Source organism: Natator depressus, chromosome 4, assembly GCF_965152275.1.
Source record: "Natator depressus isolate rNatDep1 chromosome 4, rNatDep2.hap1, whole genome shotgun sequence".
Taxonomy (NCBI): domain Eukaryota; kingdom Metazoa; phylum Chordata; order Testudines; family Cheloniidae; genus Natator; species Natator depressus.
The window spans coordinates 11,258,687-11,330,308 of NC_134237.1; the positions used below are offsets into that span (position 1 = coordinate 11,258,687).

A 71,622-nucleotide genomic window follows, 5' to 3' on the forward strand; every position below is an offset into this window, starting at 1 on the left:
AGTTCCTGTCTGTCACTATAACTATTAATTCAAGGATCAAAAGGAAATATTAACATTTAGACGAATACTGGGTGAAATAATGTAATTGTCTGTATGTCTCTTTGAAGTTTGTGATAGATTGCCTAATGGGTAAATTGCCCTATGTTAATTTGTGTAACTAATTACTGGTGGTGCTTAGGAAACCGAAGGCTACATCAAAAGCCTATTGTTTACCAGGACTGTATGGTCAAGTGGCTGCTAGAAAACTGTATAAAAGATCCTTGGGTCCTGATCCAGTCATCTCAGAACTGCTTAAGCTTCATCAGGGGAAGTTTGAGTCGCAAGATTGAGATCCCAGTTAAGCTGGAACACCCTGAATATGATATTGGACATTGGACTATAACCTATGGACTAAATTCTAAAAGAACTCTTTGCAACTACAAAGCTTACCATCTCTGCTATGAATTTGAACCTCAAGAACTGAACTCATGTCTGTATGCATACTGATCATTTAACCATACTCTCTCTCTTTTCTTTTTTTAAATAAAATTTAGTTTAGTTAATAAGAATTGGCTGTAGCAGGTATTTGGGTAAAATCTGGAATATTAATTAATGAGGGAGGTAATGTGTCCGATCCTTTGGGATTGGAAGAACCTTTTCTTTTATAGGATGAAAAAGATTTTCAGTAATCTTCATCATTCTTGACTTGGGTATCTGGGTGGAGACCTGATGCTGGGTTACTTTAAGGGAACTGTGTTGTTGGCTTGTGGGCAACCAATGAGGTAATAAAGAAGCTGTTTTATGCTGGTTTGGTAAATCTAAGTATTGGAATATCCACCAGCTTTATGGGGATTGTCTGCCCCATTCTTTGCAGTTCACCCTAATTGAGTGACCTCGGCTGGCTCCCCGGGATCCCAGTCACAGGCATCCTTCTCCCGAGGAGTCAAAGAAACCAAGTGCTTTGAGCTTCATTTATTGGGTCCTTTCTGGCTAAAGAATGGTCCAGCCATGCTGCAAGAATGACTGTGGTGGCAAAAACTTCTTTGGACTCTAAGTTGTGCTTTAGTCTTAGAAGCATATTTTTACTTTTTTTCGCTTGTAACCATTTCGGTCCTTATTCCTCATGTGTGGTATCCCTTAACCTATGTCCTTTTGGTAATAAACTGGTTTTCCTTTTACCATAAACCAACGTGGTGCTCTGATGGAAGTGTCAACCCCTGTTAGTCAGCTGCTGTGCAGTCCCTGTAAAGGAGCAGCAAACGTGAGACGGTTTTGTGGGTGCCACAGTCTGAGGGGCTGAGCACTGCAGAGCAAGATGGTTTGGGGGAGAACTTGGGCCTGGGAGGGTTTTAGTGTCACCCTGCATGGCGTAACCAGGCCACTGTGCTGTGCGCACGCTGCTGGCATCAGGGCTCTGAGCCAAAGCTGCACCGCACAGAGACACCCAGAGTTACAGGGCAGGAAGTGACAAAACCCCTGACTGGGCTGGGTTGAATTCCAGAGCGTCACACACATCCCCCAGCCCCAGATCCCTTTTTCTCTATTTGTGGATGAGTTCTCTTTCCATTTACCAGGTTGGCATTTGCTATACACGTGGGCATACTGCAAACTCACCCCCTGCTCTGATCAATGCCAAACCTCCCCCTATCCCAAAGGTTTGTTTTATTATTATCACATTGACATAACAGAGATTTTATTACGGAGTAATTAGTTGATCAACACAGCAGACACAGAACAGTGTCAACCCCAAATAGTCAAAAGTCCTGAGTCATCCTCCCACAACTCAGAAAAATGGTTTAAAATCATGACTTAACCCCTCCCAATTTGCCTTCTGGTTTTTTAGCCTTCAGAGTTCACTTGCTTCATGTTTTAAACTTTTCTCGGTAACCAGGAGGGCTAGATGCGCACTTTTTAAAACATGAAAGCTGAGGTTCTCATGCTATCTCCTCTCTTGGCTCCAGCAGCTGGGACTTAAACAACAAAACAAAAGGCCGCAAGACATGGGGTTAAAATCCCGATCGCTGGCAACTCTGAAAAAGAGAAGCAGAATTCAAAACAGGATGATGCCATGTTTCCATTACTAATATCCATGGGGTGTGTATGCAGCCCAACCCCTCTCTGTAGGGGGCTGTAGGGTATAAAGCCATATCCGCGCACAGACGTGCCCCAGTTTAGCTAAAGGTGTGATTTCAAACCAGTTCTGTTTTACACATACACACCCACACCCTGTGTCCACACTCTTATCGGTGTCTTCCATCAGCTTAGCTTGCAAGGTGCATGTTAAACTGATATGATTGTGCGTGTGTCCCCTCATCCCGCCAACTGCAGCCGTTTCACGAAAAGGTGTGATTTCACACCAGTTCTGTTTACACGCTCACACACGGGCGTGGATGGGCACAAGGGTCCTTCATCAGCTTCGCTTGCAAGGTGCGTGTTCACCCCCCTGGGCGTGGTGTCCACCACCACACAGCCTTGCACCCGGTGCACGGCGCAGCACCATCCGGAGCGCTCCCGGCGGCCCGCCGCGCCGCGCCGCGCTCGGGGCGCGAGGCAGGCGGAGAGTTTCCATCAGGCCCCGGGGAGCGGGACTTCCAGCCCGCGCCGGAGCCAATGGGAAGCGGGCGCGCGCTCCGCTCCCCGGGCCGCCGGCAGGGGGCGGGCTCGGCTGGTTCAGTCCCTGCCCTGGCCGGGTTTAGTTGCGCTCCGCCGCGCACGCTGCCCGGCTGCTGCCGCTGCTGTCCCCGCGCTGCTGGAGCGCTGCCTGGGGGAGGCGGCTGCTCCCCCTGTCCCGGGGGCTCGGATGGACGCAGTGGTCCTGGGCAGCGGCCCCGGGCTGCTGCTGCTGGCGCTGGGTAAGGAGGGGACGGGCTGGGGGGGAAGGGAGCAAAAGGGCAGCCCCCACCTGTGGCTGCAATGGGGGGGCCCAGGGGCGCTGCTGGGAGTGGGGAGTCGCTGCCGCCGTTGCGGGGGGATCCCGTGGGAGGGAGAGCCCCGCCGCCCTCCCGGCCAGCTGTTTGCGTCCTGCAGGGCCAAAGCTCCCAAGTCAAACGTGGCAGGTTGATTTGGCCCTTCCTGGGGTGCCCAGTGGCTTGTCAGCCTGGCTGTTCGCCTGGTGACCTCGCCAGCCCTCACCCTGTTTCCAGGGGGTTGTGAGTCTCTTGGCTTTAGAAATCTGCCCTGAGCAAGAGGGGGGGGGGGGCTATTTTTAGCTGTAGAACAAACATTTTATTTTAAGGCACTTGAGGATTCAGGTTCTTCGTGCGTTTAAAATTATAGCAAAAGAAAAACAACGCTGCATGGTGTAACTAGGGGCTTTGTCTCCTGCCCCCCACCCCCTCCTGTAACTCAAAAGGGGGTTATTTCTTACATACTGACACTGTGTGGTCCTGGAGTCATAGATCAGGGTTAGAGCATGGAGTGTATCTGGCTACAAAACTCCTGATGTGTCTTGTTTAAAAGCTGCAGTCTTCTGCATAGGCCCTTTGAGATATTTTCAGTTAAAACCCTCATCAGGTGGTGGGGGTGATGGGGGTGAGGGTGGCTGCTGGAAGGATGTGGTCAGAGCTGTGATCTTTGAGCAGGGGGTTGGACTAGATGACCTTCTGAGGTCCCTTCCAACCCTGATATCTATGATTCTATATAATTTTATGAAAATATGCTAATGAGTGTGAATATAATGTAACTGGAATATGCTGCATGCAAATTAGAGGTCTGTGTTTGTAGCAGGCTAGCATGTCTGGCTCAAGCAGGCAGGGTTCTGGAGTCCCAAGCTGGCAGGGAAAACGGGTTAGAAGTAATCTCAGCACATCAGTTGGCAGTCCCAAGGGGTTTTCTGTGATCCAACCCGTCACAACAGCCATTAGCAGTCCGAGCAGGAGACACCAATAGACTATTGGGCTCCTTGACCAAAGTAAGTGAAGAATCAGTCACCCTGTAGATTAAGGGTGCATTTATAAATGGCATGTGAAAGGTTAATAAATGATTGATAGCTGTCTTACAAATGGTTGATCAGTTGTTATCGTCAACACCTGGATTATAACAATCAAGAACAGCTTTGACTGATGCACTTATAACCATGTAGAACACAGTACTGGTGTTGGTAACATGTATATAGCATCTCTTAATCCTTTTTAGCTATTTATATTGAAGATATACTTTATAAAGTGTGGCCCCAAAATCTTCTATGCTCAAAACGTGTCCTGTTTAAAGCTTTCAGAAAACAAAAAACCCCAACCCCCTTTAGATGTTTGATGACTCTTAACATCTGAGAATAAATAATAAAGGGATTTTTGGCTAGCGTAAACAATGTGCAGTTTTTAATAAAATACCTGTTTATCAGTTAATGGTTGAATTCCTGCATATTAGCCTAAAATGCATGCCTGAAATGTCACAGCTGTTCCAGGCTCCTCTGAATGGTCCTTCTTCCATCTTTCAATGACGTCCTTTAAATGATTGCTTTAAAAAAAGACCAAGAAAAAACTTACTGAAGGGGGAGAGAAAACCCCACCTAAAATAAGATGGGAGAAGCCTGGTAACTTTGAAATTAAACCTGTCAGAATGGGCTCTGTGTTAATTCGGAACCGCTGACTTCTAATGGGAGCTCCATGCCAGTATTTGAGGGATGGATAGATTTACTGAGTTGTTAGCAAAAGTTATGGTTGCTTGACTCCCCCCCCCACCCCTGCCCTGATATAATATCAGCCCTAAAATTGAACTGTAAAGGATTTTTACAAGACTTAGGCTTATCTCCTATTTTAGTCCTTTACGATGTATAAAGAGGGTCCAAAAGTCTTTTTTTAAAAATAATTTTGTTTTTCAGCCTTAGGCTTAGTCTGAGCTTAAAAGCACTCTTCCAGTGGTGTACCTACATCGCACCAGGGTTTTCTTTGCTGCTTTAACTATACTGGTATGGTTAGAGCAGCATCACTGTCCAGTGTCGACAAGGTCACCGACGCGGTGGGCATGTCAAGCCTTGCTCCTCCTGCTCTCCGTGGCAGAGCCCGTGGAGGTCTGCTGATGAGTGCTGCAATCACTGTCCTTCACAATTGCTCCACTTTGCCTTTGTGCTGTCGTTTCGCTGCTTGTCCTGTCATGACACTGTCTCCCAGGGCCATTGGGACCTGAGGAGGGAGAGGAAATAAATTTCCAGCAACAATCCCGTCAAGCCGTCTTGTACGTGATAAGGAAGCTAGAAAGGGCTCAAGTTCGTAATATTTCCCCTGTGCATGTTCCCTTCCGTGGGTTGGGTTGCCCTCACTGTCTGCAGAGGGACGGTTTTCATTTTGATGCGAGAGGGGCTTTAGACCTGCAGTTCTGTCCAGCATTAGTGTGAGGCTTTCAGTGCTCATCTGTCCCATCAGGCTGAAGGTCTGTTCTCCGAGTGCATGTAGTAATACGAGGGGAAGCGCCCCTGCGTCGTCATGGGGCTGTGCTCCACGTGTGGTGTTAGATATGTATTTCTGTGGGCACTTGGGATGGAATTAATCTTCCCTTTCCAATCTTCTGCAGTCTCCCATGTGCAGGGTCCTGCCCCAAGACGTCAGACGATCCGGGTTGGTTGTTTTGTGAATGCCTGCCCTGTTTCCCCTCAGTGCGTGTCTATAACAATCAGTATCAATGGGCAAGGAGCATGCAGGTAGAAAAATAGACCCATCTCACTGGTGTTTTCATGGCAGAGTCTCCATTTTAAAGGCTTTGCTTTACCAAAGGCTGGATTGAAATTTTCTCCCCATCTCAGGGGGGTTGTGGTGAAGTAAGCTTTAAAGGTCCTGGGTTTTTTTTTTTCTTAAACCCTTTTATGTATACTTCTAAAAAGTTGCCCTATAAAATGTTTTACCAACCTTCGGAAAAGTGCTGGATTCCTGCTGGCTTTATGGACATGTGAACACCGTACAGCACAGTCCACTATCCAGAATTCTGGGCTTTTTACAGGAGTATGAAAACCACCAGCAGAACAGGGACGCTGTTCCTAATCCCTTCTGAGTAACGCCATTTAAATAAACAAGTATGGCATGTTATATGTATATCAGCAGGGCGTGATGAATCCACTTAGCCAGAGTGAGTTGGTGGATTATCAAGTGAGAGATTCTGCTGATGGCAAATGTTTCATTTGGGGGTGTGTGTGTGATGGGGTGGCAGTTCGTGGTCGGATTTTCAAAAGGACTTCACGCCTAGCAGCTGCCAAATCCATCCACCTCAATGTAGGTGTCTTAATGTCTGCTGAGCTCTTTCTGGCCATACGTCTCCAGTCCTTGGGGTTGCCGAAAGAACCTTCCAGATACAAGCGTGATGCAAACTGATGCAGCCTTGTCTGCCTGAGCTGGCAGAGAGACTGCTGCCTTATCTGGAGGGCTGCTAGCATAGAGTGGGGTGTGGAGGCGGCTGGGAAGGGAGCTGTCCCCCACTGTTACAATAGGATGCTGGGGAGTGGGATTCCTACCACTGCTTCAAGGAAGGTGCGCCAAACAACGTCAGCAGAGGGCTGTCTGTGTAGGGGACCCTACGAGCTGAAACTGCTGTCATCCCAGCACGCACTGATTTATTGGCAAGGGTGGGGCTGCCCAGTATTAAGTGACTTGGAGGGGGAGCAGCATTCAGCTGCGGGGAGAGCAAGGTCTTCGGGGCCAAAGCAGTGGTGGTGCCCACCCAGCAGGAGACTGAGCAGAATAAGGTGTGAGTTGAGATGAGGGGGACGTGGCCCTTGGAGGATTTGGGATTGTGTGTCTGGGGTACCAGTGTGTCTTGGCCTGATGATTAGGCTTAGTCTGGGGGCTAGTAGACACTGAGTAACTTTTCCAAGCCTTATATACATGTGGTAATTTACTTTCTTTTGACATACTATGCAGCAGCGTTGTCTGCTATTGGCTCTGATTTCCATCTGAACACACGTTGCCCCGTCCTGGGCAGGGGGTCAGAAATGATTATTTCCAGGTATTCCTGCAGTGACAGTCTGCCAAGATTGCCACGCAAACTGTGAATTTGGATCTGGGTCCTAAGCATTCTCAGTAGCCTTAAAACCCATAGAAGCTAATGCCTGACGATAAGCGGGGCATTCTTTTTATGTGTTGCAGCTTTTTAGTGAAATCAGTGCAACAAGTATTTTAATATTTTGCTGGCTTTGGGCTGCTTTCATCCCTACCCTGATGCACTAGATTTGAGCTCACCCATTTTAAATCAGACTTGTAAGTTGAAAGTCCACCGTCTGCACAGAGAGGAGGCACACATTATTTCATCTGCCTTTGAGTGTAAGGGACTTGGCCTGGCAGATCTGGGTCTTTGGGGAATGCATGGCAGAGGGGAGTACTGCCTTCCCAGCATCAACTTGCTAAACTCCTGAGCCCTTTCATTACTGCTCCATGGGGTTTGGGCTGCATGGGTGGGGAGGGGCTAGCGAGCTTTTGTGGAGTCTACTAGGACCTTTAACATGCCAGTTGGGGTATAAGATGTGTTCATATGGGATTCTGCCCATGCAGAGATTCGTTACTTCCCAGTGTCGTGTGATTGAATAGAAACTGCGCTACTCTGGGCTGTAGCTATCCTGCAGCGTGGGGATTTTTGGACTGGCAAGCTCTGTGTACTCTTGTGTCAATAAAATTAGTCCGTGTGCAGACAGTGTCATTAAGAAATTATGCATAATGTACAATTTTGTTTTGTTATGGACTGGCAAGCTAAGGGAGTTCTTATGGGGTTTGGCAGGAACAGGTTTTTTTATTGTTGCTGGAAGGCTCAAAAGAGTTGACGACAAACTCGGTTGCTTTGGAGAGCCCCACACCCTCCAGCTAAAGTTTGTAGGGAGCTACTTGTCCTGGACCCCATTCATAGATGTTAAAGCCAGAAGAGACCACTGTGTTTAATCATCTAGTCTGACCTCCTGGATAACCCAGTAATTTGTGTGACAGAGTGAATTATTCTTTTCTTCCAAGTAGGTGAATGCCACTGAGTCCAATAACTTGTGATTGGACGACCGTCCTATGAAAATGGGAGCCATGACCCCCTGTAATCAGCCTTTTAGAGCCCTAGTCCCTTCATGTTTACTCTGAACAGCCCTCCCACTGGCTTCTGAACAGAGGGGAAATGTCTTGCCCAAGGTGTCACAACAGGTCAGTGGGAGAGGAAATTTTATCGTCCTAGCCAGGTTACTCATGGGGGTAGGCATGTGCGGGATTGGGCCCTAAGCATGGAACTAAAAATGAAGTTAGTTAAGCTGGAAGCTTTAAAACAGAAGTGCCTTGGTATAGATTGGGTGAGAAATACTTGGTAGGAAAGGCTTCCTGACATGGGACTGGCTCTATATTTAACACTTGCGATAGATCCTTGTCTCATTTGCTAGAATGTGATGGCGCTTGATTGCTGACGTATTAACAGTTCTGGAGAGGAGGGAGTTCTGCCCAGCTACAATTACAGTGGTTTTGCAGTGGCTTTATTTTGCTAGTCTAAAGTTCCTGAATTTGAGTCATATTAGACATTTAAGCCAAGATTTTCATAAGCGACTGACAATTTTGGCTGCCTCCAGTTCTAGAGACCCCATCTGAAAGGGGATTTTCAGAAAATGCTAGGTGCCCACTCTTTGAAAATCAGGTCGCTTTAAGGTGTCTGAAAATAGGCACCCAAGAGCTATACTCAGTTGGCCTTGTAGGGCTGCAAGTGCATCTAAGATAACGATTTAGGCCCTGATCCTGCTGTCGTTTAGACTTACGCTGAACTTCACCCATGAGTAGTCTGACTGATGTCAATGGAGCTGGTCCCATGCTTGCATTCAACAGGTGGGCAAATGTCAGGGGATTGAGGCCTTAGCTTCCGTGTGGATAAACTGTCCAGCTGTGAGACGGAATGATCCCGGGATGAGTCCGTGAGCGAACATTGGATGCCAAGATTCTAAATTCTGTCTCTTTTGTTCTCCCAGTGCCCTTGTCTTAGTGTTTATTATTGGTGATTGAGTGGGAAAATATCTATATAGCTCTTTTTTTTTTTTTTAAGGGGAGCAGTCAGGGGATAGTTCTGCCCCTGTGGTTCGAGCGGCTCCGTTGTCTGTGGGGGGTGAGGGAGCCATGCCAGCAATTTGCATTGCCTCCATGAAGCTTGGCTTTGTGTGCCAGTGAGCAGGTGCTGGAGGCAGGCGGGGCTGTGAGGAGCCAGAAGGTATCTACTGCTGTGCTGACCCACCAACCTCTTCCTCCTGCCCTGGCGGAAGGGGTGTGGGGATGCAGAAGCTACTGCAGTCTTCCCACAGGCTGAGAAGCAGCTCTGCCGGTTGAGAGGGGTGATTCTTTCCCCACCCATGTCCCTGCAAAGCAGGCAAGTGCTGTCGCCTTCCGTGCGGGCTGTGTTGCTCTGGCTGTGGGCGTGGTGGTATGGAGTAGGTGCATGTGCTCCGAGCAGATGCTGCTGTGCAGCCTCCTGCTTCCCTGACCCTCCCCACTCGACTGCATTCATTCATGAGAGGCATGCCTGGAGAGGGTGCGGCCTGTTCCCAGAGAGACTGAAATACACACAGAACCGCCCTCCCCACCACCTGCAAAGCAGTAACCCTGCCCTCTGTGCAACCAGCTGGTTGGCAGAATAGCCCACCATCACCTTTATACGCAGTCGAGACTTTGCTCTGTGGACGCAGTGCTGAGGAAGGGGAGGGAGCTGTCTCTTCTCATAACAGGTGTAACTTGCCGCTTCTCACCTGTTTCCCCTCGACTGCCCCGGACGCTATTATGGCAGGCTTAAAATAAGGAAAAGAATTGTTTCTCTTGCCCTTCCCCTGCAATTATCCTAGATCAGTGACTGAGAACAGCAAGCCAGGCAGAAAACTCAGCAAGGCACGTATGTGAAATATGCAATATGTTAACTATCTGGGTACTGTATTCTGTATTTCCAGGGTCATGCAGTTGATCTGATGGATCTCTTCTGTTTCTAACTGTGGTGACCTAGGTGTGACACCCACGCTAAGTAAAATGGAAAACAGATCTATGATTATCTTGACTGACTTTTGAACAGCGGTATAAAACTATGCATAAGGATAACCTACTATGGGCAAGGAGCTCTGAGGTTGGATTCTTCAAAGGCACCCACTGTTGATCTATGGTAAAATTCCCATTGACATAAATAGGAGCAGAGTTAGAAATACACGTAAGGGTAGGATTTTAAAAGTGACTAGTGACTTTTGGATGTCTCAGTTTTTAGGAATCCAACTTTTGAGATGCTTTGAAATGGCGTCATTGTCAGAGGTTGGTGCTCAACGCTTTCTGAAGATCAGGTTCCTTCAGGTGTCTTGAACTGAGGTACCAAAATCACTGGTCGCTTGCAAAATGCCCACCATATACAATCCTGCCTCCTGGCCTCATGACTTCCCTAAGGATCTGTGGCACTCCACTCCCACATCTGTTCCTCTGTGGAGAGGAGAGAAGGTTGTTTCAGTCTTGTCCTTAATTTTTCAAGATGTTCATATGAAACAGTTCGGTCCATTGACACAGCAGATCGTCAAGCATCTCTAAGGATAAAGCTTGATGCACGACCAAAGGCAATTGCTCTGTTTGAAAAGCCTCAAGAGCAGTCATGTAGCAATCCTAGTTCTGACTTAGCTGTTAATGGGTGATCTGACCCCTTTTTGGGTGGGATCCTTAGTTTGAGAAACGCTGATTTGAGGCACCTGGCATTGGCCACTGTCGGAAGACAGGATATTGGGCTAGATGGACCTTTGGTCTTACCCAGTATGGCTGTTCTTATGTTCTTAAGGGCTTTACGTGTTTATTTTGCCTTTTTAAAATATGTATCCCTGTAGTTTTTGTTGCAACGCTGTGGAATTTCAGATTTACATATCTGAAACCCTGAAATTCAAGATTTTTAAATGTGAAATTTACAAAAATGGACTGTGAAGTTAGCAGGGCCATGGTGAGAAGTGGTGGAGCCCTGTACTGCTGTCCTCTCTCTCCTTGACTTTCGGTGCCTGATCCTGCCTCCGATGGAGGTAGGGTGAGAAAGGAGCCTCATGTGGGTTTCCCCACAGCGGCAAAAGGCGGGTCAAGGGAGAAGGGAAAGGGGCCTGGGATTGCCTGCTCAGGAGAGGAGGTGAGAAAGAAAAGCCTCTGTTGTCAAGGCTCTGCCTAGAGGTGTGAAGGGCTCTGGTTCCAGTAATGAAGGGCTGCTTCTTCTAAGCCCTCTGGCTGCTTCCCTGCCCCATGCAGCATTGTGAGGAGCAGGGCGAATGAGTAGCTGCTGCTGCCCTCCCTCTGTCAGCTCTGAGCAGGGTAGGAGAGGGTGAGCTGGCTGGGACCCCCATGGCAGGTACTCCAGGGGGCCAGTAGCTGGAAGAGGGATGAAAGGGCGGGACGAGGGACACGGGGAGATGAGAGTTGGCAGAGGCGGTGGCAGCGGTACCTACCGGTGCTGTGCATTTGCCCTTCGGCTGTTTCCATCCTGTGTGGTGCTGGAAGCAGCACAGACCTGTACTGGGCACCAGTCGCGTAACTTCCTACCTTTTCCCCGGGCAGCAGTGAGAATGCCGCTGTGGCCCAACGTTCTCACTGGGCCCAGCCCCTTCCCTTAACAGGGCAGTTCAGCCTGCCCCACAGGGAGAGCCTGACCCCCTGCTTTCTGAGCTCAGGCCCCTCTCTCCTATCCTGAGCTTGAAATATTGGCTGCCTGTGTCCTTGCCTCTTGCTGGCCTTTCTGGGAGCCCGCCACCTCTTGCCAGCTCCCTGCCAGCTGAGGGGGCAGGCCTGCCAAGGCCGCTCCGACCACAGCTTTCCTGTGTGATAGTGTGGGACCCTGCCCGATTGCGGCTGGGCTGGGTGTGGTAAGGCTTAAAATGTTAATGATGAAGTATTTGCTTGAGTCTCTTGCTTGTGTAGAGGTCTGGCACACAGGGGAGAGAGGCCGTGTTGTGTGGTTCCTAGATCACCCTGCTTCACTCAGCGCGTGTGTGTTAATTGCTAGTTTGGGCCTAATAGGAATTACATGGCCAAGGAATCCATCAGACTGCATGAGCCTTAAAGAGTAGCTCTCTTCCCTCTAACCTAGTAGTTACTTTCCCTTCATTCATTGGCATTTTGTTGCTCTTATCCCATATTTCAAAGTGATAGAAGTAGGGGACATTCGTCAGGTTAGGTCCCTAATGAAACGTGCCGTGACGTTGCTTGGAGCTCCATTCCGCTCCAGAGGTGAGCAGAGGTGAGGCACGGGGAGTGGCCAGGAACGTGCACCAGAACCGTAAGTTAGGAGAGGATTGCTCAGGCCTTTCTAATTCCCAGCCAGCTGTCGGTGGTGGTGTATACCCCGCGCCTAGCCAGAGCAAGTGGAGCCCTTTGAAGACCCTGTTATAACCTCTTTTTGTTTTAATTGAAGGCCTAGCAGTTTTCAACTGTGTGGGTGCCAGCTGGAACGTGACTGCTGACTACGGAGTAAAGAAGCCCGTATGCAGCTTTCCGGAGGAATGTACAGGTAACTCTGTGTTATAACAAGATACCGATTCAGGTTAAAAACAAACCAATGAGTTGAAATGGTACAGTCAGTATAGGTCTCAGTGGTGCTACAAACAGCCAAGCCATTTTCAGTGCTCCAGTGTCCATCCTGGGGTAGACAGGCCTGCAAGGTGCATTACTGATTCTGCAACAGTATTTTAATAACTGTGTCTTTGTGATCTGGAAATGAAAGATAACGTTAACGTGCCCCTAGCTGTCTGCCTTGGGGATGTGGTAGCACTGCGCACAACTCCTGAAATAAAGCTCTTTACGCCGCAAACTGTTCTGGATTCAGTTTTGCAAACCATTTATCCCGTGCCCCCCCAAAGAGCTAATTGGCCTGTTCCTGGCGCACACTGACAAGGTTAACGCTGGCCATGGTTCCACTCGGCTTCCTTATGATCGTGCTGTTTGGTGCTGCATCATAAGAGGGAGAGTTCAAAAACTCTTAGCCTGAGCTGTCGTTGGGCAGTGGTTATGGAATGTGTCGCTGGCGTTTCAGGCCTTCTCAGCTGCATTTAGACTCCACTCACGTGGATGCAGCTCAGGCTATCCAGGAAGGGAACCCCTCCAGATCTGGTTGCCAGGACTGCAGTGTGCCAGGGATACTTTTGTATGCTTTCTGCATGTCCTTAATCCCAGGTTTTAGCCTTCAGATATGCACACCTGAGCCCCGTTGCCTCCAGTGTCATTCATACACCGGACCCAGGATGGTCTTACAGAAGCAGCAGAACTGCCATTGCCCAAATGTGGGTCTGTTGTTACCTTGACATGCGCGCCCATCTCTTGTGGGCATGTATCGTAGCAACGTGGGTATAGCATCATGCTCTGAAAAGAGCAGGAGACTTGAGGGAAAATCCCTTCGGGAATTGTCACTGCTCCCCAACTAATAGTCTGATTCCCTTAGACTTATATATATGTATATATAATATGTATGTTTATAAAAAAAAATTTTAAACTGGGCAAAATCAGATATAGGAATTAATTGAATTTTGGTGGCTTCCTGCCACCCAGTAAAATAGCAGAAGGCTACTGTCTGCTGGGATCAGGTCAGATGGGTACATCTTGGTATAATGTACCAATTCTTTTCTTTGGGCTCAGTTTTGTGCCCTTGCTCCTCTCCTGTTTGGAACAAAGCACCCAAATGAAATTAACCGAGATCTCCCCAGTGCAGCACAGTGGTGCTGCTTGAAGATCTTGTTAACTTTGCTTTACCTGGTGTGGAAGCGAAGGGTATCACTGGCTATCATCCTGGCTAATGGTAGGAAGTGGGACACTTACAGGCCAAACTTGTATGGCAGCAAGATGACAAAGTATCAGCCACTTGCACAAAAAGGATCAATGCAGCAAAAATTCAGTATCTACTGAAAAGAGACTTTTAAATAATAAAACATTTAAAATCCTATTTGCATTTTAAAAAATAACACTATAAAGGTGGGATTTTCTAAAGCATTCAGCATGGGCCTTACTTTGCTGTCATCAGAGGCAGTGGGAGTCTTATCTTTATTTCAGTGAGAGCCGAGTTAGGCCAAGGAGATGTGAAAATCCCTCCTACAGTTGTATCGTTACAATTTGAAGAAAGAGAAACTAAAGCAGCATGCACACTTGTGACTTTGTTAATAGGCCACACTTATGTTTGTTGGTAAGAATGTAGGAAGAATTTAGAATGGCCTTCTTTAAAGAAATACTCCAAACCGAGAGCAGCAGTATGTTAGAGAGGTAAGTTAGATTCATTTCAGCCTTATAACCGGTGAATTGTGATGCCAGGAAACTCTGACAGTATGGAATGCATTGATAATGGGAGCCTTAATGAGCTGGGGAAATGCAGTGCATTGACTGTAATGGAATGATTTTAGGAACTGATTTTCAGCCAGTTTGCCATGCCCACACTAGAATGTTTTCCCCTGGCAGCATGGGATTTCCACTTCAGACACCTGTTTTCCCTCCTCCAGACCTGCACTCCTAGCAGGATCTGGCTGCTGCTGTGGCACTGCCCTCTCTTTCTGGGAGACACAGACATGCGGCTGCAGTTCAGGCTGCTGTTTTGTAGGCTGGTATTGCAACTTAAATGAGAGCAGCGTCAATCAGCTGCTTTTTACAAGGTAAACAAACTCATTTCTTTATGATACACCCAGCAGTTTAAAAATAATCCCTTAGGCCATTTCTGATGTAATTGGGATCTATGATCTAGTGGTGACATATTCGAGTCTGGTAGCCAAATGCAAGCTCTGTGTGTATGTGAGAGAGAGAGAATTCTGAATTTCAAGACCCTAAATTCAAAGAAACTGCCTGATGACACTGTCTCACTGTTGAGCATTTTGAAATCTGAGTACTTATTACCACCACCTCCTGCTTTAGAAGCCAGGGGACAGTGAAACCACTTTCATTGAATTTCAATTATTTTTAATGAAAACTTCACTAATATTTTGTCATAAAACATAATTAGCTAGAAGGTACACATGTGATGTCTGTATCAGTATACTTTGCTAATACAGCCCCATCCTCCCCACTCGACCTCGGGCACAAAGCATATTTTTGTACTCTGAGCATGCTCACTTAACAAATTCTTATATATTCACTCATGAGAATTATTTTTCCACCCTTGAACAGTTATAGACGCTAACATATTATAAGCCAAACGCACATCAAATACAATACAAGCGATCCACAAAGAAGAAATGAAGCCTAGGATTGTTGCAGATGCAATGAACAGAGAAGTCATTGGTAAGACGCTAGAGGTATGCATCAGTCCCTTAAGCCCATCTAAGCACACAGAGGCAATAGTAGGGTGGCACCAGTCAATGGCGATGATGCACTTACAACTGGAATTTGCTAAATACAAGAATTTGAACGAAGCTGGCCTGCCAGGTTCTATGACACAATACTGAGGATAGTAGAGATGCTGGTGGTGACAAAAAAGCATGTACAGGTTGGTCCTACAAAGGTATTTGACACCAACCTTATCTATTCAAGAGCAATAGGCCTACAAGCAAGTTCATGAGAGTCTGACCTCAAGAATATTTTGTCAGTCCTGTACCAATGTCAACGTTCACGGACTCTGGTGACATGAGGATTGCCCGGCTAAATCTAACCTAAAGAAGCAGCTGCTGACAGAGGTGTCAACTCGACATACTTCAGAAGAAGTCACCTTCGCAGCAAATGATGTATGACTTGTCTTTGACAGCGGCAAAGACTTCAGCACAAAGAGTGTCACAGGATCTAGCAGAGCTACAGAAGCAAGCAGAGTGCATCAGTTGAGTACAAGTACACAGCTACCTCCAGCGAAAATTGTCTTGACAGTAACTGAAAATAAGAAACGTTTGATGGACATCAATTTTGTGCAGAACTCATTCAAGACAAGAAGTTTCACCAGCGACGCACTGGCTGGTTATTGCAGGCAGACCCAACATCCCCCCAGTTGAAATAAACCAGGCAGGTGTGGTGATCAACAGAGAAGATATATGGCCAGCATGGATGAGGAAGCCAACGACATCCTTGCACAACAAATGGTGGTGGTTGCAAAAGAGCAACCATTGGGAACGTCACTATTATCAGATGATGCTGATGTACTTGCCCTACTCTTGCACCATTAATTTGAAGAGTGTGTAACGTTTTTAGTGACAACGGAACCCCCCAGTCTGAGAGAGCTGTGATGGACAGCTGTGCGACTGCCGGGCAACACTGGAACATTGTACCAGGACTCCTAGCTGCCTGCGCGCTCTTAGACTATGATACAGGAACTTCCTATTTTGGTCTTGTCAAAGGCACTGTGCTGAAGATCCTGCAAGCTGCATGTTTCCTTCTCTGCTGGGCAGCCAAATTCATGGCTGCATGCTACGGACACTCAAATTGTGCCACCCTGTCTGAAGCATGATAGAAACCATCGGCAGCGTAAATTGGCAGTGGTACCATGTAAACACCAAAGCGCTCAGTTCCTCATCACCAGCTGTGAAGCATGTATAGAAGAATGTCAAACAAGCATATCTTCAGATGTGTGTGGGGAAAATGTTTTGGCTCCCAGTGCATCAGCACTCCATCCACTTCAGTGTGGATGGATATGTGATGACCGTTCCAAATCTGTTTCCAGAAATTGTACCAGACAATGTCTCACTTGCTCCTCCAGATATTCTGAAGTTTATCAAGTGCTCTTGTGGGAGTGTGGTACCATGTAAATCTGTGAAATGTGGATATAACAGTGTCAAATGGCCTCGTACCATATTCTGTGCAGGACATGGAGGTGAAGGGTAGTGGTGTGGGTATGTGTGTTGCAATGACCTGACAAAATCAGCTTTAGAATTTGCAGATGAGAATGTCGATTGACAAATAGTGACCAGTATTAGAATAAATTGCCTAGGGAGGTTGTAGAATCTCCATCATTGGAGATTTTTAAGAGCAGGTTAGACAAACACCTGTCAGGGATGGTCTAGATAATACTTAGTCCTGCCATGAGAGCAGGGGACTGGACTAGATGACCTCTCGAGGTCCCTTCCAGTCCTATGATCCTATATCAGGACACTCAACTGTAGTTTGAATGAGAGAGAACACTAGTAATCATTTATGATTCCAAATGAAGTATTTGATTAAAATTATAACTGTGTGTGTGTGTGTAATATTTGTTTGACTATTTTTCACATTAAAAAGAGCGGGCAGTGTTTCAAATGAAGATTGAGGTCTGTGCTGTTACTCTCAAATCCCCTCCTCATGTACCCCTATTATTCAGATATGTATGGTTATTGATTGATATTGCAAATGTTAAATACAGATGCTCCCCGACTAACTCAATCATTCCATTCCGTAATGCTTTGCGTAACTCTAATTTTGCGTAAGTTGGAAACGTATACCCGACCATTACACCAGAAATCCCCCCACCCCTCCTATTTCAAGCTTACAGAACTCTTTCCGTAAGTGCGGATTTGCGTAAGTCAGGTCTTGCGTAACCTGGGGAGCGTTTGTACATGCATTTTATGCATTAGTCTTCTACCTTGATTTTTGTATGCCCCACATCATGCAAATTCTTACTGATTATGGGATGGTGAGAGTGAGATGAAATGTCAATATATCAAAATGCTCAGCAGTGATAGTGTCATCAGGCAGATTCTTAAAACGTATGATCTTGGGACATTGAATCCACCAAAAAGCCTTGTACGGCCCCAGAAGCAAGGCTGACCCGAGTGGCTGCCATGTTATTCCCCCCGTGATACCGTCTCTTGGAAACAGAGAAGAGAGCAATTAGGTTTAGATATCCTGGCCATTGAGAACACAATCCCCTTAGATGCTGGTGTTGTGCTCTTTACAGTATTGCTTAGCACCAGCAGGGTAAGTCTATACTCCAGACTAATTATTCTTTTGTACTAGAATTAACTTTTAACCCTTGTGATGATTACTTCTGGGAGGGAGGAGAGCTTCGTTTCTGCTCTGCTACATCACTTGCATCCTGATCTTGGATATGGAATTTAGGTGTTCACTGTTCGGTTTGCAGGTAAGGCTGCTTTAGTAAATAGTAGATGACGAGAGCTTGGCATTTCATGCATACTTAACACAAGTTAACTGCTGGTGAGCTCAGATGGTTAGAGCCAGGTAGGACCTTCCTAAAACTCTCTAAGCTTGTTAAATGTTAAGAATTACACCAAAAATAGAGAGGGGGGAGGGGGAGAAAAGCTCTAAAAACTTGAGCTGGCCAAATAATTCACACTGAATAGCATTCAACATGTTTGTGGAGTCTCCACCCGCTGCTATCCCTGTTGGCATGTTGTCCTGCAGCAGGTTGTCAAATTTTTGAATGTTTCTGTCTGAAATTCTTCCCGAATCTCTGCAAAGAATAATTCATGGTCTGTGCAGGTTGTTGTCTGCGTTCATTGTGTTCTGAGCTATGATGGTTCTTTAAATCCCGTGATGGTATTTCTAGTCCCTGATTGGGTGACTCATTTCACCAATGAGTGCACCCTGGGACTCTCATAACCTAAGGTAAAATTTGAAATAGGTATTGAGCAATAAATACTTAAATAATACCTTTTTTCAGGAGTACTTGCAATAGTGAGGTTCAGGCATTTGAACATTCATGGAAACAAAAATGTTCAGACATATCCCACAGAAATTGTTGATTATTTCTCTGCCTTTGTCTCCCTATCCCACATCCTCCCTTTCCATCACTCATGCCCTTTGCTCCTTTGTTCTTCCTATGTTAACTTCTGTTCCTCTAGCTTCTTCCCCTTGCCCTGCAGTGTGGTAGCACTTTTGTGCTGCTGGGACCTCCTCTGAAATGTCTCTGGTAATGGCTTCTACTCCTGAAGAGCATGGGCAGATTAGGGGTTCAGTACCAGTTGACTGAACTCTTGAAGGAACTCTGCAGGTGTCCAAAACAGGGGGACTAGTTGAGAGAGGCCATTTTCGTGGATCGCACCCGTCCTACAGCGAATTATTAAAGCGTGGAGGGTTAATTCCAGACACTCGGAAGAATCCCTGAAGCGGTGTAGTTTTGAAGAGGTTCTGGGGTCCATTGGAATGCAGCATTCATGCATGGCGGTTAGTGACACTTGCTGTGGGCATGGACGTATGGATGGTACGGCACAGGAGTGAAGAAGCGTGTGGTGTCTGTCTTGCCCTGACCAAGTCCAGCTTCCGTTCTGTAGCGGAAGGTGGCTGTTCTTTGGCATGGGTAGAAGCACAGATGGGTTCATGCTGTTAGGCAGAGGATTTATGCAGCAACTCGCTTGGCTGTTGAGACGAGACTCCTTGTATTTGGTAAGTATTATGGCCATTGACCAGCAGGAACATTAGAAGACTTTTATACAATAGTGACTGTGCCTTTCCTCATGGCGTAGGTGCTTTTTGAGATCAGTCCGTGTAACCTTAACCAGGCTAAACCTGTGACCTCCTCAGGCTGAATAGCTTCCCATCAGGAAATGTAGGAGCAGTTAGAGGCCAGAATTGAAGCTGGCTCTACTAGAACTGCTGTCACCCGGGAGCTTACAGCACTTAAGAGCTCTGCCCAGGGAAGAGCTGCTCGACTGGGGAGCCTGGCAGGTTGTGCTGGGCAAGCTGGGAACCTCCCAAGGCAGGTAGCCAAGATTATTTTCCTCTTCCTCCTTTCTGCTAAATGCTGGGGAAATTAAATGCAAAATCTCTCTACCATAGAACAAAGGCTGCTTTATCAGGCCTTCAATAGTCAGGAAATCCCACTCATAATGTGGGGTCCATAAAGCCAGGTTGTGCCTATGTGATAATGTCTGCTCCTGGTTTTTACAAGTCACCTTTAGAATATTAACGTGGCGAGTGTTGTCTGTGGGAGAAGTAGGATGTTCATTGCAGCCGTTGCTGTGATTGGAGCAACTTGGACAGCTGGGATTTCCTGACTTGAGGGTCATGATTGTTAATGCCCTGTCACAACTGAACACTTACTTTTTCTTTTTTTGCATGTAATTTTTATTATTCTCTTTGTGCTGGGTGGTGCTGTGGGACCTTACCCTCCTGGTCAAGAGGAGCCATGCCACAGCCAAGGGGAACATATGTTCATGTGTGTGATGGCTCCTTGGCTCACACAGCAGTATGGCTTTGAGTAGGAATACATCCCTGTGCCTCCCTCTCCGATACCCTAATCAGTGTATAGAGCTGTGCTCGCATCCGGGCCAGAAGAGCTCACTTACCCTACCCACCACCCCAGAGTATGTGCCCAGGTTCCAGTGACAGCCGTGCCCAGGGACCCTGCTGTAACCTGGTTAGTAGGGTTAAGCATGTTAAATCAGTTCTAGGGTTAACTGCACCCCCTCCAGTATACCCCTGTGGGTCTCAAGTCTCCAGCCATCTATGGGTGGGGATCGTCATGCTGTCTGGAGTGCTTCACGAGTGTGTGTGCCAACTACAGGGCAAACACACCAACCTGGTGGTATGTTCTATACCTAGATTTCACCAACTCAGTAACAAACTCAGTAACTCCTGGATCCCCGTGACAGTCTTACCATGGAGTCACGGACCGTCCCTGTGGGCTCTCCAGTCACCCGGGCAAAAGCTGGACTTCGTGATAAATGGTCACTTACACCAAAAATCACAAAATATTCAGGTTTCTCACAGTTCCAAGAGACCAGTCACTTACCCCAGGTCAATTTATACCTTAGATCAGTGCTACTCAAAGTGGTGGTCTGCAGACCGGTGCCGGTCTGCGAACCATCGGCTGCTGGTCTGCGCGCACATTGGGGGGAAAAAAATTGCCAGTCCCCCACATCAGATAGCTTGAGAAGCACTGCCTTAGATCTCACACCAAAGGCAATATTGGTAGCCAATCCTATGGTAAACTAGTGAATGATTTATTAATTAGGAAAAAGAGAAGAGTTATTTTTATGTTTAATGCAGGTATCATTTATGCACAAAGGAGTTCAGTCTTTGGTTCCAAAAGGTGAAATGGAATGTCTTTTCAGGGCTAACCCAGGTTGATCCTGGGGATCTCTGCTTTTTGTTTCTTAGCTCCAGCCCTTGTAAGAGTCCAAACAGCAAAGAGATGAACAATCTTTGTCTACTATCTTTATTTCCCTCGTCCTACATTCCAACCAATGGGACGAGTCCTTCTGCACATTCTTCTCCTTGGGTGGATGGGGTAATCAAAAAAGGTTTCGTCCTACCCACTTAATTTTAATAGTCCTCCTGGATGGGCAGGGGAATTTACTCTTTCTGTCTGTAGTCACAAGTTCAGGGCAGGCATTTTGACAATTATAAAACACTTATATTGTACTTTGTAGCATGGAATATAGATGTTACAAGTAAGATTAATGCAGCAATTTACAAGCATTTTCTCGAGTATAAACACATCCTTACAAGTCTAACATCTGCCTTGAATGATGTGAACATATTGGTGGACTGGTTTCCAGCTGTAAATTTGTCAGTGCTCAGCTGACACCTAGAGGCTTGGCAAGAAGCGGCACCTGCTTTACCAGCATGTCCAGGTTCCACATCCCTCTCCCTCCAGATGGTGCTTTTAGGGTTGCATCTCCCGGCCATTCACTGTGCTTATCCCCCAGCAGGTCTGACCTCAGTCCAGCACATGCAATTCTGCTCTCTCCCAGGTATGTGACAGCGTTACCAGCAACCTGCCAGCTTTTACAGAGCACAGCCTGTTTACGTAGGACAAAAACAACTAGAGAAAATGTCACACAACAGTAAACGGTCGACGCACCTGCTAAGCTTACCAGGTGTCACCCATCTTCCACTTGGAGAGACTGGCAAGTTCCAGTCCTTCCAACCCTTCTAACAGCGTTTTGCTCTCTCTGTTAGTCTTACATCAATTTGAGGATCAAATGAGGGTCCCTGAGTCAGTTCACACTGCTCCTTTAAACCAATGGCCCATTCTTTTCTGTTGGGCCTCTTGAACCCAGTCTGAACCAGCATATGCAGTTCTGCCTAGGGGCAGTACTTCAGTGGAGCCGATTACCTGTCTGAAACCTTGTAGTAATTCTCCCCTGCTGATTTTAGTTCCTGGAGGAAACCGTAACCTTCTCCCAGGGAGCTAGAACACAATCCCTCCCTCACACAAATACATCTAACATTTATCGCTGCACAAGTCTCTGGGCATTCTCTGTGCCTGTAGAGCCTGGCACCTCTCACTATGCTAGCCTTTTGAAGTTTTCACACTTCGAAGGTCTACCTCTGGCACAGTAGTATTTATTTGCATTACTGGAGTGCCTAGGAACCCTAGTTATGGATCGGAGCCCCACTGTGTTAGGTGCTGCACAAACACACAACAAAAATGTGGTCCATTCCTTAAACTGCGTACCATAAGACAAGAGACAATAGGTGGTTATGGACTGGGAATGACAAGAAAACGGGAATGACACATCAGCTGCCTAGCTATTGCCAAGTTTTGTGTAGCCATCACAGCAAAGGAGCATTTGAAGGAGGGATTGGAAGGAAGGACAATGAGGTAGCTCTGCAGATGTTTGTTAGGAGCACCTCTCAAGCATAAAGGGGCATCTTGGGTAAATGCACTGAGGGATTTGTATGAACAAGTGGGCGATGGAGCCTGGCATCCTTGGAGAGCAGGGGTGGGAGTCGGCATTTTGATAGTATATGAGATGGTAAGTAGCGTGGGGCTAGACCGCCAAAGACCAGCAGTTGTTTGGCCCAATATTACAACAGGAGACACTGTTTTCAGCCATGTAGAGACCTAGCTGTGTCCCAGAAGTGCTCTTCAGATTCCCTCTTAGCCATCATAATTTTAGCTTATATTTTTTTCTGCCTTAGCTGGATGTGTTTCTTTAGGGCTGTGATTCTTTCATGGCCATGTAAGTAGCCTCTATCCTAAGATTTTTAAACTTCCTTCTTCCCTTTTGACTTTGGGGTTTCGGACTAGCTCTTTGAATCATTTTCTAACGTTTAGTATCACTGTGCTACTTAGGTCACAGGATTCCCCCCTGAAAGATCTGGAACTTAGTTATGTAGCCGTCACTGTAGCTTAATGGCTCAACTGTATTTACTTATTGAACCAAGTCCTGAGTTATTTAGGGCTCTGTAGATAATAGCCTCTCCTTTTGCACGCTCGAGAACTAGCTGCTGTTACTAATGTTGAGAAATAGCTTCAGGAAGCTTTGCCCTGGTATGACATTGGAGCGGTTTCTTTATGAGAAGTTGAAGTCACCCATTATAACAGTGTTTCCTGATCTGGAGATCTACCAGAATATGTGTATACCTATAACTTGGGATTTGCATCCATACACGTTCTACTGCATGGTCCCGTGCAACCAAAATTTTCCCCTGCAGATTCTGTGGACTCCTTTAGCTACGGCGCCACTCCCCCACCTCTAACCTAATCTGTCCCATTGCCAGGTATTGTATCCCATTGACTCTTGACATCTGACCACGTTCCTATAATGCCTGCTGGATCAAGTCCCTCTTCAGTTGCCAAGTCTTCTAGCTTGCCGATTTTTGCTTTTAATTTTCTTGCAGTGGTACGGCCGCTTATCCGGTGGTGGTGGTGGTTGACAGTGTGCTTATTTTTAATGAACTCCTTCATCTGACATCTTATAGCTCCTCTGGAATTTTACCTTTGGGGTTCGGGCCCGCGTTTTATCCACCTATGTGACATACAGAACGGAAATGTTTTTTGAGGAGCGTGGCAGTGAAGTTGATCGCCCGTAGCGTAAACCTGGTTTTGTGTCCTCTTGAAAACTCTCTCTTGTTTTTGTAGATAATATCACGCAGTTGCGGCGGAGAGGGCACTTTTCGAAGTGCCCCGAGGAATACAAGCATTACTGTGTCAAAGGGCGATGTCGATATGTCATGTCGGAAGAGATACCAGCTTGCGTGTAAGTAAAACTTCCAAACCAAGGGGAAGGACATAAAATTGCACTAGCCGGGGCTTGATATGGTGAAAATATTTTAGCTATCCACATGCTGACTCCTAACTAACTTGGTCCACGTAACCCTCCACTTGCTTTCTCAGCACTGGGGGTTGTTCCAAAGCGTCAGGAGCTTTTTGAAAGGGTGACGCAGATGCTCCTATTGAAACGTGAGAGCATGAAAGTTTTGAATCTGGTTCAAGGTTGGAACCTTTCCCAGGCTGGCTGAAAGTACGCAAGCAAAACCTTCTGTGTCAAATAGTATTTAGGTTTTCCAGTAACACAGAGGCACACAGGTGATGATAGTGGGAAGGAGCCTTTTGTGAAACCTTTCCTTTCAGTGAAAATGTAAATAGAAAGCTTGACTAGTTGTCTTCCTAGGTACTTTGAATGCTAGTCAGGGATAAACAAATTTTTAAATAGAGATCAAAAATATTCATAAAGGGCCTGATCTTGCTCATATTGCAGTTAACGGCAAAGCTCTTGCTGTCGTCAACAGCAGCAGGGTCAGTTTCCTAAAGCAGCTTGGAGAAGGGCTAAAATTGCATGCTGCAGAAGCCCGAAGGGTTTGATCATTCCCCTGCAATTCTAGCTAAGCTGCTGTTAAATTCCAGTAAAATATTGTCCGCGTCCTGCTTCCTAGCAATTTTCCGGTAAAACTGCCCTTCTGATCTTTGCCAGGAAGGGACACTGGATCAGCTTGTTCTGAATTGGATTGGTGAAAGATGTGTCCAGGATGAGATGGGTTGGACCCCCCCACCCCTGCTTTTAGGGTTGCCACATGATGTGCTGGGGTCCCACTAAGCCCGCCTGTCCCACCAGCTTGGGCTTCACTCATTCTGTGTTGCTGTGACCGGCTGTCAAGCCCCTTTTCAGCACACACACACAGGTAGGGACACCCAACTGTAGAATCACACAGAGTCTGCGATCAGTTCTCTCTGTGGGAGGACTCAGCTAGGGGAATGGCCAGCTATCACGTGCACACCTCCTTTGGAGTGTAAACCCAAAATATTATCTTGCGTTGTATAGAAGATCTGCACAGCGCAAGCTCATAAAAATTGCTCCCTCCCTCAATGTGGAGGGAGGTAGGCACAGATTCCCCCCCACCCCAAGATATGAATTGCACAACTGGGTTTTGAAATGAACAAAAAATAAATTTTAAGTGATTATAAGGGATAGCAAACAGAACAAAGCAGATCACTGAGCAAATAAAACAAAACACACAAACTAAGCTGAATACACTAAAGAAACCGGTTACAACTAGTAATTTCTCACCCTAAATGTTGTTTTAGGCAGGTTGCAGAGTTTTTGCAGCTCAGAGTTCCAGTTATGTCTCTTTATAGGCTAGACTCCTGTCTCAGCCTGGACTCAGCCCTTGCCTTTCCCCGGCTTAGTTCCTTTGTTTCTCCAGTTGTTTTTAGCAGTCTTCCTTCTTGGGCTGGGAAGCAATGGAGAGAAGAGCCATGATTGCCTTACTTCCCAGCCTTAAATAGACTTTACATAAAGCGGGAGTCCTTTGTTTCCAGTGGAAAAATACCAGCAGTGTCCAAGGTGGTACTCTGTACCAGGGGACATCACATGACCCTGCAGTGTCAAAGCAACATCTCAGGAAGGTGGGAGATTAGTATCTTCAAAGTCTTATTGTTCGTCTTAATGGCTCATCCACGCTGATTGCCGACTGTCTGGTGGGCATTCCCCCAAATACACACACAGTTGTAATTGTTACATAGTCAATATTCCTAACTTCAGATACAGAAATGATACATGTATACAAATTGGATAAACACATTCAGTAGATCATAACCTTTCCAGTGATACCTCACATGACCCATCTTGCATAAAACATATCTTAGTTATGCCATATTCATATCATAACAATATTTCTATGAAGAATATGGGCGTGATGCAACACAGGTATCTTGTGTGGCTTTTCTAACCACAGTTTTGTCCTTCATTCAGTGTTATCACACAGTGAAATATATTTCTCCATTTGCTGTAATTGCCTGAAGAGAATTGTCCAAGGTGAAGATAGTTTCCAAGATGAACAAAAGTATCTTAAAAACAGTTGGTGGGTTGTTTTTTTTTTGGTTGCATTTTAAGAATTGGACAGGAGAGAGGTGGAAATATTGGGCATTGCATACTTCAGAATGTGTCCTCATTTTATAGCCACTTCCTACATGGCCCACGATGCTCCAGTTTTCCTAGTTAGGTCTCCTGCACACAATTACTCTTCCTTGCTTGTTAAAGTCTTTCAATGTACAATTCCATTCCACTGAGTGCCGAAAGGAGTAATAATGATATCCATGAGAAGCGTGTGAACTGACTGCATAATCTAAGCTTTCATCTTAACCAGAAATACAAGTAGCTTTCAAAATGGATGTCTTAGGTACTTATCTGGCCCCATCACTGTAGTATGAGCGCTTCACAATCTTTAGTGCACATATCTTCATGGCCCGCAGGCAGGCGTCTGTGTGGAGCAGGGAACTGAACCCGAGGTCTCCCAAGTCCTAGTGTATGGAATTGTGCATTTGCCCTGGTGATTTTGGAAAGTAGGGGAAAGGTTTTCCACTGTCCAAACCAAGCCGCTCCTATTCAGGACTTCCTCACCAAGGCCCCAGCTCAGCAAGATAACATACGGTTAGCCTTAAGGATGTGACTAATTCCACTGACTTAGTAGGGCAACTTGTGCTTAAAGTGAGGGCATAAGTACCTGGCTGAAGTGGGGGCTAGAGATCCTGCTTGTCTCACTCTTACGTGTGCACACTGAGGCCTGGTCTACACTACAGAGCTAGGTCAACGCAAGGCAGCTTACATCCACCTAACTATGGACGTGTCTGTGCTTAAATTTTGCTCCCGCCGATGTAACTGCCCAACTACACTGACTTAACTCCACCTCCATGAGCGGTGTGGAGTCAAGGTCAATGTAGTTAGGTCGCTGCAGTGTCCAGGTAGACACTGCACTGTTTCTGGCGACTGTTAATGGCATTCAGGAGTCATACCACGCTGACAGTGCAATCGAGGCAAGCGCTTCTGGTGAGGACGCGCACCGCCAACACAAGGAGCAAAGTGTCCGGGCGAAAGCGATGCAATTACTGCGGCGGTGGTATGCTGACGTCAGGGTATTTTGTAGTGTAGACATGGCCTCACACACCTGGTGGCAGGAAGTCATTGGCTGCCCCATGAAGACTTTGGGGGGTAGGGTTCTTCCCCCTTGCAATCCCTCCCCTGCAAGTGTTCCAAGAAGACAGCTGCAGAGGTACATGGCAAAGGTGGGATGCAAGGTTTGAACAACCTTTTACCCTCAGTTCGTGAATGTGGGGCCAAGATGTGTGTGAGCCTCGGCTTTTGGCCTCTGAAACATTCGTACAGCCCCTCACCTGCTGAGCTATGCACGGGCACCAACTTCCCCTCTTTCCTGTGGCTGCTCGACCCCCTTCTGCCTCCCGGCCCTGCCCCCACTCCACCCCTTTCATGAGCTCCCCCCCATGTCAACCCCTTCCCCAAAGTCCCTACCCCAACTCCGCCCCCTCCCTGCCCCTATTCCAATTCCTTCCCCAAATCCCTGCCCCACCCCCGCCTCTTCCCCTGAGAGCACCACATTCCCACTCCTCCCCCTCTCTCCCGGAGCGTGCTAATGCTGCCAAACAGCTGTTTGACAGCGGCTGGCTGAGAAGCACTGGGAGGTAGGCGGAGGAGCGGCGACGTGGCGTGCTCAGGGGGGAAGGAGTTGGTGGGGCGGGGGATGAGGGGAGCTTGGCTGCCGGTGGGTGCAGAGCACCCACTAATTTTTCCCCGTGGGTGCTCCAGCCCTGGAGCACCCACGGAGTTGGCGCCTATGGAGTTATGGCTAAGTGGCTGGGCTTTGTACTGGAATGGCTATTAGAATGACGGCTGCGAGCTTCATGTCGGTGCCTCGGTGCTTGTGGTTTGGGGGAATAGTGAGCTTTAGATAATACTAATTACAATAATCCACACGAACCTTTTGTAAAACCTCCTCTGATGGTGCTTGGGTGACTGTGCATTTGTTCAGTGTTTGCCGTTTGCTCTGCCCTGTGCAGGGTGCAAAAATCTAATCCCGCCCCAGGGACTATACAGTCAGAAGCGCCTGCAGTCGGTCTGTGTCTGACTTTTCACGCTGTTGCTGTAGAACGAACCGTGGAAGAGCGAGTGTAGATGGGCCACAGGTGTTTATACTGCTAGGGTCATCTAACCCTCTTTGAACATATCTAGCCAACACAGTGATAAGGTGGGGCTCACTGGGAAAGGTAGAGGTGACTTAGTGTGGTGTATTGTGATTCCTGATCAGAAATGCAAATATCCGGCACCAGGACAAAAGGTGCAGCATTTCTAGCATGCTCGTGCTGCATGGGGTTTTTTCCCACCTGACCGTTTTCAGTCAGGAAAGTGGGCTAGAGGTGGGAAGAAGACCCAGTGTAAGCCACGGTGGTTTTTGTATTGCCCCAATGTAGCTACACCTTTTGCTGTGGCATTGGTTCAAACCCTGGCTGTAGATTTGCTGTATGCAGGCCACTTCTTATACCCAGTGCTGCAGCTAGTCTAGTGCAATCCCCGCAGTGTAGACAGGCCCTTTCACAACAATCTCCCACTGATAGTTGCCTTCCTGAGATGAGTGGGAGGGCAGGGGTGTGTGGGGTGCACTGCTGTTGATGGAGGGACATTACAGTGGATTGATCCCCGCAATGCCTAAGGGAGGAAAGCAAAGAGATTCAGGATGAAGATTTTTGTCCTGAGTCCCTCTCCCTTTGTGTGCTGTGTGCGCTCTCTTCACTTCTGTACCTTACGTACTCTGGATTTCATTTGCCCTCTGAACAGAAGGCATGGAATTGGCTTCACCAGACAGCTGGGGAGGTGTTTAAATTCAGTTCACTCTTCGATAGCACTTCATCAGGGAGACTGGGACTTGGCTTGTAGTGGCTGGGTCACAAGTCAGCTGATGAGGTTCCGTTTCTGCAGCAAAAAGATTGTAAAGGCCCAGGGTGATTTTTGGCAGCTGTGCTGTTTCACACCGGTGGAAAGTGACTCCACACGTCCCAAGCCGAGTGTAACTCAGCACCCCTGCGAATGCTGCAGTTAACCTTGAGAAATTTGAAAATACAGTGAAATCTGCCCAAGATAATGAGCCGGTCTCTTTCCCAGAATACACGGGGTACCCTGCTGCTGTCACAGGAGATTGTCTCTGGTCGGTATCGATTTGTGTTGGTGCGTGAGTGGTCTCCAGGCAGGTTTGCGCTCTCCCTGCCTGCTGTGAGTGGTGCTGGCAGCAAGTGTCCTCAGTGGGGCACTCCTCGGAGAGCCAAAGCCCAAGACCCTGCAGGAAAAACCAAACCATCCGTCTCTGATCACCGGCCCGTGTCGCTCACCCTGATGAGTTCCAGGGTCCAAGGGACATCCTATGCTCAGGGGTGGCGTATTAACACTGTGGGTGGTACCTGCTCCACCAGGCATATGTGAGCAAGCTTGAAGCTGAAAAAGGTTATGCTTGGCTTTAACCCATCCCTGACCACATCTGCAGCAGCCTGGTGGCAAGGTTCACCCAAAGGCTCCTCTGGGCCCCAGGTTTTGATACAATGGATAGTAACTTGGGGCCTGATCCTGCAAAGCCTTGCTCATATAGAGCTGGATTGTCACAGCCCTTGCTCAAGGAGGCACAACCCCTCTCTTGCTCGCTGCTCAGATTGTGACTCCAGGCGTGCGGCCCCTGCTCCGCCTGATACCCCCACCTGTGAGCCAGGTGGTGGAACCCTGGGTGCTGTAGGAAAGGAAGTGACGTAACATAGTCATGCCCCAGAGCGAAGGGGAGGGACTGTCTGGGAGCCACGCTTCATGCTGTGCTCTGTTCCTGGGGCAGCCCCTTGTACAGGGCAGCGATTGTGTCCCTGTGCGCGTTTGAAGGACCTGGCCTTTGATGCCCGTTCCTGTGACCATTGGGTGTTCTCGTTGCAGTGTCAAGTCTTCATATTGTCCCGCTTTCCCTCCCTCTTGCAGCTGCGAGAAAGGCTACACGGGCGCAAGATGCGAGCGAGTGGACATATTCTACTTGAGAGGAGATCAAGGCCAGATGGTAGTGATTTGCTCGATCGTTGCCATGGTGGCGCTGATCGGCCTGGTAATATGCATATGCATGTGCAGTCAGTAAGTATGCTTGTGTGTTTTGCATCTCTTTGTTGTGCTCGTGCATATGAACACTTGTGAGGTCTGTCTAACTCCTCTACCACTTCTACAACGGGGGGGTTTTGGCCTGGAAAGGAAACTTCGGGCATTACTAGGAGCCTTTTGAGGAATGCTTCAAGGGACGCGCTCATGATGGTCCTCATCGTGGCTTTTCAATACAGTTATTTCTCATTGCTCCTAATAGCCCCAGGATTCGTCTACACAGCAATAAAAGACCCATGGCACAGAGTCGCAGAGCCCAGGCCAGCTGACCCGGCCTCCTGGGGCTTGGGTTGTGAGGCTAAAAATAGCAATGCAGGTGTTTGGGCTAGATCCTGGGCTCTGAAATCCAGTGAGCGGTGCAGGTCTCAGAGTCCGGGCTCCAGCCTGAACATTTGCGCTGTTCTTTTTAGCTCCCCGCCCCCACCTCAAGCCCAAGCCAGCTGACACTGGCTCTGTCCCCTTTCAAGACCCAATCCTGAAGCACTGCAGTTGCTAGGAGCTTTGCCATTGATTTCAAGGGACGCAGGACCCAACCTGACAGATGAAAATGGTAACTGGGTTCCTGCCAGCATTTGGATTTTTTCTTCGGGGAGCCATTTGAGGCGTGGTAGTGTCCGGGGCCTCATTTTTCTGGGCGCTGTGCAGGTAAACAATAGGACTGTTCTTGCCCCAAAGATCTTACACATTTAGTTTTGAGGATGGAGGACTCCCTCTTACTCACCAAGAACCTCTGACTGATGGCAAATGTCTGCTGCCAAAGGAGTCACCGGTATACAGGGCCTGCTAATACCTGGAACAAGCACTGAACAGGACAGAAGTTATCCATTGATTTGATATACAAGCAAGTGGCAACTGAGAAATGGGGCCCACAGATGCTTCCCAAGAGTGACGGATGAATTAACGGTGGAGGCAGTGGGTCTGAATACATGGGTTAGAACTCCAGTCGAGCTCTTCCCTGGATTCCCTCTGTGGCTTTGGACAATTCACTTGACCTCTGGAAGGGCTGCTCTAGGCACTGTTTTGTACTGATTTAATTATAGCCGTTTCTGAGAAGGCCTGAGGCTTCAGTGCTTTGTTGAACTGGAGCCCCAGGGCCCTTTTCAACCTCCATTGAAGTCAGTGGGAGTCTGCAAGGATTTTTAATGGGGGTTGGAGGAGAGTTGACCTCATGTTTATCTGTAAATTGTGGCAACTAGTTAATGATCTCCTAGGTGTGCTAGTAGGATTGATCGTGGTTTATATAGGGCGTTGTAGCTGGGAAGCGCTCTATGGGTCTTAAAATATTTTAAAGTGGTGGTAGGGGGGAAACATTTCTGATTTGAGAGAGACAGTGAATTTCTGCGACTAACCAAGTTAGCTTAGGTTAATCACTGACTTTGCTTTGCAAGTCACTGTCGGAAGCGCCGCAGGAGGAGCAAGGAAGAAGAAATGGAAACGCTGGAGAAAGATTTGCCTACCAAACAGGAGGATGTCCTAGAGACTGACATTGCATGAAGGTGAGTTACCATGGGAGGAGGGGATGCAGAAAACTAAGCCCTGTCAATGTCAGGTTTAAACTCCACATGCAGCAGCTGGGTTAGGAGTGACTCTGTAAAAACGGCCCTAGGGGCATCTCTCGGTTTGCCCTCCGGTGACTCTGTACCAGAGTTGCTCAGTCTAAAATTAAAAACTAGATACTTTTTAAGAGCCAGCCCTGCCAACCCAAGCTGGGCTGTGAAAATCAAGCGGTGTTCTTTCCAGCTCCTGCCCCGTCCCACATGGGGCTTCTGCAGGCCAGAGTCATCCCTTGGGTTCTCCTCTACAGCTCCATTTGGGGGCTGGGGATGGACAGGAAGGGGGGAGGGCGGGGTTGGAACGCAGTGAAAGGTCTGCAGAGGGGTGAGTAGAACTCAGAAGGAACACAGTTCGAACAAGCCAGGTCTTCATGCTGCTGTTAATGCATCTCTCTCTCTCTCTCTCTTTTAACCTCTACAGGTTACTGAAGGCACCTGCGGGCAGGTTCCACACAGCACAATGTCTTGCTCTATGGGAGAGGGACACAGAAGGGCTATTGCCCAGATAATAAATGCAGATGAATAACAGGCGTTTTTACATTGTTTATTTGTAGCTATGTCTTGTGAAAACAAAGGGCACAAGCGCCATTGAAAGTCTTCTCCTAAATCTCTTAGCCTTAATACGTTTTATCAAGTGTAGCTAATGTTTATCAGAATAACTGATAGGTTTTTCGTAGCAAATTAATGAGTTATGGTTCTGGCATATGTAAAGAGTATTTTGTGTCAGGGGTTCCCAATCCATGTTACTGTTTGATCACATGCCATTGCTTCCACAGAACTCTGCCTCATTCAGTGCACAGGATGGACTGTGCACTAGGAGAGAAACATGGTTATGTAGTGAAGGAGGCTGTTGTCTGTCAGTCCCCTGCCTCGCTTGTTGCAGTTGAAAGGTGTGTAGTGGATGAGGCAGGAATTACAGGGAGAGAAGGAATGGGCTCCTGGTGAAGGCAGTTGGATGCTGCCCTGGAGAATTGGATTCTAGCCCTTCCTTTGCCACAGAATTCCTATGTGATGCTGGGCAAGTCACTTACACCAAAATGTTCAGTTGGCCATGAATTGTGTTTCTTGTTTTCTGGGTGCCCTGTTGGAGATACCTGGGACCAGATTTGCAGAAGTGCTGAGCACTCAGATCTGCAGCTGAAATTAGTTGGAGTTGTGCTTTCAACATCTCCAATGCTGTATAATGCTAAGTTCTCTGGAAGATCACATGGTAGGCCTCGCAAACTGAGCACCCAAAGTTAATGGACACTCGATAATGATCTTAATCTCGTTGCCTCGGATCCCCAGCTGTAAAACTGTAGTCCCCGCCCCGAAGCACGGAGGCACTAGAGCACGTCAATTTAACAGCTGTAAAAATTTTTTTAACTTGGGCAAAACAAAATTTTTCCTAATCTTGTCATCAGAAACAGCTGAACCATTTTAGCTGAAACTTTCCAAAATAGAAACACCCAGCATGGAAAGTCTCGGACCAAACAGTTAATCTTACAAAGTTACAAGTAACTGAAAACAATCGTATAAGGGAAAGTATAGGTAGGCATGGCAGTATTAGACTTTTATTTTTGATTTTGACTGGTGGTAATGTTTATTTTTAAGAATATTTTTCCTATTTTTATCTATTTCAGTTTTCAGTTGTGGGAAATTATGGGAAGGCCAGACAATAGGAGGGGCCAGACAATAAATATTTAATCGGTAGACCTTGAGATTCAAAAAGCTAGTTTTATAACCATTAAAGCACACATTGTCAACATCACATGCCAAAATATACAAAGTAAATATCCTTACATTAAACTCTAAGTTCCCAAGCAGTGTTTTTCTTTCTTGCCTGTCTGTACATTTAGATGATCATCAATGGATACATTTTTTTCATCACTTTGTGTGTGTACAAGCCTGGGCGGTGGGTATTGTAGGCAAGGGGAGGCTGTGCCTCCCCAAACAGCCTGGCATGGCCCTGCCCACACTCCACCAGGCTCTTTCCTGCCTGCTGTTTCCTTCTGTGGCCGAGAGACTGGGCAGGCAGGCTGAAGGTCATGGTGTGCAAGGCCATGACACGCCGCAAAATCTGTCCTCCCAGCGGTGGGATCACACTGGGGCTGGAGGTACTCCTGCAGTGCTGCCTGCCTGCCCACCCAGCACTGGAACCACGCTGGGGCCGGGTTGGGGGGCTCCGGCTGCGCTGCCCACCCAGCGCTGGGGCCAGGCCAGGGGCGCATGGTGGGGGACAGGGTAGGGGAGCAGAAGGAGCGGGGCAGAGGGGGCTGGGCTGGTGGCTAGCCTCCCCCAAGGGCGCATTTACCCGCTGCCGCCCATGTGTACAAGGAAATCCATGTTTACTCACAGTTACCAACAAAAAATCTCATCCTTCCAAGCTTAACTGTAGGCAGCCAGGATCAAGTCCACCTGTAATTTATTTTAACTTGGCAAGATCTCATTGATATGAACGGGACGCTTGCCCTTTTGACACATCAGTGGTTGTCTGCATATTGATTCCCACACAGGAATATTGCCTTGAAAAGAGCCAAAATAATGCAGTCAATTGGTGCCCCTATGAAAGTGGCTCATCAGCGGAGGAGAATTCTGCTGTTGGACAGTGGTCTGTTGCAGCACTGTAAACTCTCAGGCAAAGAAAATGTGTTTGACGCACGGGTGAGCGGCTGCAGTCGTAGAGCCGTCTGCTGCAGCTGCGTTCACGCTGGCTTGGAGGAGGGCCTACTGTGCAGCACATTCAAGACCAGCTTCCCTGTAAACACACAGGGCTGCTTCTCCCCGGCACCGTTCCCGTGAAGCGAGTTACCCTGAGGATGAATGGGCGCCATCGCTTTGAAAAGGCGTTCTGTGGAGCCGCTCTTGCAGGTCGGACGGAGCTCGTTGGGTTTACGTGCACTGTGTGGGGGCTCATCTTCCGGAGGGGGATTTCCCTGCTGTCGCGCACCGAAAGCAGAGCCTGTTAGGGAACGGTGGCATTAACCTCTAGGTCAAGACGCCCTCACCAGGGCCGAGTGCCATACAGGATGGCTTCTATCTCGCCGAGCGGTTTTGGTTTCAGAATGCTTAAAAATAGGTGCCCCGAGGAACCCAGTGGTGAACACGTCCAGAACAACTGTGGGGACCTCTCCCCTGAGGGGAAACAAGTCGGCAGCAGCACCCACACTGCAGCCACCACTTTTAAAGCTTCCAGTGCTGCTTTGAGCATTTGCTAGTGGCCGGTGAGGGTCACCGCGCGCGCACACACGAGCTACAGTACATAGCAGGGCAAAGCTTTCAAGGACACCCGGTGTCGGTCCACAAAAACAGGAGCTGCCTTTTGCATGCAGTAGGCACCAGAGTAGTAAAAACAGGCTCCCTTTTTTCCATAAAGGGAGGCAGCCTGGCCTACCGGCTAGAACCCTGGCCTGGGACTCAGGTGACAAGGGTTCTGTTCCCAGCTCTGCCACTGGCCTGCTGAGTGACCTCCAGCAAATCCCTTCCCTGCCCTGTGCCTCCGTTTCCCCATCAGTAAAATGGGAATAATAATGCTTAATTCCCTTGAAAAGTGCTTCGAGATCTATGGATGAAAAAAGCTGTATGAGAGGTATTGTTATTCAAGCCAAGGGAAGACTTTACACTGTACATTGTCTAAAGCAGGGGTCTCAAACATGCGGCCCGCGGGTTTATTTTCTGCGGCCCGCCAAGGTCCGCATGCCCCCCACCCCCCGCCTAACTCCAGGCGCTTCCCGCTGCCAAACAGCTGTTGGCGGGCTTAGAGCTTTCCAGAAGGGAGGGGGGAGGAGCGGGGAGCTGCGTGCTCAGGGGAGGAGGCGGAGAAGAGGCATGACAGGGGCAGGGCCTCATGGAAGGGCTGGAGTGGGGGCGGGGCTGGGTGCAGCGTGGGGGGTGTGTGTCAGTGATGCGGCCCTCGGGCCAATGCACTAGTCCTCATGTGGCCCTTGTGGTCATTTGAGTTTGAGACCCCTAGTCTAAAGTAACTTTTTATTTCTGGAGTAACTGTGTGTCTGTTAATACAGCTGAAAACACAGGCTTAAGTCCTTTGCTGAACAGGAGCTTTGCATCCTTGTCCTTTGAGCCATGTTCAGGAGAGGACATCTGCACTGTTGGGATATTCCTCATGGCCCTGAGCCCAAAGCATAGCTGCATTTTAACTTTCAGCAGCCATGCCTAATAGGTGGTGATACTAGTGCAATGTGTGTGTTTAAAATTTGCCTTTATTTTCACTGTTCTGTGAGCCCGCGCTGCATGTGTGCAGACAGAGTGCCTTGATAGATCTGCTCTAGAGGGTAATGGAAATGGGCAGGTAATTCAAATAGAACGCTAAGCAATAGCGTTTAATAGAGCTCTGTGCTTCCTACTCGGAGAAAAACAGAAGTCTTTACTGACTAAACTCTGCTCTGTAGGATCACAGGCAATACCCTTCTCTTGTTCGTATTTTGCTGCCTAGTGGATCATTCTGTAAGCGGGGGAATAGTCCTGCTATTGTGGGGAACTTTCCTGGCTTTTGCAGTACCCCGGTGAAGTAGGCTAGCGAAAGGATCTGAGTCCTCGCTCCCACTTCCTTTACCCAGAGGCCTCCCTGCCCTTGAGAACTCCCCTTCCACTCCCCTGTCTGGCAGAGTCCTCATAACTCCAACAAGGCTGCACCCAGGATTCCTGGGGGGCTCGACCCCCAACCCTGCTGTGGTCACCTAGGACAGGGGCTAGGGTGTCCCCACTCCGGGGTGCTCTCTCTGCACTGGACACTTCCCTCACCCACTGATCGTTACATACAGTTTGAAGCAAATGCAAGTTATTTAATCAACAATTAATTTTAAAAAGAATAAGGGAAAATGGGAAAGGTTAAAGGAAACACATCACCCCGCTCGGTGGCAGGGAACATCACCAACAGCATCTCTGGAATGTCCAGGCAGTTCACAGTCTGCTCCTTGTAAGTCCCAGATCTCCTGCTCTGGCCCTGGCTGTGCTGCAGGGATGCTGCGGGTTGGACACTCACTCTGGTGGTGGCCACATGCTCTCAGGCTCTAGGTGGCAGGGCCTTCTTCCCAGCGTCGCCCCCGCCCTGTCGGGGTTACCAATCCCCCTCCGAGTCTGGTCTGCAGAGCCTCCTGGCTGAGGCATCTCCCTGTGCTGGGCCCACTGCCTAGGGTCCCCCCTCACTCTCCCCAGCTGCTCACGACACCTGGCTCCGGACTGCTCCAGCCACAGTTCCAGCTCCAGCTCCACTCTGCCTCAGCTCGGCTGCTTCTCTGGCCCCTCTGGCTCTGGTTGTTGCAGCCCTGCTCCCAGGGCAAGTCTGCTCTGCAGGCTGCTTCTGTGACTCTGCTCCCAGCACTGTCCTGCTTCGTGGGCTGCTTTTCTGGCCCCTCTGGCTCTGGTTGCTGCAGCTCTGCTCCCAGGGCAAGTCTGCTCTCTCTGGGCTATACCTCTGGCTTTGGGGCTGCAGCTCTGCTCCCAGGACAGGGTCTGCTCTCTCTGGGCTGCTTTTCTGGTCCCTCTGGATCTGGCACAGCTCTGCTTCCCAGCTCAGGTCGGGCCCCTGCTTCCTCCTTAGCTCGGCCCCACTCTGTCTGACCCAGGCAAATCCAGCTCACACGGAGGACAGGGGTCTCCTGACTCCCTGATTAGCCTGCTCGCCCTGTCATTCAGGCTGACCTGGAGCATTGGCCTCTCCTCATTGTTCCTGGGGGCTGTCAGTCTCGGGGTCCTGATTCCCCATTGACCCTTCCCCCTTTTAGTAGTGGGACCTGGCAACTAAAACACCCCCACTGAATGTTAGTAAGGGGGCAACAGTCCCCTTACGTTAACTAGCATTTTGCGGCTGAGTTTTAGAATTCTACCAAGGCCTCTCTTCTAGTTGGGAATCTCTCATTCAACTCTGCCAAGCTTTTACACGCTTGGAGTATTGCGTCCAGTTTTGGTCCCCCCCACTACAGAAGGGATGTGGACAAATTGGAGAGAGTTCAGCGGAGGCCAACGAAAATGATCAGGGGGCTGGGGCACATGACTTACGAGGAGAGGTTGAGGGAACTGGGGTTATTTAGTCTACAGAAGAGAAGAGTGCGGGGCGGGTGGGATTTGATAGCAGCCTTCAAGTACCTGAGGTTCCAAAGAGGATGGAGCTCGGCTGTTCTCAGCGGTGGCAGATGACAGAACAAGGAGCAATGGTCTCAAGTTGCAGTGGGGAGGTCTAGGTTGGATATTAGGAAACACGATTTCACGAGGAGGGTGATGAAGCACGGGAATGGGTTACCTAGGGAGTGGTGGAATCTCTATCCTTAGAGGTTTTTAAGGCCCAGCTTGACAAAGCCCTGGCTGGGATGATTTAGTGCAGGCGTGGGCAAACTTTTTGGCCCGAGGGCCACATTGGGGTGCGAAACTGCCTGGAGGGCCAGGTAGGGAAGGCTGTGCCTCCCCAAACAGCCTGCCCCCCCCCATCTGCCCCCTCCCACTTCCCGCCCCCTGACTGTCCCTCTCAGAAGCCCTGACCCATCTAATGCCCCCTGCTCCTTGTCCCCTGAGCACCCCTCCCGGGACCCCCTCCCCTAACCACCCCCCCTGGGACTCCCACGCCTATCCAACACCCCCCCCCCACCACAGAACCTCTGCCCCATCCGACTGCCCCCTGTCCCCTGACTGCCCCCCGGGATCCCCTGCCTCTTATCCACCCCCTCCGCCCCACCCCCTTACCATGCTGCTCAGAGCGGCAGGAGCTCACAGCTGCACGGCCTGGCCGGAGCCAGCCACGCCCCCCAGAGCGCTGGCAGCGCTGCGAGGTGGGGCTGCGGGGGAGGGAGGACAGCGGGGGAAGGGCTGGGGGCTAGCCTCCTCGGGTGGGAGCTCAAGGGCCGGGCAGGACAGTCCCGCGGGCCAGATGTGGCCTGTGGGCCATAGTTTTCCCACCTCTGATTTAGTGAGTGTTGGTCCTGCTTTGAGCAGGGGGTTGGACTAGATGAACTCCTGAGGTCTCTTCCAACCCTGATCTTCTATGGGTCTATGCGCAAATGCACCAAATCCTGTTTTGAAAGACCGCTGTGATTGCTACAGCAAAACCTTTCCTGGCGCTATTACTGAAAGCGTTACTGGCTGCTAACGTGCTGTTGGATGTCCTGTTTGGCAAATCTCATGTGTTCTAACTGTCAGCACCACTTAGCCCAAAGGAAAGCGGTACGTCCTTTATTCAGTGCCTTCTTGCCTTGAAGGGTGGAACTGTGGAAGAGGAACAAGTTCATCTTCTGTGTGCGATGGCTTCTTCAAATCTCTATATTAGGAAAGTAAAGCTTTAAGTGCAGTATTACAGTTTATCTTAACAGGTAAATTATACTGGAGTCCGTCAGCAATTGGGCAGTTCAGATTGTTTATCTCTGTGTGGAGTCTGCTTTAAATATCAGCGTCATGTAGTAACTGTAGAAGAACAAAGATGTACGTAATAGTCTATGCTAATTTAAATAGCATGTTGGTATCCTGGTCTTATGCAAGATTTGTATTAAAGTGGGGGGGGGAATGAACCTGCATCCCTCCCCCCAGTTCTTTAAACATTAGTTTTTCTCTTCAGCACCTTGTGTAAAAGCGTGAGCTATTTGATACGTGCTTGGAGCAGACAAGCAGGGCCCTTACAAGCAGTTCCTTATAAATGAACTGAGTGTGCTAGTTAGTGAAGGGGCTTTGAAGAGTGACTGACTGTATGCTCACGTTTAAACTTACCTGTCTTAGGAAAAACACGAAGGGCAGAAATCTCATGTTTTAAAACACTTTCCAAATATATGTACCGCTGTGGAACTGTTTGAATACCCCTGTCTCTAGCACAATCGCATAACACCTAAATGAGTGTTGTTTGCATATGGAGCCAGGAACCCTGCCTGTTCAATCCAGGGTCTGAAATCACTTTGACTGCCTCATCTTGTGGGCTGCAATCAGCTTTAGGGAAGGAGGGGGGCCCCTAATCTGAAGATTCCAGAAAGCAGCTGTGGTTAATCTCAACTGGATGAATGGAAGAAATCTGTCCTGAACACCCACTTCTAAAGCAGACTTTGGCTTTCTGTTAAATTCAATAGCTACGTCTAACAGGGTCATTTTTGCGCAAAGGATGGTGTATGCGAGCAGCTGCCTCATTATAAACCTGAGTTTGTTTTTAAAGGTACTCCTGTGCGTGTCGGGTAAAGCCATTTTTCTTCTGTCCCAGACCAACGCCCCCACGTTCATTTGGCAGTGGAAGAGGTGTCATCACAATACCATCTTCATCATATCAGCTCTGACAAGTTCAAAGAATGCACACAATACAATCAGCACTAAATGCAGATTTATGTACCATCCTCTTACATATGCTCTTAAGTAGATTGCTTAGGTAAAACCTTTATTGAATTTAACTCAACAGGAGGGGATTCAGCCAGTCCTGGTGGCTTAACTGAATCATTGCTGCAAAATATACCTGAAACGCCCCGAATGGCCCACTGATTACATTCCATTTCAGAGCAACAATACAGGAATATGTATAGGTTGGCATCCTTTGGTACATGGTTAGGACGAAGAAAACTTGAACAAAGATCTGTTTAAACAGGTCTCTTCTTAAGGTAGGAAAATGGGCCATTCTCTGTAAAGCAATTAGTTAACTGGCACAGCTGTGGGAGTGGTAATTGCAATAGGCAAGGCAAGTGACTGAACTGGTGCTGCTCATGGCTTGGCTTATCTTCACTTGCAGCTGGAGCATGTTTCACTAGCTATTGCTGACCTGGTATGTACAGGTTGGGGTTTCATATTGGTGCAATCAAGGCCCAAATTTAGAGGAACTAAGAAGAAGAAACCCCCAAGACTTGCACCATTTGTGCTATTCATTTGGGGGAAAACTTCCATTGTTTGTTTCTCAATCACTGGCAATAGCAGTGATGGAAGCGCTAGTGTCCTTGTTCCTGGTGAGTTTAGCTCCTATTGCTGAGGATAGCTGCAGCTCAGTTTGGTTTATTGTGCAAAGTACTTTCACAGAAATGTGGGGCATTCCTGATCTATTGTGCACAGAAGTACAAAATGCTACACACGAGGTAAGGTTATGGGGGAACCTGTTGTGCTGTAGAGATCCTTTGGGGTAATACATACATGCACAGGGCAGGCACCGTTAAATTTGCCATTTCCTGATTCTCAGGGGTGCTTCCCTATGTAACCTTAAGTTGTTGGTTGTTTCCCCTGTGGGATATTTTAAAATCATTTTTGTCATGTTTTGCACTGCAACAAGTGATTCCATTACGCAGCCTGATCCAGCACAGAGAGATTCCATCTGAGCAGACTCCACTACAAGCCTGGGTGTATTTTTTTTTCTCCATGCATTTAACAAATCTTCAGGGGGCTGTTGAGTTTATGCTGCTAGAGTTTCCCAGGCTTAAATTCTGTGTATATGTTCTTAGGTAAGCAGTTCAAGGCTGCTTAAAAGAACTTACTTTGTGCCCCATGCTTAATCCATTCTTCTGAGCGGTCTGCAATAAACAATGTGTCATTTCTTCAGACAGAAGAATGTCTGCTGTAACATCTCTTACTTCCCTTTGCTTCAGGCACCCTCAGTCTCCTTTCTAACAGCCATAGAAAGCTCCCTGACGTAAATTCAGGGTTTGGTGGAAAGCCTGACAAGTGAGGCCCATATCGTGTCACTCCAGTGCTGACGACTTGTCAGTGGGCTTGACATCCAAATGTTGGAGCCTCTCCCAGGTTTGGGGCTGGGTTCTGAGCCACGACTGCTGGCTCTAGCTCTGCCTTTGCAGTGGCGGATGGAGAGAACTGCTGTGTGCTAGCTCTCCGGAAAATCTTATTTTGCCCTGATTGGGGATGGTGATGCCTTCTCATGAATTCAAAAGAAGGTCTGCAGCCCTTGCCCGGCCCAGTTTTCGAGGTTGCCCTCAGGTGATGTGGGCCTCTTAATTCTGTCTCCTTTGCCTCTTCCCACAGCCCTTCTTCATAGTAATGTGGTGCCAGAGAACAATTTCTTCTAGCCAGTGACTTCCTTCCAGAGTCTCAACATCCTCCCTTGGGACTGGACACTGTTACTTTAGTGTTATTGACTATTACCTTACTTCTCCAGTGGGCCCACTGGTTTAAATGGGGCTACTTAGAGTAACATGATACTCACAATAAGAGATATTTAATCTAGCCTTGCACGCAGGAGCCTTTGTAATCAGCACCTCAGGTATCAGTTGGGTAAATCTCAGGTTCAAGACTTGTAGTGTTAAAGAACCTGATGTATAGTCCATAATCTAAGTGTCTAATCTCCGGCACCAGGCCGTCATGAAGTTGTAATTACAAATGATGACTGAGTGAGGCATATAATAAAAAAGAATGTTGTCCCTAGTTCTTTACCTGGGGCATGTTATTTACACTCTGCATGAGGCACTGGGCGCTCCGTTGATGGAGCAAGAATGGAAAATAAGAATGGCAGTATCCATCTGTTTCTTACCAAAGGAAAACGCAGCCAGGATTATGCCCGTTGACAACGCTCATTAGTGAAGCTGCTGCAGAATCTCCTTCCTAAATTAGGAGTGAGTGTGGCAAATGTACCATCTGAAAAACGCCTAGAAGTCCTATTGCCATGCTAGGTCACCTTTGGCCGCTGTCTCCAGCTTGCCACTGGGAAGAGTACAGTAATATTGACATTGGGGTGCTACTGTTAGGAAAACCTTTTCCTTAGGATTCTCACGAAGTGGTGAGCTTCTCTCTTTCCTTTCATTTCATTATTTCTTCACCCCATTAATGCTGTAATGACTAAATCCTAAAGCAAGATCTGATTCTAGAATGTGGATTTATATTTCTGTATGTGGCCTGGGGAGGTGCCCCAAACCTAGCACCTGGCCCACAGCACTGAAAAGCTTGGATCACCCTGAATGGACATCAGTTGCTACAGGTTATTAGATGTGAATAAATTGCTTGTAACCACCCGAACACCAGTCACTGTGTTTATAATCTATAATGGACACTATTCATGCCTGTAACATGCTGATAAAATTTGCTAACCTTTTATATTAAGGTTCTGCTTCTGTATGGTTCACAAAGTGTAATTCATGGTTCATTACAAATAAGGTATGAAGAAAAACAGTAGGGTTAATATTCTGGCCCCAAGGCCTTATTTGTTATAAATAATAATGAGAACACAGTGTCTAGTTAGAGGGCCGGTCAGCAGTTTGGACTGAAAGTGGCTTGTAATGTTCCCAGTAACCAAGGTGTCCCTTCAAATGATCAGTCTCGTTTTAGGCAAGGCAGTTCTTCCAAATTACTGGCTTAAGTTTGCAAGAGAGAATGGCTTTGGGAGTCTAACTTGAAACTGTCAGAAGGAGATGAGTACCCGCCCTCTGAAAGTCAGCCCCCAGCCAGGTGCAGGACATTTGGCACACTTTAAGGCACTGGTAGCTACCCTTATGCATCAGGCTGCTGCAGCTGCCAAAAGGACAGTCGAGCTGGGCCATGGGCTTCCCTTTAAAAGAGGATCACAGCACTGAAGTTTTTTCTCAGAGCAGGATGTTAGAGTTGCCACCTAGTGGCCAGATTGGCACCTCACGCTGTGCACGATTTCTGTAGCAAGGTGTCGTGCAGCAGGAGTAAGGATGGCAGAATCTAGCCTAAGGGCCAGTAATGAAACCTATTTTTAAAATATTTTGTATCGTGCCTGTTTGAGAAATGAGACGTAAATGCTTGATTCGGGTTTTATTAATCAGTGGTCACTGTTTAAATCACTAACAGTGTTTCTATTACACTCCTCCAGCAAGTCTCAGATTGCTGTGTCTGATCATATTGCATGAATCAACCTCGTTATTCGACCCTACCTTCATTTAGTTTCTGTAGCCTCCATACCTGGGGTTCTGATAGGGAGTCATGTCCTCCTGAAGTGCCATCTAGTGGTTCATTCATGATAAGACACTGCTTTGATACTTTGGATGAAAGAAGGCCTCAATCCAGCAAAAATTGAGCTTCATGCAAACGAGTGGTCCTGCTGCCTGTAATAGAGTACTCACACTTTGTAGCAGAGGGCCTACTATTGTTCACACTAGCACTTAAAATTTCACCATGCAGCCCCCCTAGGGGTCGTGTAGCTTGGCAACCAGCATTTTAACCAGTGTTGTCCAAGCACGCTCAGAGCAGGTGGAGATAGCAGTGGTCTACACACCAGCAACACTCTACATGAGCCCTCCTGCTCCTGCTACACATGAGTAGGAAGCTGTAAGGAGAGCAAAAGTGTAGACAAGGCCTAAACAAACACAGGGATTTTTTTGAGTGCATTCACTGAGCCTTCACTCTTGTTGAGACGCATGGCAAAGAAGTGGAATCAGTCCAGTAACTGCAGGTTCTACAGTATTCTAGTCTCTAGTTCTATGTATTTTTTTTCTTTTCATACTAAGATGGGAGTCTGTTTTGCACGTGTATGGCTCATAGGCTGTGAAGGGCCCTGTAGAACTATGGCTCAGTAGAAGTATAATTTATGGACCCCATAACACTACAGAAATGAAAATCTAGCCTGGATATAGACCTGACTGTCTCATACCACTTACTTCAGACAATAACCAAATGATGAGGCCATTTTTTTAAATAAAACCTTTCCTGCGGGGGGGAGGTGAGTAATGGATCCTGTTTCTTAAATGACGTGGACTAATGACTCACAGCCTGAGGTTGATAGTGAGGTGGACGGAGGTTGAAAATATAATTGTGGTACTTGGCTTTGGCTCTTAAAATTCTTAGTTGATGGAAGCGGGGACAGCATCAGGCTATTAATATTTCTAAATGCAGCTCGTGATTCACTGGAAATTGTAAGAGGCTCTGGAATGCTCCGGCTTCATTGGTGGGGGGGCGAAATGCCAACTCCTGCAGTGGAATGTCCAACAGATCCCTAGTGCGGCTGCTGGGAATGGCAAATTTACATCCTAAGATGTTGTTGCAAATGTTCCCTATTGTTAGCATCATAGTAGCACCTGGAGACCCCAACTGAGATCAAGTGCAAGGTGCTGTACAGACTCCCAATAAGAGAGCGTCCCTCTCCCGAAGAGTTCAGTCTAAAGAAGCCAGTGGATGCAATTATTGGCAGCTTTGGCTCGGAGCCCTGATTCCAACAGCCTGCTCCCAGCACAGTGGCCTGACGCTGGCTCCCACCAGCCAGCTTACTCCTGGCAGGGTGACACCAGCAGCCCTTCCAGTTCCAGGTCTCCCCAAAACTGCCTCTTCTGCAGTGGTCAGGCCCTCACTGGGCCCTCACAGAAGCTCTCAAGTTCACTGCCCCTACAGAGACAGAGCACACCCACCAACCTGGCTGAAGACCCATCCTTCAATTTAATAGGCTGCACTGAGGTGATTTGGTAATAAAACAAGATTAAGTTTACTATCAAGACCAGAGGTTGACGTGATCACCAGTAGGAGTGAAAGAGAGAGGAAAGATTACAAACCAGACATGCTTTCTAGTGACTAAAATGTAATTCTAACAAGTTACAATCTTTGTCTCCATGTTTCCTTACTTGCATTGAGTTCTCAGCATCCTCTGTCCTCCAGACCAGAGGACCCAACGATCCTAGGCTCGAAGGGTGCTGTACCCTCTTTATCCCCTCACTGACGGATCCCCAAATGGCTTTTTGCTTGTCTTTATATGCCCCAAAATTCATTGTCTCTCTCTCCAAGAGGCCGGATGACTTCTTGCTGTTCTTCCCTTCGTGTTGATTTCCCATCCCCCTGCTGATCATTCTGTATATAGGGCTTCCATTTTTAGGATTCCATAGTGCTTAATTTACATTGAAGACAGGTAGGTAGCTAGCTACCTTCCCTCCTGTCGGGGAGAAAACCTGTTTCTCCTTTTGTTTGGGCACCGACTTCAAAACCTTAATATCAGCGAGCCTCCATAATTCCTCATATAGCATTTAATACGTACATTTCACAATGATACTGATCACCCGTGTGGCACCAGCTTGTGTAAGCGACGCTACTCAATACATGTTTATAGCACAGTAGTAGTATATGCCATCAGCTGATTCAATCGGACATTCTTTGAGGTTCACCTCTTAGAATTTTTTGTGCCTGTCAAAGTAGTGGATAAAAGGAGAGCCAGATGCTCTAATTAATTAGGATTTCCAACGGGTCTCTGCCTGAGTCCCTTAAAAAGGGCTACTGAAAAAACTAAAGCTATGTCTTCACTGGCAAAAATTTTGGTTTCTACCGTGGGATCACTAACTCTCTAGTGCTGACGCTGCCAAGCTGCCTTGTGTCAAAAACGACACGTGCTGTGTGTCCATTTAGGATTTTACAATGAGGTAACTTCGTGCTGTGTTTCTCACCATTCCCCCACACCTTTTGGGTTAGTGAAGACCAAGCCTAAATAGTCATGGTGAGCGAGGCCAAAATATTGTCCTGGATCAGAAACTGGTTGAAGCAGAAAAGCTCATCAATAAAGGGTCAATTTGTATCCTAGCACAAGTTCAAGTGTGGTTACCATGAGGGTCTATGCTAGGACTGTGTTTTGTTTAATATACTTAATGACTTGGAAGGGGGAGGTGGGGTGACGATTGCAGTGGTGAAATATGCAGATGATGAACCTAACTAAATGTGCTGCGACCTCGTTAGACTCAGCAATTTCAGAGTGACCTAACCAAGGTAGTGAATGGGCAATGGGATGGTGCGTAAAGTTCTGTGCTGACAAATGCAAAGTAATGCATGCTGGAGGGAATTATGTGAGCTACTTCTACACTAGGCTAGATTCTGAGTTAACTGTAACCACCTGGGACTGGGGATCTCTGTGGGCAGCTCCATGGATGCTTTTCCACAATGTGCAGCATCAGTCCAAAAAAAAAAAAAGCAAACAAATTATTGGATGTATATGGGATGGGATGAAGAGAACCGAAATTATACAAACCAATAGCCTGCCTTCATTTGGAAAATGGGTGACTAGAACAGATCATAGTAACAGGTACTGCCTTTAAGGTCAGAGGAGGAAGCTTTGGAGGCCAGTTATCATAGAATCATAGAATATCAGGGTTGGAAGGGACCTCAGGAAGTCATCTAGTCCAACCCCCTGCTCAAAGCAGGACCAATCCCCAATTAAATCATCCCAGCCAGGGCTTTGTCAAGCCTGAATCTAGTCCACATGTCCCAGGGAAACAGAGGAAGGCTGGAAAAATAATTGAAACAGTCTGGGAGAGAGGAAGACAGTCCTGGGGCATGGTTAGGGCCAGATCCTCAAAGGCATATAGGCTTCTAACTTTGATTTCAATGGGAGTTAAGTGCCTAAATACTATTTGAGCTTCTGGACCTTACGGTCCAAGCGACCATTGTTCCTCTAAGTGCCTGGGACTGTGTAGAGTGGGTGAGGCAAGCGTCCCCTCTTTCCCAGCCAGCACAGACAGGTGTGGGAGGTTATTAGACTCACCTGGGGAGGATCAAGAGGGTGGTTGGCTGGGAAGCTGATTCAAAAAGAGGTTCTGAGGCAAAGCCAGGAGGAATGCAGTGGAAGGAGTGAGCTGACAGAAGGACTCTACTAGGATGCAGTCATTAGCAGGCAGGTTGTGGAAACCCTGATCTAAAGGGGGTGAGTTTCCAGGCCGGAGAGGCCATATTTAAAGGACACAGTCCCAGCAGGAGGGCTGTGGAAACCCTGAACTAAAGGGGAGGGTTTGCAGGTGAGGGAGGACAGTACTTGAACCACATGGTCCTAGGAAGGAGGGCTGTGGAAAGCCTGAATCTGGGGTGGATGAAAGGGGGCTTACTTTGGGACCTACCCTATGGTGAATACATTATACCTCGAGAGGGAAAATATTGTTGTAAAGACTCTGAGTGGGTCATTTCCAGAAACCTGGCAGGGAAATTGAGGCAGGGTGTCTGCAGGGCCATGATGGGGCACTCGGGAGCAGCACTCATCTTCAGCACCCATCTCAAAACCATGCAGAAACAGAGTGTTCAGGGTTTTTGGGCAGCACTGTGGTAACTATAAATAATAGTAAATATGGGCAATGAGTGATTAGGGGAGTGGAAGCACACTTGTGAAAAGACAGTGCTTACTTTAGAGGTGATGGGATACGTTGGAGAGGTATGCAAAATAATGACTGGTGTGGAGAAGGTAGATGAGGGACTCTGTCACCCTGTCTCAGAAGAAGGGGACATTCAGTGGAACTGAAAGGTGGCAGATTTGAAATGATACAAAGAAACCCTTTCACACGACGAACAATTAGCTTTTGGAGCTCACTGTCCCAAAGTATTATTGGGCCAAGAGCTTAGCAGGCTTCAAATGGAGGATCAGCTGTTTATGTAAATAACTACTGTTGTAACTCTGGCTCTCCTGGAAGGGATGTAATATAACCTCTCCTGTCCCTGCCAACCTCTCCTAGTGGGGGTTTAGGAGGAAGCTTTCCCAGGTTATCCCTTAACTGCCTACTGCACTTTCTGAAACATCTGGTACATGTCACTGCTGGAATTGGGCTATGTGAGTGGGATCATTAGTCTGGTGTATTGTGGCAACTCCTTTGTTATGTTTGGTCATGTGACAATCATTCCTCCATTAGCTGTGGTTTACAAGAGCTGCACACAGGGTGTGTGCACTGCACAGCTAGATGTGTAGGGTGAATCTTCGCTGCACAGAGAACTTGGGTGGTCAGCACCCAGTTGAGAGCTGCTGTACTGGAATTGCTGGGTTCTCACTGGTGCTGCGCTCCCCCAGGTGTGCTGCTGGGGCATCTGGGGGCGTAGCTCATGGCGCTTTGCGTTGTCCTTGGGAAAGATTCATGGAGCTTGTGGGAGAACTTGTCTGTTCTCCTAGGTGCACAGTAGGGCTTGTGGGAGGGTGTGACTGAATGCACCCCTATATTCACATCCTACACCCTAGTGTAGTAATATTTGTGCAAAATATGCCTTGTGAGGAATCACCTGAAAGCTAATAACTCGCTGGCCAATAATGTCCTGATGAAATGTATGAAGCAACATTATCTGTAATGTTATGAATTCCCTCTGTATGGTATTGGTAGACAGGTTCAAACCCTGGTTAGGCAGGAGGGGTTATGCAGGTCTGTCTTAAACAAAGGAGTGTGTGTGTGTGTGTGTGTGTCTACGTAAATTTACAAACAAGGTCCTTGAGACAGCGAGATAGAGACAAGGCAAATCCACATTTAGGTGTTCACAGGGGAGAAGAAAAAGAGCATGGGGGAACCTTTGCCCCCAAATTCCATGTTGCTTTCTTTCCTGAATAAACTTTGCTTTGAAGGGTAATCCTCAGAAGGATCCACTTTAAAGGGGGACTGGAGTATAAAAGTGAAAGGCAAAAACACCCCAGGTATTTCTCTTTCACCGAAGATGAAGGAACCAGACTTTGGGAGGCATCCTGGCCTGATTTCAGAGTAGCAGCCGTGTTAGTCTGTATTCGCAAAAAGAAAAGGAGTACTAGTGGCACCTTAGAGACTAACCAATGTATTTGAGCATAAGCTTTCGTGAACTACAGAGAATTTGGTCAGCGCTGTTGCTGGGACCATGTGGTAAGGATTTTACCTTGAACCAAGTCCAGTTTAAGTTCTAGTTACTAAAAAGCATTTTATCTTTTTCTCTTGTAACCATTTCTGACTTTAATACTTGTACACACTTAAGACCTATCTCTTTGTAGTTAAATGAACTTGTTTTATTCATTAATCAAAACTAATCCAATATGGTGTGTAAACTGAATTGTTTGGTAACTCCAATTAAAGTAGCAAGCTGTTGTATATTGACCCCTTACAGGGGCACTGGATCTCTAATATCTGCACTGTCCAGGAGAGGGCTCGGCAGTGTAGGACACATTTGTGGGGAATGGGTTGGGGTCACCTTGCAGGTGGTAAGCAAGGCTGCTGGAGGCTGGACTGTGGCTGGCAGGTTGTGGTTATACACTCAAGGTGTGACCTGCATGCTGGCAGGCTGGCTGTGAGTGGCCCAGGTTGGGAAGTACAGCAGTAAAGCATTGCAAGGCACCCATGGTTGCAGGCCAGGTGGTAACCCAACCCCTCACTGGTCTGGACTGCACCCCAGAATGTAATAGAGGGTTTTGGAGGAATATCCGCACTCGAGTGGGTGAGCCTACTTCCTCACTGCAAAGTTTACCCCGAGTGAAATGGAAACCTGGTCTCGAACCTGCCCCCCACCTGGTGCCTAAAGCCAGGTAAGAGCCTGACTTCACATTGCAGTGAAGGCAGACCCCTGAAGCCTGATTTTTTTTTTTTGGGGGGGGGGGCATTTCTGAATACCCATAGCTCCCACTGAAGTCAATGATCACTGGTGGGGCAGGGGGCCATAACATGAGACCCTTGGTGCCTGTCCCCATTAAAGTCAATGGTAAGAGCTCTTTCAGCTGACCTTAGCAGAAGCAAGCCTTTAGAACTCACCCGTTGCAGCCTTCTCCGCCTGGCATTTGGTGTAGGCGAGTATGAAGCTACGTAGGGTTGCCAGGTATCCAGGTTTCGACTGGAACACCTGGTCAAAAAGGGGCCCTGGCGGCTCTGGTCAGCACCGCTGATTGGACCATTAAAAGTCCGGTCAGAGGTGCTGCAGGGCTAAGGCAGGCTAGTCCCTACCTGTCCTGGCACCGCGCTGCATCCCAGAAGTGGCCAGCAGGTCCGGCTTCTAGGCGGGAGGGCCAAGGGGCTCTGCATGCTGCCCCTGCCCCGAGCACTGGCTCCATACTCCCATTGGCTGGGAACCGCAGCCAATGGGAGCTGGGGGGGCGGGGTGGTGCCTGTGGGCGAGAGGAGCGCTGACTGGGAGCTGCCCGAGGTAAGCCCGTACCTGAACCTTGAGCCCCAGCCCTGAGCCCCCCGAAACCTGGAGTCCCCTCCTGCACCCTAAACCCCTGCCTCAAGCTGGAGCCCCCTTCTGCACTCCGAATCCCTCGGCCTCACCCCCCCCACAGCCCAGAGCCAGTACCCCCTCCCACACCTCAACCCCCTGCCTAAACCCACAGTCCCCTCCCACATTCTGAGTCCCTTAGTCCCAGCCTGGAGCCCCCTCCTGCACCCCAACTCCCTGCCCCAACCCAGAGCCCCCTCCCACACCCTGGACATCTCATTGCTGGAGCCCGCACCCCAACCTCCTCCTCCCCCAGCCCAGTGAAAGTGAGTGAGGGTGGGGGAGAGCGAGCCACTGAGGGAGGGGGAATGTAGTGAATGCGGGGCGAGGCCTCGGGAAAGGGGCGGGCCTAGGGTGTTCAGTTTTGTGTGATTAGAAAGTTTGCAATCCTAATGCTACCCAGAGTACCCTGGCCTGTGAGGCCCCTTGCTACCCCAGGTCCTGGGTGTACAACAACACAAGCCCTCCCCTCTAGGCCTTGCAGGCCCTGTTGTCTCTACAGGCTAACTCTGGGTGTCTCCCTGGAGTGTCCAGCCTCTGGTCCCCTGGAGACTCTTGGTATTCACAGGTTTACTGCTTCCAAAGAAGCAGTACACCCCAGCTTACCAGTTCCACCTCAGATCACTGCTCTGCTGAACACACAGCACTTGGACATGTTTATAGTAAAATCAGCTATAAGGTTATTTCTCAGAGAACTGAGATTCAAGTAGAAGTGCTGGAAACAAATGGTTCCATATAAAATTAAATCAACTCATGTTCTAGAGTCTGGACTTAATTAACTAGTTCCTCTCATGTCTGGTAGAGTATTGTTTGCTCCAAATCCTTGATGTACAGTACAGCCAGGCTGGCTGTGATCCTCCTTTCATGAGACAAGCCTGCTGTCAGCTTGCCTTCACGGTGTAGGATTCATTGTGTCGCGTGGCACTCCAAGATAGACCAGTACCTTGTCTTTACTCATAAACAGGCCACCCCCTGCTGTTAGTTTCATCCTGTGAATTGCCTTTTGTGTGGGGTTCCCCACCCCCCCCAGTATCTTTTGTCTGCGGCTCAATATGCAAGTAAGCATACGGCGTGAGGTATGCAACGCACCAATGACCAGACATGTCTGTTTCCTCCTGCCTCAAAGGAACACTTCGCCTCCCAGTGACTTGCCTTAACTCCAAGAACTTATGAACATAATTTTAGGTATAGATACATAATGCCTTTAAATATTATCTGTATGTATGTTTTACGACGATGATGACCAGTGGGCTATTGGCTCTAAGTAGAGACTTCACATGCCACCTTTTTGTGCTATATTCTGCACAGAGCTGACCTAGAGGATTCCAGTAAAATGCTATGCACCCCTTATGGCCTCTAGTACCAATTGTCAGGAGGTCGCTGGGTCACAGTGAGTTATGCAGCTGTAGTTGAAAGCTTGCTTGAAGAAGCGTGTGCATGCTACACTCTTAGGTGCCAGGAGTGGGCCTAATGCTGCACTCTTACTCTCATGAGTAGTGTTATCAATGGACGGCTGCAGGTTTGGGCCCAGAAGTTGTACATCAGCCAACTGCTGCATTCTCCTCGTCAACGCATGTGCATGTAGGGAACATGTCACTTTGATTAGCAGTGTTCACACTACACCTATGGCTGTCTAACAACTGCTCACCTCATTGAGCAGCTGCCTCCTTGGTTTGCATCATGATCAGAAATCCAGATCAGGTGAGAGCAGTGTCCTCTCTACTCCAGCCTCTTGTACTGGGGACACACATGTTTGAATTCTCTTCTATGCTCCCACCCACGGGCGCTTAGCGCCTACACAATATTTATAAAATTTTGTCCTCCGCCATAATAGCTGCAAAGTTATGTGTTAAAGTACCTAAAAGTCCCAATCAAGATTGCGCTGCACCCTGTACAGACTTGCAGAGAGACCGTCTCTACTCTGGAGACTTCCTTTGTCTTTTCTATTTAATGTGTAATGACCTCCCTTTTTTAGATGAGGACCTAGGGCAGAAAGATGAAATAAAAGTTTGTTGCTCCTAAAATTTGTGGCAAAACCAGGAACTGCACTCAGATCTGAGTCCCACGGCAATGCCTTAACTCCAAGCCCCTTTTCCTTCTCTAATCTCAGGGAGCTCCAATAGGATAAAACTGTAACTCTTGTCAGCGGTAATAGCTGAATCATGGATGTCCATTTGCTATCCTCGTTCCAGTCTTGCTTGTGAGAATTAACAATCTGCTCTTAATAAACCAACTTCATGTCCGATGCTAAAAATATTCTGGTCTGGCATTTGCTCAAGAGATAGGCATGGCCGGAATCTGTCACTATGGCAGCAGTGTTGCAGGGCATGGCTTACTGTGCCAGTCTCTTACAGCAGCCATCAGAGATGTTGGGTAGCCCACATATGGCTTATTTTTCATGAAATAAATATGAGTTCAGTAAATTCTGATTTTAAAGTGACGTTGACATGTCTGAAAAAAGTTTGGCCATTTTTTTTATTAGGCCCCCAAATGCATGTTAAGGCATCTATATATGTGGCCTGATTTTCCCCTCTTCCCCCCCTACCCCCCAGAGATGCTGAACACCCATTAGCTCCTGTTGAAGTGAATTGCAGTGATAAATAGTAATAATTAGTGACATTTATTTTTGTTACTAAGCATTTTCAGTAGCACTTGCAGCTCACTTGAGTGGGTTCTATGGGGTTCTAGGTGTCTCTGCCGATCAAGTCACTTGTAGGTGCCTAAACACTGGAGTTTTGGGGGAGGAGGGGACAGACCCAAGTCTTAACATTTTGGCCCATGTATTTTCACAAAGTTAACTCACTTTCCCCATTGTTAACTCCTAGATCATTAACACTGAACAACTTCTTCAGGTGCAGTCTACTTCTCACTGAGCACATGGTTCGGACATCCCTTAGGGGAAGATCTATAAATGGAGATTCCTTATGTCCTAATAAGGAGGAGAGGATGGAAGCTAATAAAATACAGGTGAGATCTGATGACAAACAGTCAAATGAAGAAAAGTCCTATTCAATTACATCATGTAATGGCAGGCAGCTAAACAGTGACAAGTTTTTAAAGTGCTTGTATACCAGTGCTAGAAGTCTAAATAATAAGATGGGTGATTGTATTAAATGACGATATTGATAGAATAGGCATCACAGAAACTTGGTGGAATGAGGATAATCAATGGGACATGGTAATACCAGGGTACAAAATATATCGGAAAGACAGAACAGGTCATGCTGGTGGGGGAGTGGCACTATATGTGAAAGAAAGCATAGACTCAAATGAAGCAAAAATCTTAAATGAACCAAGCTGTAGCATAGAATTGCTATGGATAGCAGTTCCATGCTTGAATAATAAGAATATAGCAGTAGGGATATATTACCAACCACCTGACCAGGATGGTGATTGTGACTGTGAAATGCTCAGGGAAATTAGAGAGGCTATTAAAACAAAAAACACCATAATAATAATGGGGGATTTCAGCTATCCCCATATTGACTGGGTACATGTCACCTCAGGACGGGATGCAGAGATAATGTTTCTTGATACCTTAAATGACTGCTTCCTGGAGCAGCTAGTCCTGGAAACCACAAGAGGAGAGGCAATTCCTGATATAGTCCTAAGTGGAGCACAGGATCAGGTCCAAGAGGTGAATATAGCTGGACTGCTTGGTAACAGTGACTATAATTTAACATCCCTGTGGCAAGGAAAACACCACAGTGGCCCAACACTGTAGCATTTGATTTCAGAAGGGGAGACTACACAAAAATGGGAAGGTCAGTTAAACAGAAATTAAAAGGTACAGTGCCAAAAGTGAAATACCTGCAAGCTGCATGGAAACTTTTTAAAGAAACCATAAGAGAGGCTCAACTTAAATGTATACCCCAAATTAAAATAAAAAAAAAAACATAGTAAGAGAACCAAAAAAGAGCCACCATGGCTAAACAACTAAGTTAAAGAAGCAGTGAGAGGCAAAAAGGCATCCTTTAAAAAGTGGAAGTTAAATCCTGCTGAGGAAAATAGAAAGGAGCATAAACTCTGGCAAACGAAGTATAAAAATATAATTAGGAAGGCCAAAAAAGAATGTGAAGAACAGCTACTTAAAGACTCAAAAAGTAATAGCAAAAATTTTTAAGTACATTAGAAGCAGGAAGCCTGCTAAACAACCAATGGGACCACTGGATGATCGAGATGCTAAAGGAGCACTCAAGGATGATAAGGCCATTGCAGAGAATCTAAATGAATTCTTTGCATCGGTCTTCATGGTTGACTCTGTGAGGGAGATTCCCAAACCTGAGCCATTCTTTTTAGGTGACAAATCTGAGGAACTGTCCTAGATCGAGGTGTCTTTAGGGGAGGTTTTGGAACAAATTGATAAACTAAACAGCAATAAGTCACCGGGACCAGATGGTCTTCACCAAAGAGTTCTGAAGGAACTCAAATGTGAAACTGCAGGACTACTAACTGTCATCTGTAACCTATCATTTAAATCTGCTTCTGTACCAAATGACTGGAGGATAGCTAATGTGATGCTAATTTTTGGCTCCAGGCCGGACTTCAGGACCGGGCAAACTGGTTGAAACGATAGTAAAGAACAAAATTATCAGATACCTAGATGAACATAATTTGTTGAGGATGAGTCAACATGGCTTTTGTAAAGGGAAATCATGCCCCACCAATCTATTAGAATTCTTTTGGGTGGGGGGGTGTCAATGAACAAGTGGACAAAGGGGATTCAGTGGATATAGTGTATTTAGATTTTCAGAAAGCCTTTGACAAGGTCCCTCACCAAAGGCTTTTAAGCAAAGTAAGCAGTCCTGGGATAAGAGGGAGGATTCTCTCATGGATTGGTAACTGGCTAAAAGATAGGAAACAAAGGGTAGGAATAAATGGTGAATTTTCAGAATGGAGAGAGGTAAATAGTGGTATGCCCCAGGGGTTTGTACTGGGCCCGTTCCTATTTAACATATTCATAAATGATCTGGAAAAAGGGGTAAACAGTGAGGTGGTGAAATTTGCAGATAATACAAAACTACTTAAGATAGTTAAGTCCCAGGCAGACTGCAAAGAACTACGAAAGGATCTCTCAGAACTGGGTGACTGGGCAACAAAACGGCAAATGAAATTCAATATTGATAAATGCACACTGGAAAACATAATCCCAACGATTCATATACAATGATGGGGTCTAAATTAGCTGTTACCACTCAGAAGGGAGATCTTGGAGTCATCGTGGATAGTTCTCTGAAAGCATCCACTCCACGTGCAGCGATAGTCAAAAAAGTGAACAGAATGTTAGGAATCATTAAGAAAGGGATAGATAATAAGACAGAAAATATCATATTGCTTCTATATAAATCCATGGTACACCCATATCTTGAATACTGCGTGCAGATGTGGTCACCCCATCTCAAAAAAGTTATATTGGCATTGGAAAAGGTTCAGAAAAGGGCAACAAAAATGATTAGGGGTATGGAATGGCTTCCGTATGAGGAGAGATTAATAAGACTGGGACTTTTCATCTTGGAAAAGAGATGACTAAGGGGGGATAAAAATCTATAAAATCATGACTGGAGAAAGTAAATAAGGAAGTGTTTACTCCTTCTCATAACACAAGAACTAGGGGCCACCAAATGAAATTAATAGACAGCACGTTTAAAACAAACAAAAGGAAGTATTTCTTCACACAACGCACAGTCAACCCATGGAACTCCTTGCCAGAGGATGTTGTGAAGGCCAAGACTATAACAGGGTTCAAAAAATAACTAGATAAATTCATGGAGGATCGGTCCATCAATGGCTATTAGCCAGGATGGGCAGGGATGGTGTCTCTAGCTTCTTTTTGCCAGAAGCTGGGAATGAGCAACAGGGGATGGATCACTTGATGGTTACCTGTTTTGTTCATTCCCTCTGAAGCATCTGGTATTGGCCACTGTTGGAAGACAGGATGCTGGTCTGACCCTGTATGGCTGTTTTTATGTTCAGGGTACATAGTTTTATTTCCCCATTTTGCAAAGTTTGGACAGTGAAAATAGCCTTTTCCCTTTGCTGTTACACCTTGCTGCTTTGTGATGCAGTTATGGGCTGGCTTCTTGCACGGTGCTTGAAGTGTGAGTCTTAGTCAGCAAAACCTTTTTTACATAACGTTAAATGGCCTTTTCCTTTTTCAAGTTCCCAACTGCGATTTTAGGTTAACAGAAAGTGTCCTTTTAGATCCCATTTGTTGATTCACAGCCCTTCTCTGACCTGGAGGAAATCATTTAATCATTCAATGCCTCAGTTCCACATCTGTTTAATAATAAAAAAAAAAAAAAAAAAAAGGCATTAACAATACGGAATCTCTCCCACCCTGTAGTCTGTCATATAAATTTACATTGCCATCTCTTTGGGTAGGACCTGTCTTATTGTATGTCTGTAGAGGGCCTAGCGTATTGGGGGCCCGGATCTCCATTGGAGCCACTAGCTACTATCATGCACAATAATAACCTCTTGGAGTAAAGTACTACTTCTCATAAGGCAATCTGGGCCAAAGTTGTCTCTGACGGCGGCTGCCATTCAGGAGCTGAACTGAGTCTCCGACGGACCTAACCTTTTTACTACTGACTCGCCAGACCTGTAAAAAGGGAGAGACTGAGCATTTTGTGTGTGGGGGGGGGTGTGTGTGTGTGAGAGAACCTGGATTTGTGCTGGAAATGGCCCAACTTGATTATCATACACATTGTAAGGAGAGTGATCGCTTTAGATAAGCTATTACCAGTGGCAGAATGGGGTGGGAGGAGGTATTTTTTCATGCTTTTTGTGTGTATATAATATCTTCTATACTTTCCACAGTATGCATCCGATGAAGTGAGCTGTAGCTCACGAAAGCTTATGCTCAAATAAATTGGTTAGTCTCTAAGGTGCCACAAGTCCTCTTTTTCTTTTTGCGAATACAGACTAACACGGCTGTTACTCTGAAACCTGAGCATTTTATATGGGTGTACAAGGACAGTCAGTAGTAGTTGTACAACATTTCACTTGCAGTGTTTTCCAGTACATCTTGCCGCCCCCAGCAGTAGCGCTTCTGTATCGTGTCCCGGTTACAACTGAAAAAGTAAGTCTTTGCCTCTTGTCACCGTACGTGCTAGTTTCTGCCTGGACATATGACGCTATTAGGTAAGACGTGTAAATCAACCACATAGATCTGACCCGATGCCCACTGAAGGAAAGACGCTTGTTGACTTTGGATCCGGTTCTTATTCCCCCAACTTAAATTAATTTACAGAGTGTCAAAGTTACAAAGCAGCTTCTGTAGAACACAGAGGGTTCCTGGGTGTCTCCTGCAGTTCCCAGCTGCTCAGATATTTGGGATCATTGTTGCACTTGATTCTTGCAAACGAGGCTGTTGCTTTTTCAGCTTGAAGTGAAGATGTTCAATGAGCCTTTTAAAAGTTGCCAGGACAATGTAATTGCAACATGACCATGTGCTCGGCAAGTGCGTTCGAAGGTCATTGTGAAGTGCAGTCATTCTGTGTGTTGGATGCAGCTGGAGATTAACTGTCACTAAAAGGACGGAAAGTTAATCATAAAACACACTTGAAAGCAGGCAGCCAATAGGCACCTGGTTTCCAGCGTGCCACTGGAATAGCTCTAGGAGTCTATTAGGATGGGCTACGCTGAACAGAGCAGCAGAAGTAGGAAACCAGGTGCCAATCCACAGGCGAGTTTCTTCAAGCAGCGTAGGCTCTCACACATTTAGCACCAGGAGAGGACAGGCACAGGACCTCCCACCCCCAGGTTACAATTGCTTGTTTCAAGCCATAGTGATTCCATTTTAAAGCTCAGCCCCCACTGGGCTGTCTGACTTCCTGCCAAACTGGAGTAAGCAGTGGGCCTTTGGGCATTGATCCGTCTGAATCCGCTCCCCTTTCTGCTCGGTCTCAGCAGCCACAAGTTAGGAGACCCCGTCAATGCAGATCATCCGCCTCAAATTACAGCTTGAACGGAAGCTGCTGAGCCGACAATGCTTCCCTGTACAAATGACGTTCTTTGGTTGTATTCACATTGTCCCGGGTGCTGTTCATAGTTCATGTCTGGGATCGTTCGGTCAGCAGAGAGGGGAAGCGTGCAGGAAGGAATGAGAAGAAATGACTCTGAAGAATACCATGATATTCCAGATCCTTTGCTATGGCAATGGCAATGGCCAAGCTCCAGCGCACCGGCATTATTAGCTGTAGAGGTTTGACTGATTAGGCATATTGTCTGTTTTAGACTGTACTGAAACCCAATGGAGAATCGGAGACTTCACAAATGACCACTTTAAAGTAGCTATGGCCTGAAGCCAAAGGAGGAATGGTTTAGGCTGATGATTACGAGAGCCCTGTGAAATGTGGATATAGTATGAGCCTTGTTTTTGTTTTTCCAGCTGGCGGCCCCTGAGATTCAACCTAAACTCAGCCAGAACCTGGTTTGCTGTCACTCCCTTGTGAAATGGGTGAGCTGTGTAACTTCAGCCTGGAAAGACACAACTTTTTCCTCCCAGTCACCTGCTCCTGACGGATCCCTGCCTCCCTGTCATCTCTGTGGGGTGCTGACTGGGGGCCTGTGAAGTGTCCCCCACGGTGAAGTGATCATGGAAGTACACAGCAGCCAGCATCCTCCTCCCAATGGCTTTGTAGGATGGCCAGTTGGCCCTCTCCCAGTGCCTGGGAGAATCTGGCTATTCTGCCGCTGTCTGAGATAGCGGGAGGGCTGGTTAATTCATCAACCAGTTTAATAATAATAATAATTAATACAAAAAGATAGTTGAGCTCCAGCTCCCCTCAGATGTCCTCCTTTAGCAGCCTGAGGCCTCTTAACAAAGGCATCAAGCCAAGACTCTTCAGTCTAACAGGTCCGCCTCCCTTTCCTCTCCACACCTTCTCACCAGCTTCAGCATCCTCATTAGGTGACCTCACCAGGATCCACAATGGTTCACTCTGACCAGTTCATCCCCATCTGTCCCTTGCTTCTCTGATAGCATCCCCTCCCCCAACTGTCAAAGGAGAAGAGTTGCAATCTTTACTTAGGCTTAACTCCCATGTGTTGTCAGGTTGGGCCCCAGGCATTTAAGAATTAGATTCACTTTGGATGCAGCAGCTCAGACAGGTGGTGATAAAATTTGCTGGCTGGAAGGTACACTGATGTCACTGGTTCCAGTGTAAAAACAAAACAAACACCAGATGGGTAGATATTTTTGCAGCTCAGAATGCTGGGGTTGGCTCACTAGGCTTCATATGAGGTCTTATTGCATATGAGGAGCATTCAGATGACTTCTGCGTAATCAAACTGTTTAGTACAGCTCTTGGGATTCACAAACTTTCACACAACAAGCCTGTGGAACTCATTGCCACTTGGTATCACGGCAACCATGAGCTTAGCAGGATTGAAACAGGGCTTAGACACTTACATGGAGAAGAATAGCCAGAGTTTTAATAAATACTAAGAAACCAAATAAGTGGTGGAAGGGAAATCTAAACCCTCTTGTTTGAAGGCATAAGTCACTCTCTAACTCGTGGGGGTTGGAGGAATGTTCCCTAGGGGCAGGTTGTCCCATAACTGTTTATGGAATAGTTTTGCTGAAACTCCTCTGAAGCAAGTTGTATGTTCAGAAGTTTCTTGGCTCCACCACTTAATCTGGGTGACGTAAGATGAGCTTGTCCAATTATCTGCCTATTCAGCAGGAAAAATACCACTGGGCACCATTCTGCAACAAATCCACCTCTGCAAATAACCACTGGTACTAAATAATCCACACAAGGCTGCAAATCCAGGGTTTGTATGCTGGTCCTTGAACTCCAACCTCAGATCTCGCTCCCTTGAGCGGAGGCCAAACCTCTGCAGCAGTGACACAGGACAGACAAATCCATATGTTCTTTAAGGTTCCCCCTCTCGCAGTCAGACTGTTCGTGCACATCTCTGATCATTACAAGTAAGTGCATTAATAACTTTGCTTAATTATGATGAAATACAGCTGGTGGAGAAGTTTTCCAGGAGATGTAAACAACATGAAAAGTTAGCTGGCTAGTGGGAACTGAAGGACAGAGAAGTCAGTTTCCTATTGGGGTTAATTTTTTTTTTTTTAAAGTGACCTGTAACTCAAACACAAGACAGATTCTCTTCAAACACAGCTGAAAAATTCTCCTGTACTTACAGAATAAGCCTAGCAATTTTCAAGCCAAACCACTTGCATCAGTCAATTTGTGGGACAAAGGATGTATCTGAAACTAGGGCTAGTACCAGAACCTGGTTGCAATCTTTAACTATGGAGAGCTTCTTCTTCTATCAAGTTAGAAGAGTAACAGCCGTGTTAGTCTGTATTCGCAAAAAGAACAGGAGTACTTGTGGCACCTTAGAGACTAACCAATTTATTTGAGCATAAGCTTTCGTGAGCTACAGGTCACTTCATTGGATGCATACTGTGGAAAGTACAGAAGATCTTTTTATAAACACAAACCATGAAAAAATGGGTGTTTACCACTACAAAAGGTTCTCTCCCCCCACCCCACTCTCCTGCTGCAATTTGCAAATTGGATACAATTAACTTAGGCTTGAATAGAGACTGGGAGTGGCTAAGTCATTATGCAAGGTAACCTATTTCCCCTTGTTTTTTCCTACCCCCCCCCCCAGACGTTCTTGTTAAACCCTGGATTTGTGCTGAAAATGGCCCACCTTGATTATCATACACATTGTAAGGAGAGTGATCACTTTAGATAAGCTATTACCAGCAGGAGAGTGGGGTGGGGGGAGAGAACCTTTTGTAGTGGTAAACACCCATTTTTTCATGGTTTGTGTTTATAAAAAGATCTTCTGTACTTTCCACAGTATGCATCCGATGAAGTGAGCTGTAGCTCACGAAAGCTTATGCTCAAATAAATTGGTTAGTCTCTAAGGTGCCACAAGTATTCCTTTTTCTTTTTGCAAGTTAGAAGAGCCAGTGGGACAATTCTGTCCTCTGTGAGAAGTGGAGACCTTGGTACTTTGAGGTGCACATCACTTCTGGGTTATTTTCTATGTACTTTACAGTCATGTAGGTCTGTCATTCTACCACAAGAGGGTACTGTAATGTAAGCTTTACTTTCATTTGCCTGGGACAAGCATGCGATTCTCCTATCTGTCTTGAGGAGCTAGCTGAGCTATGATAGCTCTCAGTCCTAGAGCTGGGTGAATATTCTCCCCCCCCGCCCCCCAAAGAATACAATTTTTTGCTGAAATGCATCCATCAAAATTATTTGTGACATGGGATCAAATTCTGCAAATAGTTTCAGCTGGAAAAAAAATGGAAGTGAAATCTGTGTCAACATTTCACTTTGACAGTTTCAAAAGGAAGTTTCATTTCAAAACAGGACTTCAGTGAGAAATTTAGCTTTTTTTCTTTAAAAAAAAAAAAGACATCAAACCCCTCCAAAATGTAATGGAAAAACTGAAAGTTTCATTTTAGGGTTGAACAAAATGGTTTGTTCGACTGGAAACCATTTGTTTTCTGCTGTGGCAAGGAAAAACTTCAGTTTCGGGTCAAAAATAATAGACTTGTTTTGCCAGATAGTTTGTTTTCGTTTGACCACCATACTGAAAAATCCAGTATTCCCTCATCTCTACTCAGGTCTATGCCCTCTTTATTCAGCCCGCCAGCACAGTGATGCAGTGGTCGGCCCAGGAGAATGAATCCAAGAAGCTTCGTTCAGCTGGCCAGTGACCGTAGCCCAGCTAAAATAGCTATGGGTTGTCCCATTCAAGTTCAAACCCAGACTATTCAAACCCCACTACAATAACACGCACATGGAAGATGTGGCTGCAATGGATGCTGGCCCTGTATGAACTTATAGGCTGGATGGTCCTCAGTTGAGCATAACTTTTGGCCAGTTTTGGAGTGAATGTGAATAGCCAGACAGGCTGTGTTGTATGGTACTGAGGCTTTCCCGGTCTCCTGTTGGAAGTGGTGACCTGGGAGAGCAGCTCAATCTGTCCTTAATGGTGGGCCATGCTGGATGTCAATCTTCTCACACTGTACCTGGATATGACTGTTGCAGGGCTGGGTGGGTGCATAGAGGGCAGACTGCTCTCCGGCATGCCGAGAAGCTGCATAGCCACCCACGGCTAGCACTCCTGAGTCTGTGGCCCTACATGTGTCCTCGTAGCCTAGAGTTTCAGGCCAGAACCCTCTGGCTTCTCTGTGCCCTGAGCCGGCACCTGTGCCCTGCAAGCTGTGCATCACACTATACCTGGTGCCAAGAGCTGTCAGTGCAAAGGCAAGGATCCCCTCCGTGTTTAGGGTCAGAAAAACTTTGCTTTCATCATAGCATTGAACAAGGACTGTCACACTGGATGCTGGTGCTGGCTTCCTCTCTGAGCCAGGGTAGGCTTAAGGCTTTCATACAGCTCTTGTGGCTAGTTTCCAAAGCCATGGGCTAAAAGAGCATTTGGTACATCCACACAGACATCCTGGATTTCCTTTCCCATGCTTGCTAATCCGCAAGTGCAACTTTTTTGCTGGTTCCTCTGGTAAACACACATGCCCAGGCTGTAACATGCGTGGCCATTTGCTTACATCCTCAGGTTAGCGGGTCCATTGGGCTTTAGCCTGAATAAACAGAATCCTGTTTAGTTTCTTACCAAATTCCATTTTGAGCAAGTGCTGCAAACATTGTGTATTTTAACTGTCACCTGGGTTAAGCAGATCACGTCATGCTGTGGGGTTCTCCTGGCCCCAACTGACTGATCCATTGGAACCCTCCTTTGGGTTTAAGCCAGAGTTGGGTGGAGTCGTGTGTAGCACTAGCAAGCTCCAGAGGAAAGGAAAGCATCCATGGTGGTGGTCAGTGAAACAGTAAGGAAGGCTGCTTACAAACCCCTTTATGGAAGGGGAAGAGTAGGGTCAAGTGGGTAAGGCGCGGGATCTAGTCCTGGCTTTGCCCCTGACCTGCTGTATGGCCTCAGGAAAGTCACTGTGCTTCTGCTTCACCCCCTGCCCTTGCTCCGTTTTGGCATGTAGATTGGAAGCTCCTGAGATACGTGTCTCACTAGGCTCTGTAAGGCTGAAGCCTCCTGGTACTACCGTAATGCATGTAATAATAAATCACTCCACAGCTGGGAAATATTGCAGACCCCTGCTTTGAGGTCCCAAGAGGGGAGGGTTTGAGGTTCCTGTTAATAAGATCCCAGCTATGCTGACTAATCGTGGCACTTGGACCACAAAATTGGGATGTGAATGTTTCCAAAGAGAGATTCGGATTGGGTACCCCAATAAAAATCCAGTTTATGAAAGCAGGTCTGAGCCACCGAGCTCTTATAAAAAGAAAAGGATTACTTGTGGCACCTTAGACACTAACAAAGTACTCCTTTTCTTTTTGCAAATACAGACTAACACAGCTGCTACTCTGAAAAGAGATCTTATACACATCCCAAGAGTTTGGGGGTCTGGTGCTTTTTTGGCAGACCTATCTTTAACATTAACTCTGCATCTTGTCTCTTGCGCCAAAACAAAAAAGTAACTAACCTTTTTTACTCTTTTGGTTTTTAAAATCCTTTTTTAAAAAAAGGAACACACATCGCTGTTGATGTAGGAGCCTTAGTGGGGTAGGTGGCAAGTGTCACTCACTAACCCTTGATTCCACGATGTAATCTTATCCTTTGCCTTTTTAGAGTCTTTAGATGCACCAGACCCCTACAGAAGCAATTCACAAACAGAGCAGAGCAGAACCAGGGTCTCTTAATTAGAGCTGGGCAAAATTTTTCATCTGAAACTTTTTCTCTGCCAAAAAAAAAGTAAATTCCAGTCCACAGAAACATTTCATGAATTCCTGTTGACTTTGCTGAACTGTTTTTCAAAAAATAAAATCCCCCAAAATGTTGAAATGTTTTCCTTCAGCACAATCAAAATGGGGGGGGGGGGGAAGCAAAACCCTTCCATTCAAAATAAATGGAAGGAAATTTCTAAATGAAAAGTTATTTAAAAAAATAAAAGTTTAAACAAAAAATAGCCCAAACCCGCCACTGAACATTTTGTTTCGGATCATAGAATATCGGGGTTGGAAGGGACCTCAGGAGGTCATCTAGTCCAACCCCCTGCTCAAAGCAGGACCAATCCCCAACTAAATCATCCCAGCCAGGGCGTTGTCAAGCCTGACCTTAAAAACTTCAAAGGAAGAAGATTCCACCACCTCCCTAGGTAATGCATTCCAGTGCTTCACCGCCCTCCTAGTGAAAAAGATTTTCCTAATATCTAACCTAAACCTCCCCCACTGCAACTTGAGACCAGTACTCCTTGTTCTGTCATCTGCTACCACTGAGAACAGTCTAGATCCATCCTCTTTGGAACCCCCTTTCAGGTCGTTGAAAGCAGCTGTCAAATCCCCCCTCATTCTTCTCTTCCGCAGACTAAACAATCCCAGTTCCCTCAGCCTCTCCTCATAAGTCATGCTTTCCAGTCCCCTAATCATTTTTGTTGCCCTCCGCTGGACGTTTTCCAATTTTTCCACATCCTTCTTGTAGTGTGGGGCCCAAAACTGGACACAGTACTCCAGATGAGGCCTCACCAATGTCAAATAGAGTGGAATGATCACGTCCCTATATCTGCTGGCAATGCCCCTACTTATACATCCCAAAAAGCCATTGGCCTTCTTGGCAACAAGGGCACACTGTTGACTCATATCCAGCTTCTCGTCAACTATAACCCCTAGGTCCTTTTCTGCCGAACTGCTGCCAAGCCATTTGTCTCTAGTCTGTAGCAGTGCATGGGATTCTTCTGTTCTAAGCGCAGGACTCTGAACTTGTCCTTGTTGAACCTCATCAGATTTCTTTTGGCCCAATCCTCTAATTTGTCTAGGTTCCTCTGTATCCTATCCGTACCCTCTAGCGTATCTACCTCTCTTCCCAGTTTAGTGGGATCAAATGAAATGGTTAATTTGACCCCAAATAATATATAATTTTTTTTCTATTTGTAAATGCCAGTGAACTGAAAAATCACTTATTGATCCGGCTCTACTCTTTGGCCATGTATACGCTATGGTGACTATACCAGCATAGCTACACTGCTGTACCTATGCTGACGTAAACCCATAGCATAGACACACACAACACTTACAGGAATTTTTTCTGTTGGTGAAGGAACACCCCCTCCCCAAGAGACTGCTTCTGTCAACCTCGCTACTGTATTCACCTTTACTGAATGATTGGCAGCATGTTCCGGGGAAAGGACACCGGACCATCTGGAGTGTCCCCAGTTCTGCCACTGACCTGGGGTCACTTTGCCACTGTGCCTAATTCCTCCTTCCTTAAGATGGGGATAAGGATGTTTTTGAAAGCTATGAATGAGAAGCACCAAGGAAGAGTTAAGTATTCTTCTCTAGCCACCTTCTTCTGGTCCGCACCCACCCCCCCATCTCATATTGCTTGGTCTGTGTCGTCTGACAGTTTCCTTGCAGCCCTGGAACAGCTCCATGTCTCTGCCTTGGTGACTCATCGCTTCCTGAATTTGCCAAGGGCTGCTGTGGAAGTCAAGGGGGATGAGTCAGCACTTGAGAGGGGAAGTGACGGTTGCTTTGTGAGCAGTCAGCAATAGGAGGCAGCAGACTTTAGCCCGGAGGAACAGCAGAGGAGCGCTGTGGCTGTACTTGGAAGAGATAAGCAGGGAGCGGTGGCAGTAAGAGAATTGTTTGTACAAGTTAATTTTGTCCCTCTGCCCCAAATCTCGGTATAGATGATCTTTATAATCACGTAAGTAATTGCACAGCTAGGTGAATGATTCAATAGACCTTTTGACTCCGTATCTTTCAGCAGATTAACATGTACAGGCCAATTATCCATTCTTTGCAAAAGGAAATGAGAATTGTATCAGCAAGCCCTGATTGTTTGGGCAAATACCACAGTGAACGTGGCAGCACGTTGATTTCACTCACTGCTCTAAGAACTCCTTGCATATGTGAACATATCTGTTATCTTCCAGTCACCTACACTCCACTTTTGTCATAGTCTGCCTGGAACTGATCTTATCAGGACTCTTCTTCCCAGCTGCACACTTCAAGGGATGGAAAGGTTAAGGGTTGAGACACTTGACGTGAAGAGACTTGACTTCTGAGCAACCTCCACATCAGGTAGCTGACACGTTCCTCCATTCCTGCCAGGGCACAGACAACTGACTTTTAGCAGGAATTTGTGAGTGTGCAGGAGCAGGAGCAGCTGTCACTAAGAACCAACTGCAAAGCCAAATCCGTATCTGTTGGGGCTTGAACGGGGATCTGAGTCAGAACCCCGCTCACTGAGGCTGTTTGCATGCAGTAGAAATACCAGCACTGTCTAGCTTCCCCCTGCAGCTATTTTAGGTTACATTTTCAACACCATATGTGAGGTGTGTTCAGAGATGAGGGTGTTCCTAGTCCTGTGGCCAACTTTAAGGCACTCGAGCAGTTAAAACCATACTATATAGACTACTGGAGTTCTTCAGCTTTGCTTTTTCTCAACGTAGCTGCTTGAGTCTTCCCTTCTTTTGGAGGGAACTGAATAGTTCCTGGCCCTAATTATAAGATTCAGAGTCATCTCTAGGTCACCAGCTCAAATGTAGCCTCCAGGCATGATTCCTTTACTTCAGAGAGCCTTTGGTAAGGGCTGCTGCATCTGGCCCCATGTGGGTACTGGCCAAAAACGAGACCACCAAACAGGAACGTGTCACATGATTAGGGCCCTACCAAATTCGCAGCCGTGGAAAAACATCTCATGGACCGTGAAATCTGCTCTTCCACTGTGAAATCTTCTCTCTTGTGTGCTTTTACCTTATGCGATACAGATGTCACAGAGGAGACCGGCCTTTCTCAAACTGGGGGTCCTGATCCAAAAAGGAGTTGTGGGGGGATCACAAGGTTATTTTAGGGGGGTCATGGTATTGCCACCCTTACTTCCGTGCTGATTTCAGAGCGGGGCAGCTGGAGAGGAGCAGCTGTTGGCCGGGCCCGCAGCACCCTGCCAGCAGCAGTGCAGAAGTAAGGGTGGCAATACCATATCATGCAATCCTGACTTCTGTGCTGGTGCTGGCAGAGACTCTGCCTTCAGAGCTGGGCTCCCGGCCAGAAGCTGCAGCTCTCCAGCTGCTCAGCTAAAGGCAGCTCTGCCGCCGGCAGCAGCGCAGAAGTAAGGGTAGCAGTACCTCAATCCCCCTCCCCCCCACACACAATAACCTTGCAACCCCCCCACCCCACAACTCCTTTTTGGGTCAGGACCCCTACAATTAGAACATTCATGATTTCAGCTATTTAAATCTGAAATTTCACAAATTTACAATTTTAAAAATCCTATGACCATGAAATGGACCAAAATAGACAATGAATTTGGTAGGGCCCTACACATGATTAAATGAAAGCCAGTATTCTCCTATCAGAGAGTGAAGTAACCTTGCCTCTAGGGTCATGCTTTAGTCCTATTGCCAGGGAGGTTCATATTGTGAATCTCACCAGCAATATTTGAATTCCCTGTCCATATTTGAATTCAAAATAACAATTTTGAAACAATTGAAGAAAAAGTGCAACAGTTTCATTTTGAAACTATCTGGAATGGCTCATGACCATGAGTGCCGGCCTCAGGCAGACTGTCAGAAAACAGGGCAGAGACCCCAAACTCTGGTGTGTGTGATCCATAATTAGATTTCACCAAGCCAGTAACAAATGTGAACTTCTGGATCACTATACCAGCCACAAAGAGACTAGAGAGTCTAAGGGGACTATCTTGCCACCCAGGCAAACTGGAATTTGTGATTAAAAGGTCACTTACACCAAAAATCGCATCATATTTATGTTGCTTCCAGTCCCAGGAGACTCACCCCAGATCAACTGGTACCTTAGATCTTACAGCAAAAATAATGCTAGAAGCCCATTCTATAGTAAACTAAAGGTTTATTAGCCAAGAAAAGGAAATGAGAGGTTAAAGCAGGTAAAATATATGTACAGATGAGTCAGTCTATAATTCCAAATGGTAGCAGAGATGTAGTCATCTGCCAGTTTCCCAAAAGTCTCTCAGGGTTACCCAAAATAACACTGGGGATCTGTCTTCTCGTTCAGTTGCTCCACCTTTGTAAGAGTCCAATCAGTCCAGAAACAAGGGAACTTTCCCATACTCCATACTGAGTTTCTTCTCACAGAAAACAAGCTGACAGGATCACTACCCTTTGATGACGGAGAGTGAGGAATGCATTTAGAGTCTTTGACTTCTGATCATCACATACAATGCCCACTTGCTTTGAAATTAGCACTTTTCTGTTAAAGTTCTTCATTTTCATTCCACAAGGCTTCTTTCTTGCTTGATGGGTTATTTAGTTACAGGGGTGTACGCTGTGTAAATGTGTGCTATTACATTATAATGGGATGCAGATAAGTGAAACAATGCCAGTAACATCCCATTAGTTTTCATGACGTTTAAACACCAAATATGCTTGTATACATTTTAGCAATCCCTTTGATCTATATGAATACATAAGTGACTTGGCCTGGGGCTTTGGCATGAGTGAACACCTGATCTACCAGCAACACAGAAATACTTTAACATTTTTGAAAAATTCTCAGCTAAAACTATTCATTGACTTTGACCCAAATTTATGAGTCACTTGGAGCACCGAGAAATGCATTTTTCATTTGACAAACACAAGTTCATCCAGCTCTAATGGTGACGCTGTTTCTGGTGTCCAGGAAGCACCTGCCCCAACCTCCTGTGCCAGTGAAGCCAGGGCACGTGTGAGGACAATGAGTCAAGGAATATTCTCTTAATGTGCCAATACCAGCAAGTGGAAAACTCATTTACATACACTTATAAAAGCAAAGTCCCAACAAGGCAAGTTCTTGAGGTGGTTCGATTGCTGGACCCTAAGGGGCCGGACCCTAAGGGGCCAGACCCTAATGGGTATGGACAAGCTCTGAATCAGGTGGAGAGACATTTAAATCTTTTAGGTTCCATAGTTTCTCCATTTCCAGCCAGCATAATCCTTTCCTAAATCCTATGGCATTGAACTGGAGTGCTGGGCATTGCTACCATAGCTAGAAATTCTCCTCCTTAGCCTTTAATATGAAAAGGAAGGGAAATGAATTGGTGGCAGATGGGGGAGATGCTTGATGCAACAATCAGTCCTTTACCAGTGACCTAACATACTGCGTGTCTTGGCTAGCAGGAGTGCATGGACCCCTGAGATGCAGAGTCAGTGCGTGCTTTCCGGGGGATTCAGACCAACAGTTCAATAAGAACAGAATTCCTAATGGTGGTAATTGCGCATGTGCGTGGTTCTTGTGCATGCAACCTAGCACCTGACTTCTGACCAAAAAACCTTCATATAGAGTAAAACCCCAGACGGTTTTATAATCGGTGGTGACTGACTTAGAACTTAGTATGACTTAGTATGATAATACTGACTTAGTATGCATCCAATGAAGTGAGCTGTAGCTCACGAAAGCTTATGCTCAAATAAATTGGTTAGTCTCTAAGGTGCCACAAGTACTCCTTTTCTTTTTGCAAATACAGACTAACATGGCTGTTACTCTGAAACCTGACTTAGAACATTTTACTACACATTTGTAGCTTTAGGATGATAGGTCCAAAAATCTATGCTCGTATATTGCATTCATAGCACGGCCATTAAGTATTGCCCTATATCCTCTGCAGTGGCCTTCTCAGCTATCCCACTCATGTTCTAGACAGAGTCCCTTGAACTGAGCATAACAAAGGGCAGAGAGATTGGCACTGAAAAGAGGAGTGTCTGAACTTTATTGAATAGTGGGCAGATTGAAGACAGACAGCCTCCTCCCAGAGCATCTACGAGAGATGACAGGGCATCTGGAAGATAAATCATTCTGGGTTTGCCTAAATCCATCCACTTCAGTTCCCAACTGTGACTAACCTCTTCCTAGCATCCACCAGGGGTGCATGTAGGTGAATAGCCTCTCTCAGAATGGCTGCCATGTTCTATTCCAAAGATGGCTGTTTGTTTTGTTTTTTTCAGTGGAGGATACAGGGGTCAAAAGTGGGGAGAGGAAGGGGGTGGTACTCTTCCAAGCTTCATCCGCACAATAAGCTCCACCCATGCGAGTCACCAGAATGAGATGTGGCTCACAGTAGATTGTGCTGACATTCATAATATGTTGATGTCACTAAGCACCGTCTTGGTTGGAGGAGTGGGGAATAAGTGGTGTCTCCTAACTGCCTCTTATGCAGATCACAGAATGAGATCTCATGCATGGTAAATTGTGCAGATCTGTGACCCTCCCTCTCCTTTTTTACAGGAGGGATGAAATAGTCAGTCAGCAATGTTGCTATTTCAATTAACATCCGTGAGCATGTGAGTGAACCCCCAGCTGAGACAAATGGGACATTTCTCACCCCCTCAGACCTATTGCTCCTGGCTCTGCAGACACTTGGGTCACGTTTTTGAGGTTTTTCTCCACAACTCTTACACCTAGAAATTGTCCCTTTTTAAAGGGAAGTTGGGCTGTTAAAGAAAAAGATAGCAGATTGAGAGAGGTGCCCGTCCACCATGCCTTGCTGTACTCAACCAATCCACGCCATGGGTGGGGGTACCAGTAGCCACTGAAGTTAGAGGTTACTGACCGTCAGGCCTGTTGTAACCCAGACCCCTGTCATGTGATATAAAGGACCTGATTCACCTTGGCAAGATTCTGATTTTACACTTCTGTAACTGCTTTGAAACCATACTTCACCTATGCTGCTATTCTCTCCTCTAAGTCCTGCACCAGCATCTGGTGGCTGGCTAATAACATTCAGGTAATCCCACTGATAGTCACTGATTCATTGCTCAATCTGGCTCAAAGGATCCTGCCTCAATCTTCCACTGGCTGCCTGGGTGGTGCTGATGGATCCTGCCACTGATTCTGGGGTTATCAGGCTAGAGCTGAGCAATGGCCTTGAAGAGCTATACTATTGATGGAAGTGCCTTGGCTGAGTCCAGCAGCTGTATGACTGGTCACATTCCATATGGTTGATAAGAACGGCCACACTGGGTCAGAGCAATGATCCATCTAGCCCAGTATCCTGCCTGCCAACAGTGGCCAATGCCAGCTGCTTCACAGGGAATGTCCAGAATAGGGCAGTTATCCAGTGATCCATCCCCTGTCATCCAGTCCCAGCATCTGGCTGTCAGAGGCTTAGGGACACCCAGAGCATGGGTTTGCATCCCTGACCATCTTGGCTAATAGCACTGATGGACCTGTCCTCCATAAACTTAGCTAATCCTTTTTTGAACCCAGTTATATTTTTCACCTTCACAACATCCCCTGGCAACAAGTTTCACAAGTTGACTGTGTGTTTGTTTTAAACCCTCTGCCTATTCATTTCATTGGGTGACCCCTTGTTCTTGTGTTGTGTGAAAAGGTAAAT

The 71,622-nt window shown here is 46.9% G+C and overlaps 1 protein-coding gene across 1 annotated transcript; it reads left to right on the top strand.

Annotated features, from left to right (window-relative positions):
* Positions 1–2,647: 2,647 nt before the first annotated feature.
* BTC (betacellulin) lies at positions 2,648–32,001 on the top strand. Its single transcript, XM_074949918.1, has 6 exons — positions 2,648–2,831; positions 12,310–12,405; positions 23,596–23,713; positions 29,753–29,899; positions 31,309–31,416; positions 31,895–32,001. The coding sequence occupies exons 1-5, from the start codon at positions 2,780–2,782 to the stop codon at positions 31,412–31,414; spliced, it is 519 nt and encodes a 172-aa protein (XP_074806019.1). The 5' UTR covers positions 2,648–2,779; the 3' UTR covers positions 31,415–31,416; positions 31,895–32,001.
* Positions 32,002–71,622: the final 39,621 nt, after the last annotated feature.

Excerpts from the sequence above, each read along its gene's own strand:
- BTC (XM_074949918.1), top strand. The coding sequence starts at position 2,780 with ATGGACGCAGTGGTCCTGGGCAGCGGCCCCGGGCTGCTGCTGCTGGCG. Across the intron at positions 2,832-12,309 it reads GCTGCTGCTGCTGGCGCTGG|GCCTAGCAGTTTTCAACTGT; the intron begins GTAAGGAGGGGA and ends TTTTAATTGAAG. Across the intron at positions 23,714-29,752 it reads GAAGAGATACCAGCTTGCGT|CTGCGAGAAAGGCTACACGG; the intron begins GTAAGTAAAACT and ends TCCCTCTTGCAG.